This window comes from Lytechinus pictus, unplaced genomic scaffold (assembly GCF_037042905.1).
Source record: "Lytechinus pictus isolate F3 Inbred unplaced genomic scaffold, Lp3.0 scaffold_20, whole genome shotgun sequence".
NCBI classification, from domain to species: Eukaryota; Metazoa; Echinodermata; class Echinoidea; order Temnopleuroida; family Toxopneustidae; genus Lytechinus; species Lytechinus pictus.
The window spans coordinates 507,145-579,233 of NW_026974141.1; the positions used below are offsets into that span (position 1 = coordinate 507,145).

The 72,089-nt window shown below is 36.4% G+C and overlaps 1 protein-coding gene across 2 annotated transcripts; it reads left to right on the forward strand.

Annotated features, from left to right (window-relative positions):
• The first annotated feature begins 28,265 nt into the window (after window positions 1–28,265).
• On the forward strand, window positions 28,266–44,940 carry LOC135157823 (NADH dehydrogenase [ubiquinone] 1 beta subcomplex subunit 2, mitochondrial-like). Of its 2 annotated transcripts, none has more exons than XM_064114781.1 (4): window positions 28,266–28,464; window positions 40,045–40,171; window positions 41,634–41,739; window positions 43,245–44,940. In XM_064114781.1, exons 1-3 carry the CDS (start codon window positions 28,391–28,393, stop codon window positions 41,706–41,708), a joined length of 276 nt encoding a protein of 91 aa, XP_063970851.1. In that variant the 5' UTR covers window positions 28,266–28,390; the 3' UTR covers window positions 41,709–41,739; window positions 43,245–44,940. The 2 variants fall into 2 exon arrangements, with proteins under 2 accessions (XP_063970851.1, XP_063970852.1); XM_064114782.1 differs by having other exon boundaries at window positions 28,283–28,464; window positions 41,634–41,735.
• The last annotated feature ends 27,149 nt before the right edge of the window (window positions 44,941–72,089 follow it).

Below are 72,089 nucleotides of genomic sequence, written 5' to 3' on the forward strand. Positions count from 1 at the left end.
CTATGAATATGTAAAAGGACGCTGCAGCGATGGAGCAAAAGAAGAAGAACATACTCGACCACATTCCCATCAACGCAGCACTCTGAATAGGTAAGGTTAAGCTAGTGATGAAGTCACTTACACTCAAGGCAGCGACGAAGGCGTTGGCTCTAGTTTGCAGGCGCCTTGACATACTAACTGCCAAGAGAACCATTGAATTCCCTAATGTCCCAATAACAGCAATAACCATGTAAAGAATAGCTGCAATTATATTCTCTATATCTGGATAGGAAGTAGATTCCCCTCGTCCATATGGTGGCAAGGTGTCCACGTTGAGAAGAGTTTCATTGTCATTATGCCAGTTTGCCCCCAATAATGCCTTTTCTTCCATTTCTCCTTCTACGATGAAAGCTTTACCAACAGTCAACACCTACACAAATGATTTTATTACAACTCCGTCCTGATCTTTATAATGCGCTGCTCCTCCGTGTTGTAAATAATCTCAACCCGCCTCATCGAGAGCGTTTGGGAGTCACGCGTCTTTTGGGGGTAGCAACTTGAGTTATTCATGAATTTTCAATACGCTTTCTAATCCAAGCACACTCTGAAGATATTCATTGCATTGCTTTAATTATCACTGCCTTGTCAATATGGTTATGAAGGTAATACAAGACTTGCAAGATGAGCTCAAGAAGAGCTTACAGTGCACTATTTTAAGAGGGAGCCTTGGGTTTCATGCGCGTATTCTGGGGGGTGCTTTCGGGTCCGGCCCCCGGGTAGGCGAAAAGGGGGGCGCCAAAAAGAAGAAGAAAGGAGAGGAAAAGAAAATTGGGAGAAAAGGGGAAGGGGAAGAAGAAGAAAAAGTCGATAAAAAAAAGAGAGAGAAGAATAAAGAGGAAAGGGGGTGCCGAATTAATGATCGAACTAGGGGGAGGGAAGAGCGCCGAATTGATGTTCGACAAAGGGGGCACCGAATTGATGTTTTACCTAGGGGCGCCGAATCGATATCGGTATAGGGGGCGCCGAATCGATTTCGACAAAGGGGGCGCCGAATTGATGTTCTACCTAGGGGCGCCGAATTGATGTTCGACATAGGAGCACTAATTTGATGTTTGTCCTGAGGCGCCAAATTCATGTTCAACCTAGGGGGGGGGGCGCAAAATTCACATTCGATCTTTGGGACGCCAATTAGATGTTTGACCAGTGGGCGCCAAATTCACGTTTCACATGAGTTTGGCGCTCGTGCTCGCATCAAATGCATAGTTAGATACCCATCCTCTTCATGATTACCAAAAGTGCTTAGAAAGTCTTAATTTAGGTCAGAACATCAACAATTTTCATCTCGCTCTTTGCGTTCGCATCAATAATTGTTTAGTAAGGTGACGATCGAACTTTTCATGGTTAGATAAGTGCTTAGAATGTCCAACTTTGGGTCGAAATATCGCTTCGCGCTCGCATAAAATGTTTTGTTGGTTACTCATCCTGTTTATGATTACCAAAAATGGTTACTCGAATGTCCAAATTTTAGGTCAGAATAACACTTTTTTTTCAGCTCGCGCTTTGCGCTCGCACAATTGTTTAGATAGATACCCATCATTTTCATGGTTACAAAATGTGCTTAGAATGTCCAGTTTTAGGTCAGAATAAAATTTTCAACTCGCGCATTGCGCTTGCATAAAATGTTGAGATAGATACCCATCCAGTTCTTGATTACCAAAAGTGCTTATACAGACTTTCCAAATTTGAGGTCAGAATATCAAAAACTTCAGTTGGCGTTTCGCACTTGCATCAATTGTTTATATATACGTATACCCATCATGTTCACGGTTTAAAAGAGTGCTTACTATATATAGAATATTGCATATTTTGGCGGCCATATTCGATTTTGCCAATTAGCTGAAAATGCTCAAGGTTACACGGGTGACATCATTCAGATTTGGAATCAGCACCCTCGAATTGACAAGAAACCATCTAAAAGATATTGTATACAGTAGGCCTATATGAAAAAAGGTCATGCCTCCTCTAGCCTGGACTGCATCATGACAGCGATGTCTAACGTCAGCGGCGCCGTCACCCTCGCCGACTCCCACCGAGACCGCCATTCAAAGAACCACAAATTATAATGGAACTTTATTGTATATATGAAAAAACAAGGGTTTGTCCATTTTCTATGGGGGCTAGCCTGGACTATAGGGCCTACCGCAGTCAATACCACGAAATGTTGTCTAATATTCTACACAAAGGTTTGCCCAAGAGATAACTTCTAACTTTTAAGCAAAATAGGCCTACCAGATGTAGATAGGGGCACATCTGGCCCGTGCCGCCCCCCCCCCCCCCCTTGAGAGGCAAAAAATAAGGGGATGTTTGATGCATAGGTAAGTGATTTATTTATTTATTTATTTATTTATTTTGGTTGTCAAATTCTTCCTGGAACAAAATGAGCTCGTAATGGTAATAAAAAACATTTTTCGTTGTAAAAATTTACCTGCAATAAAATGACCGAAATTTCTTTTTTTGAGGGAGGCTTGTCAAACTTTCCTGTTTAATAATGCTTCCACTTTTGGAAAAATCCTGGACCCATCCCTGATAAGTGCAGATACCAAGACAAACCACATTCATCTTGGGCGCGTTCAAACAACCTTTCGTAAACAATGATCCTCTGCAGTCAAAACGTGTATTTTTAACATGAAATTAACAAAACGTTGAGTGTACTCTTTTTATCTCCTACCCCAAAACAGACATCTATTATGACGTCGTAGAATCATGATTGTGTTCTCGATTGCCATTTTTTCATTAAATCGATTTTAATTGATCGGGTTCTGGCGAATCACGCTTTAAATCTCACCTTTTCAGAATCTTAATTGTGATTGCAATATGAATGAAGTTCATGAAAAATGGAAAACGGAAACTCTCTTGAACGCTACGACATGACGGAAAAATAAGGGTAATATTTCAGAAGTGAAATGCCCCAGACGGTTTGTTTCCTAATCACCAATGCAATGAACAAAATGAGTTAAGGTTTCTTTCTTTTCATTCTTTCTTTACATCTCAAACTGAAGGGTTGGAATAACGTTTCGAGGAGCTTGTATCATTGATCGATCCCTTTCTCTTGTATTGCCCGGTATTCATTTGCTGTATATCTTTAGCCTAGGTCACACAACGAGCACAACTATGAATTGCTACAATTGTTATTTTTAAAGGAATTTCCTAAAACAGCACCCGGTGAGACGCAAGAATTTTTTTTTACGGGGGAGACAAGATAGCATAAATGTGACGTCATACTTTTCGCAGGTAAGTAATATAGTTACACGACACAGACAAATTATTTTCATATTATTCTTCTTTCTTCCATTCTCTCCCTCAATATTCCCGCTTGCCCCATAGCCTCCCCCCCCCCCCAACTTAAAAAAAAATGATTGTTTTGCGGCGCCGTCGCCTCTACGCCCTAAGTAACATAATATCATGAATTTCGTCAATGAAAATCATGAAAAGAGTCTTAGTTGGTGAAACGTCCCCGGAGACCCATTTTGCAAGAACTATGGTAAGTTTGCTATTATCGGAATTACCATGGTAACAGGGCCCGGAAGACATTCAGAATAGTTATAACAGGGTCGTTTGTGTAGCAGCATGCAACGAGCTCTATCAATTTGTTGATATAGATGGTCACAAAGGCACAAAGTTCAGAAGAAAAGAAAAATAGGCGAGTGATGGCGCCACATATAGTCTACATGAGGTGAGTTCAAATTTGCAACAGAGTCAACGGATGCAAATGCAATAATCACTACACTTTGGCAAGATTTCCAAAATTTAATTCGCATTTTGATATTGCACGCTTAAAGGTCAAGTCCACCCCAGAAAAATTTTGATTTGAATAGATAGAGAAAAATCAAACTAGCATAACGCTGAAAATTTCATCAAAATCGGACGTAAAATAAGAAAGTTATGGCATTTTAAAGTTTCGCTTATTTTTCACAAAACAGTGATATGCACAAGTCAGTGACATGCAAATGAGTCACTCGATGATGTCCATCACTCACTCTTTCTTTTGTTTTTTATTGTTTGAATTATACAATATTTCATTGTTTACAGATTTGACAATAAGGACCAACTTGACTGAACCATATAGTATTAAACAATACTAATTCCACATGTTCAGGGAGTAATTTATCGTAATTTCATTTGACAATGAGGAGAAAATTAGAATATTTCATATAATAAAATACAAAATAAATGGTGAGTGGATGATGTCATCAGTCTCCTCATTTGCATACCGAACAGGATGTGCATATAACTGTTTTGTGAAATTAAGCAAAATTTTTAAATGTCATAACTTTCTTATTTTACATCCGATTTTGATGAAATTGTCAATGTTACGCTTGTTGGAATTTTCTCTTTTTATTCAAATCAACTTTTTGTTGGGGTGGACTTGTGCTTTAAGGCTTCTTGGGTGGCCAAGTAAATGTCCAAAATGTAGATAAACATTTTAGAAGGTTTAATGCATACATGACTTAGATTCTATAAGAGGATTTTGTTTTTGTCTTTTTAAGTTTGTTTTTCTTTTTGTTGTTTGATACGGCAGCATATTTTAGTAATCTTTCACTGATATATCGTTTTCATCTTTTATCTTGTATGAAAATTTGAATGATAAAAAACTCGTGCATTCCAAATATATTTCCACTGCTTATATCAACAAGAAAAGGAGTTACGATAATAAATTACATTTCAAAACAAAAAATTACAACCAATCCCCTCCCAGATTCATTAAGGTAGAAGTATATGCAAATGCCCCATCACTTCCCATTATTAAAAAAAACTGATCGTTTTCGCATCGCGGCGCCGAACGCTTTCAAGAACATAGAAAGTGTATTTTCAAAAGCCCTTCACGGCAAAGAGCAACCAAGAAGTCTTTGTCGGAAATTGGTGAATCAAAATCGGCATTTTCGTCCTGGACTCTGGACAAGAAACATATTTGTTTCATTTGCAATAATATTTCGTCAGCTCCGGACTTTAGGACAGAACAGCTGTTCCGGTTCACCAATTTTCGACAAAGGCCTCCCAGCTATTAATTGTGATTGGACGGGAATTTCATATATTCGGTATTCTTGAATTCGTCCTGCGTAGCGATGCGGAAACATATGAAGAGCTCACTTGCAAAAGGGGTTAGGTCCATTTTTTATCAAATTGGATTTTTTTTTTTTTGCTCTCAATGTATATATTTCTAGTAGCTCTATAAGATGATATCAAAGAAAAATTGAAATTCTCATTAAAAAGTGAACTAAAGTGGCAAAGAATTTTTTTTTTTCAAAAGGGGTTAGGACCATTACAGTTTGGTTGCAAAATGGGTTAGATCCACACAGAATTCTGTTGTAAAAGAATATTTTTTTTAATTTGAAGGCAGGTAGATTTCTTTTTAAACCCAATTTTATGTTCTCATGGTAGGGTATCATGATTCGCATAAGAATATTGCAATATGGGAGAAAAAAAATATTTTCTTGGAGTGGACCTAACCACTTTTGCAACTAAACTCTTCTGAAGAGCTCATTTGTCAAAGGGGTTAGGTCAATTTTTCTTAAATTTTATTGTTTTCTGTCTCAAAACCTCTAAATTTTTAGTCGCTCTGATGATACCAAAGACAATTTGAAATTCACATGAAAACGTGAATAAAAGTGGCAAAGAAAAATCACTCTTTTAATCAAGAGATTCATTTCAGTTTGCTTGCAAAAGGGGTTAGGTCCACAATGATGATTTTTTTTTTAGATTTCTTTAATACCCGTGTGATGAAAGTACATCTAAATTTATAAATTAGCACACCAAAATTAGCGCAGAAGTGATTTAGCACTTTTTTGTATATATACTTTCACTATTGCACTACCTGATTAACACATTTGTATCTAGCACTCCCTTAGTCAATGAGTACACTTACATAGCACCATGACAGTGCATTTGATTTTTGGACATTGGGTTGTGTGAGGGACCAGGATTTTGCCCTTCAAAATCAGAAACATCCTGGCTCAGAAGACATTTAATTTACTCGAGAAAGCAAGCAAAGAGGTTAGTTAATGTTTTATGTTATGTATTTTTTATTATGGTCTAAGCATAAAGTGACATTTTAGGGATCTTTTTCTTGGTTCATAATGACAAATGATAATGTGTATGTAGTATGTATAATGTATGTACAAGCTATACCAGGCTCATTGCATCCCCTTGTAATCAAATGAGACTGATTAGTTATTACATGAAACTACATTCGTTGCTACATTTATTATATGATATATAAAGAATGATTGTTGATTTATACTTGCATTCTTATAATTGTAATGAGAGCAAAACTGAATTCTGTCTGTACATGTAGTTCAAGCAAACCTATAATGAGTAAGCATATATGTATATAGATTTTGGAATCTAGTTGAGACAAGGCTATTCAGGTTTTCCAAAGAATTGATGTTGCTCTATTGGTAATTTAAGATGTTTCATTTTGCTAGTATTTATGATTCCTTTTTCTTTATCATTGACTCCACAGTTTTCACGGATTAAATAATCAACGGATTGAACGTACTAATTGGTTCAAACTGGATTAAAAGGACGAATTGGATTAAAACAATCAACGGATTAAAAACACTAATAGATTTTAGACCAATTCAATTGGATTGATTGTACGCATTTGATATCGGATTGACATATTAAAACAACGAAATCCTGTAGAGGCCTTTGTTACGCTTGTCTTTTGTTTGTCGACCTCACTACAGCCACAGTGAAAACTCTTTGGGCAGCGAGAATTCTTCGACGTGAATTTCCTCTTTCGACACGGTCAAACATCCTCGCAGTTCAATGGACTTTGTGAATTCTATCAGCTACGGAACAATTTCGAATGCACATCGGGAACTTCGATATTCAATGTTCAGCCCAAATTATTAAATCTCTTGTGATTAATTGATCTCAACCTTCTTTCATCATAAATCTTCTATTTGGGAATAATCATGGCAGAAGGAGTTGAGAATGGACGGGATAGAATGCCCACTGAGAAGGGTTTGCAGTATAAAGCAGACGTCACAGTCAAGACATGGAGAGATGCCATTCGACTTTGGAGGAGAAGGGCAAATAAGCATCGCCAGCTTATAGTTGAAGACGATGTCAACACTGTGATGATTAAAGAATCCCGTAATCAAGTACAGGAAGCCATGGACAAGGCCATTTCTTCTCAAGAAGTACTTGCAGCTATAGCTCCTTCAGCAGATCTTGATGATGGTGAAGATCTACTTGAAACCATGGAAGATGAACATTCATCTTTAATGAGAGAAACAATGAAAGTTATTCTTCGATTGCAAGGTGGGACGCTTTCGTCTAAGTCAGGTTCCCGATCATCCAGAGGGAGAATTCAAGACTGGGTTGATCGTCAAGTGTCAGTTCCTCCTCGAGTTCAGAGTATAGTTAATGGAGGTAACAGTGCCCCTTCAATGGAACCCATCATTGAGATGAACAACCCTGCTCCACCTTCGGAAAGCCCTGCAACTAAGATTGGTCATCGACGAGAACCAAAGTCCAGCAATGATGATGTTCTCGCCAACAGTTTGAAAGAGTTGCTATCCTTAAATAGACTTCCTCTTCCAGAGCCTGGGATTTTCTCAGGTAACCCTCTTGACTACACGGCATGGAGGCGAAGCTACGATGCATTGATCGAACATCGTGGAATTCCTATGGCAGAGAGGTTCTACTTTCTCTTGAAATACCTGACAGGTGAGCCGAAATCCTTGGTAGAAGGCTACTCTATGATCGGCGAAGGCAGATGTTACCTTAATGCGAAGGAAGCGTTGGAACAGAGATATGGGGATCCATTTGTAGTTTCAAATGCTTACAGAGACAAGTTGGATGCTTGGCCCAATGTTGGATCAAGAGATTCCTTTGGACTTAGGAGATTTGGAGACTTCTTGAAACAATGTGACGCCGCATCCAAGTATGTACCCCACCTGAATCATCTTGATGACGAACGAGAAAATCGAAACCTACTGAGGAAACTCCCTGAATGGCTAGTCGTGAAATGGGGAAGGAAGGTTGTTCAGTGGAGACAGGATTGGAAAACCTTTCCACCGTTTGCCATCTTCACAGAGTTCATTGACGAAGAGGCAACTGTTGCTTGTGATCCCGTCACCTCTCTTCAGTCTCTGCAGACCTCAAAGGAAAGGAAGAGGTCAACTCCTTCTCGATCTTTACAGACTGGAACCCACAATCACAAAGATGGCTCTGCTGAGAAGAAATATCTGTCATGTGTCTTCTGTAAGGGTCAACACTATATTACTGAATGTTCCTCGTTCAATTCAGAAACGATGCAGAAGAAGAGACAGACTATTAAGGACAATGGTCTCTGCTTTGGTTGCTTGAGAAAGGGACACATGTCAAAGAGTTGCAAGAAAAGAGATACATGCTCTGTATGTAAAGGAAAGCATCCCACTGCTCTACATGATGATGAATGGAAGGAAAGGCGATTGGATGCTACAAACAGAGAGAGGAGCAGTAATGAAACTCTGGAATCAAATTCTCATGCTTCCCAGTCAGATTCCAGTAATTCTATGAAGTCATCGATGATTGTTCCGGTATGGCTATCGCACAAGTCCAGTCATAAGGAGAGACTAGTATATGCACTACTGGACACGCAATCCGATACATCCTTCATTCTCACACAAACCAAAGAAGCAATGGGCATCAGAGGCATAGACATGCACCTATTGCTTTCTACAATGACAAAGGCAAATGAGAGAATAGCTTGTGAGAAGGTGACTGGATTGAAAGCGAAGGCTTACTACAACTCCGAGAAGGTAATTAGTCTCCCTCCAAGCTATACAAGAGACTTCATCCCAGCGGATCGACATCATATTCCTACTCCTGACACAGCGAGATCCTTCAAACACTTGTCCAGGATTGCTGATATGATTGCTCCTCTTCAGGATGTTGAAATTGGACTCTTGATCGGCTACGACTGTGCCAAGGCTTTAGCTCCGCGTGCTGTCATCCACTCTCCTGACGAAAGAGGACCCTATGCAGTCCAGACAGACCTAGGCTGGAGCATTGTTGGGACAGTGAATGCAGGACATGTTGATAGTCACAATGATCCCATTTGTGTGAGTCATCGCACGACTGTACAAATTGTACCCGAGGAAGTACAGTTGAAGGGTCATCGCTCGGAAGTGATCCTCATGCATCAAGCTACTATGAAGGAAGAGATTACCCCTCTTCAAGCTTCCCAACTTCTTGAGGCTGATTTAATTCCTGATAAGAATCAGGAACCGTATTTACAGAACGACTTGAAGCTTGTTGGGCTTATGGAAAGGGAGATTCCGGAAGAGACTGAGGAAGAAGCTACAGTCATTCCTAAAGATCATGAAGTGAAAAGCAACACCCATGCCTCAGTAAAAGAGGTAGATGAGCTCGAGTTAGGACGATTTGATCATCTCTCTAGTTGGTATCGAGCGAAGAGAGCTGTGGCGTACTGCCTCCGTCTCAAATCATACTTACAGAGATGCTGCCATGCAAGACGAGATGGGAAAGATGTCAAGAAAGTTGTGATGGAACCTCTGACTACTGTACTTCTTCATGCAGAGATGGAAATCATAAGACTGATTCAGAGGAGGACATTTGATGAAGTGAAATCATCAGGAGTCAGCAAGTCTCACAACCAAAGAGAAAGAAGGCGTCATTACAAGGAGACCAGTCGCTTGTATCCTCTGGACCCATTTATAGATGATGATGATGGCATCCTTAGAGTTGGAGGACGTTTGAGGAGATCTGACCTCTCATTTGAAAGCAAGCATCCTGTCATCCTCCCTCAAACTCACCTGACCATCTCAATTGTATTTCAGTGTCATAATGAGTTCTGGTGTCAATGGAAGAAGGAGTTTCTTTGTCAGCTTCAGTCGCGACAGAAGTGGACCAAGCCACATCGCAACATGAGAATAGGAGATGTGGTAATTATTAAAGATGATAACACTCCTCGCAATGTTTGGCCTCTTGGAAGAATCGTTGAACTATATCAATCAAAGGATGACTACATTCGTAAGGTTAGGGTCATGGTAGGAGACAGAAAATTAGACAATGTGGGAAAACGAAGTAACCCAGTGACTTACCTTGATCGTCCTATCCACAAGCTAGTTCTTCTTCTTCCGAGTGAAGACCAGGAATAATTCCCAGCCAAGGAGCCAACGTGACTCATTAAGAAATACTAAAATGCTCACACAGGATATGATAATTTTGAAGTTTATTCGATGATTTGATCTGGACTATAATTCATCAAAATTCTCTTTGAGAGCTCTCGAGCACAGACTGAACTCTAGACTAATCATAAAATATGAATACATCAATTTTATGGGTTATAGAAACAGAAATTGACTGTGTTAAAAATTTGAAGTAAAACTTAGATTTTACTGTCATTTTAAACATTCTGGGTCTGATTTAAGACTATACTGCTTCGTGAATTTCAGACAATGAGTCTGATTATTACAGAATAATTGCTTAATCATGTTGTTTTTTTTTCATACACATTCATGAAAACATTTACCAAAATTCAATTTGATCGAACATACATTAGTCTGGAATTTAGACTAATGATTCTTTTCATTTTCATTCAGAAGAAAATTAAAAATTTTGTAAATTGCATATTTTCAAAGTTTTATAAAAGTGCAAAGTAGAGAAAATTTTTAGAACGAGTATGTTTTCAGTTGTATTCAAACTCTTCAGAGATGACTTTGTGTGTATTTTAGAATACTTCAATATTTTCATATATATAATGAACAGGAAGAACGCATAAAAAAGTATATATCATAGAATGTTGAAATCTTCCAAGGAATAGTGTTAAATTATCTAAAACATAAGTTTTGACTGAATTCAAGTTGAATTCATTTAAGATATGGTATACTATATAATTCGTTTTTATTATATTTGTTATTGATACAAATTATCGTATATACACGTATCTCACATGCATCGAGGTCAGAATCTTTACATATATATATGATGTCTGAAGTTAAGACTATAAAATTTAAAACGACGCTTATCTTCCTTTTTGGCAGAAGCCCTTTTTCTTGGTTTAGATATTAATATTCCATGAAAATAGAGGAAATGGACTAGATCGGAGGTTAAGTTCATAATTTACCTAAAATGACTTGTTTCTTGATTATGAATACTTATCGATTTCCTGAAATAGTCAAATTTCTGAAGGTTGAGATTGTGTGAACTTAATGTTTTTATCCATATACCCCCCAAAAAAATGAAAAGGTGAAATGCAGGAAACAAGTAATTTTTGTTGTTTTACGTTGAAAGCCTTTCAAGTACTACGATACCTTTGAATTGGATTTACGCTCGTAAATTACTGTTAGAATTCAAATATGACATTTTGCGATATCGATGTTTCTTTATCATGTTTTGAAAGATGTAGTTTGAGTTTCTCATCATTTGTATATAGTATCATCTTATGGTTGACGGTATGATTATACAGCCAGGAAATGTGATTAGTGAAAATTTTCGAGGAAACGTTCATGTGTACTTAGTCTAGTAGCGTAAAATTATCTTTAAGAAGTATACATGTATGTAGTCTATAAAGTACTTAAATTTAGATTTATTCATTGCGGATGTTTTCTTGAGGTAAATTAATGTTTAATTTAAAGGAGCCATGTGATGAAAGTACATCTAAATTTATAAATTAGCACACCAAAATTAGCGCAGAAGTGATTTAGCACTTTTTTGTATATATACTTTCACTATTGCACTACCTGATTAACACATTTGTATCTAGCACTCCCTTAGTCAATGAGTACACTTACATAGCACCATGACAGTGCATTTGATTTTTGGACATTGGGTTGTGTGAGGGACCAGGATTTTGCCCTTCAAAATCAGAAACATCCTGGCTCAGAAGACATTTAATTTACTCGAGAAAGCAAGCAAAGAGGTTAGTTAATGTTTTATGTTATGTATTTTTTATTATGGTCTAAGCATAAAGTGACATTTTAGGGATCTTTTTCTTGGTTCATAATGACAAATGATAATGTGTATGTAGTATGTATAATGTATGTACAAGCTATACCAGGCTCATTGCATCCCCTTGTAATCAAATGAGACTGATTAGTTATTACATGAAACTACATTCGTTGCTACATTTATTATATGATATATAAAGAATGATTGTTGATTTATACTTGCATTCTTATAATTGTAATGAGAGCAAAACTGAATTCTGTCTGTACATGTAGTTCAAGCAAACCTATAATGAGTAAGCATATATGTATATAGATTTTGGAATCTAGTTGAGACAAGGCTATTCAGGTTTTCCAAAGAATTGATGTTGCTCTATTGGTAATTTAAGATGTTTCATTTTGCTAGTATTTATGATTCCTTTTTCTTTATCATTGACTCCACAGTTTTCACGGATTAAATAATCAACGGATTGAACGTACTAATTGGTTCAAACTGGATTAAAAGGACGAATTGGATTAAAACAATCAACGGATTAAAAACACTAATAGATTTTAGACCAATTCAATTGGATTGATTGTACGCATTTGATATCGGATTGACATATTAAAACAACGAAATCCTGTAGAGGCCTTTGTTACGCTTGTCTTTTGTTTGTCGACCTCACTACAGCCACAACCCGATTTTATATGTTCACATGATAGGTTAGTACATCCTGACGATTTAGTTTCTCATAAGAATATTGCAATAAGTTAGAATAATTAAGAAACGTGTTTTTTCTCGGAATGGTCCAAAGTTGACCTAACCCTCTTTGCAACCGAACTCTTCATATAGAGACCTTTTATCATACACATGAATTGTGAATTTTTAGGTGTGTTAAAGTTATTGCAGACATGTATTGATAATTTGATTTGTTTACTTGTTTACACAGTATGTACAATTTTTAATATTGTTATGACATGCTGTATTTTTCATCATTGTGTTTACTTATTGTTAAAGTAATTGGAAAACTAATTTCTTTGTATGCATTCATTGACCAATAAAGCATCTTGAATCTTGAAATATCCGAGAAGACTCGCACATCGATCGATACATGCCCTTTGTCTCCGAACGAGATCCTCCATTTAGACACGGTATGAACGAAACGATTAGGCCCCAGGGGCGGTGACGGGGAAGACAGAGGGGAAGGGCCACAGGGGGGCAACCTTCCTCTATGATTTCTTATGTTGTTGGACAAAAGAGGAGAAAATGAAATAAGAAAATAAAAAAAAGAGAACAGGAGAGAATATAACATTTTAGGCCTATTTGAAATGAAAAAAACAATCGTCTTGCACCCCTTTCAAAATATACTTGCGCCGCCGTGTATAAATCACACATTGAGATTCAATGGTTTATTTTTTGTTTTCAAGTAATGGGGATAAAAGAACAACAACAAAAAACAGAGGAGGAAAATTCGAAGTAAAGAAGTGAGAAAAGGGGGAGAGGACATTATGTATCTTCAAAATGAGAAGTATAACGGTAGTTCATCTAATGTCTGTATTCCTAATTCAGATGAGAGAAAAAAAATATGTCTTGCCCCCTTTCCTATCAAAATCTAATGCCGCTTTCTCATAGCATTTTTTTGCTGTTTTTATGTCATTGGGGAAACAAAGAAAAACGAGGATTGTGAAATAGAGAAGAAATAAATGATAAACACTCATTTACCCAGGGTAGCCACACTTCAGTTAGTAGACTGCACTGTGAAATAGAGAAGAAATAAATGATAAACACTCATTTACCCAGGGTAGCCACACTTCAGTTAGGAGACTGCACTGTGAAATAGAGAAGAAATAAATGATAAACACTCATTTACCCAGGATAGCCACTTCAGTTAGGAGACTGCACTGTGAAATAGAGAAGAAATAAATGATAAACACTCATTTACCCAGGGTAGCCACACTTCAGTTAGTAGACTGCACTGTGAATTAGAGAAGAAATAAATGATAAACACTCATTTACCCAGGGTAGCCACACTTCAGTTAGGAGACTGCACTGTGAAATAGAGAAGAAATAAATGATAAACACTCATTTACCCAGGGTAGCCACTTCAGTTAGGAGACTGCACTGTGAAATAGAGAAGAAATAAATGATAAACACTCATTTACCCAGGGTAGCCACTTCAGTTAGGAGACTGCACTGTGAAATAGAGAAGAAATAAATGATAAACACTCATTTACCCAGGGTAGCCACACTTCAGTTAGGAGACTGCACTGTGAAATAGAGAAGAAATAAATGATAAACACTCATTTACCCAGGGTAGCCACACTTCAGTTAGGAGACTGCACTGTGAAATAGAGAAGAAATAAATGATAAACACTCATTTACCCAGGGTAGCCACTTCAGTTAGGAGACTGCACTGAAAAATAGAGAAGAAATAAATGATAAACACTCATTTACCCAGGGTAGCCACTTCAGTTAAGAGACTGCACTGTGAAATAGAGAAGAAATAAATGATAAACACTCATTTACCCAGGGTAGCCACTTCAGTTAGGATACTGCACTACCAGTGGGCCCTGCATAACATAATATGTTGTCATTAATCTTCTCCAATCTAAATGCTAAGCAAGGAACAAGAAGACAGAAGGTCCCATTTTTTATAAGTCATTCGTGTGACTCGGTCAGAGATCGAACCCAGGACCTATTAGGCGGGTGCTCTACCACTGAGCTACCATGCCCAGTGATACAGGTCGTAATTCAGTTGAGAAAGAGATAGGTCGTCTTGCCTCCTCCGTCTATTACAGTAACTTGGCACCACCCCTGAAATAGTACAACATTTTTTTTTAATTATTAATTGAAAGATCTCTTCCGTGTTCTTTCATGAATTAGACGATGTGAGGGAACACACGCCATGACAGACATAGTTTTAAGATTAGGGTGTCTCGTTAATTTTGGCCTAAATATAACGTGCTAGATAAAATCTTTGGATATATTTTTTTATATATCTAGACCCGAAAATTGAGTATTCTCAGCAGTTTTAGTACCCATAAAAAGATTCATGAGAGCGTCAAGCGCGAGATCAAATCTGCAAAATTACCTGCTAAAGCCCCCATCACACTTGTTCGGAATCAGCAGGAATCAAGCAGAAGCTGGAAAGAAAAAAATATTCAAAAAATCTAGAAATTTTTGGGAGGAACTTATGAATTCACCAAACTGGAGTTGAAATTCAGTAAATTGACCAGGTGTATCATCATACACTAGTCAAAATGAACCGCAATGGAGTCAGATTGATAATTCGTGCTACGTTCTTGGACATTCTAAATATCCTGACTGCTTTCTGAGTGCATTCGAAATATTTTTGTCATTTCTTTTGGCCGTCCCGAAGGTTTTGGTCATGTTCAAAACATTCGAGGGATATTTTCGAACGGTGTTCGAAGTAGATTTAAATGACCAACTGGTGGTCAAACAATAGTCCTTTCATTCAGGCCAATTCTGCTTGATTCGGAATAAGTGTGATGGGGGCTTTAGGCCTGTTGCAGTGATTCATGAACAGAATACAAATCTCACCAATCAAATAATGCGAGTGCGAAGCGCGAGCTAAGGATCTATTTTCCCACCTGAAAAATTGACATTCTAAGCACTTCTTACAATGGATGCTTATCTAACTAAATAATTCATGGGAGTGTGAAGTGCGAGCTGAAAATGTTAGAAGGCCTGTTACGACTGTATAGTGACTCATCAATAGAATACTATACGTCACCAATCATAACGCGAGCCCGAATCTCGAGCTGCAAATTTGGATTTTCCGACAAGAAAACTGGACATTCTAAGCACCTTTTGCAATCATGAACAGGATGGGCATATCATCTAACAATAATGCGAGCACTAAAGCGTGAGCTGAAATTTTGATATTCTATGTACCTGAAAAGGACATTCTCAGATGTTGTAAGTTTGTAAGTTTTTGTAATCATGATCAGGATATCTAACTAAACAGTTTCAAAGTTTTTTTTTTAGATTAAGAACTGGATGTTAAAGCAATGTATCTATGAACAGGATACATGGGATGGGTATACTAACAATTGATGCGAGCGCAAAGCGCGAGATGATTTTTTTTACAAGAAAAACGGGACAAAGCAATAATCATGAACAGGGTGAGTATTTAATCAAACAAGTAATGCGAGCTATTTTTTTTTTTTATTCTACCCCCAAAAGGGACCTAATGAGGAATGTTTACATTGACACATAAAGAGGGTCTCACCAATGATATGCGAGCGTGAAGCACGAGGTCATTTTGATATTCAGACCTGACAACTCGACATATAAACATGTTTTCAAAGAACAAGATCTCACTAAATAATAATTGCGAGCGCGAAGAGCGAGCGGAGTATTTAGATAAAAACGGGACGTCCCTTCTTATATCATGAAGATTATCATGTTCAGTGATTGATGCAAGGGCGAAGCACAGGCTGAAATCTATATCGACTTGAAAACTAGACATTTTAAGTGAAAACTGAATTATCGGTATGGTAATTGACTTCTGTATAAAATGCTTCGATCTCAAAATTCATATTGGGCAGTGCTCAGCATAGTGAACAAATATTTTTGAGGTGGTACGTCAGCCATGGCGTATGAGGCTCCCTGGAAAAAAGACTTTGGACGTATATTATAATTTTTTAAAGAAGCGGGTCTGAAAAAAAGACTTGGACTTATATTATAATTTTTGAAACAACCGGGTCTGGAAAAAAGACTTTGAATTTATATTACAATTTTTGAAACAATCGGGTCTGGTAAAACGACTTTGGACTTATATTATAATTTTTTAAACAACCGGGTCTGGAAAAAAAGGCTTTGGACGTATATTATACTTTTTGAAACAACCGGGTCTGGAAAAAAGACTTTGGACTTGCATTATAATTTTTGAACTAACCAGGTCTGGAAAAAGACTTTGACGTATATTATAATTTTGAAACAACCGGGTCTGGAAAAAGACTTTGGACTTGTAACCGGGTCTGGAAAAAAGACTGTACTTTTGTGCTATATGAACGCATTACTATAGGATTTTAGTTTAGAACGGATTCGCCAAAAATCCCTTCAAATTTATTACATTTGTGGGTAAAGTCATTATTACATTTGTGGGCGATCAAAAATTATTACATTTGTGGGTAAAGTGCATTATTACATTTGTGGGTGAAATTATTACATTTGTGGGTAAAGTGTTATTACATTTGTGGGCGTTATCACATTTGTGGGTAAAGTGTTATTACATTTGTGGGCGTTATTACATTTGTGGGCGATTATTACATTTGTGGGTGTCACACTCCCCCCCCCCAAAAAAAAAAAAAAATAATAATAATAATAATAATAATAATAATGATAATAATAAAAAAATGAAAAATAAACAATAAAGTCTGAACAGCGGCGATCAGGGGCTTAGACCGACCCACCCGCGGGTGACGATATGTACGTCAGTGATATTTAGTTAAATTCACAGAAATTTCATTCACTTTCTGTAATATATTACGAAAGACAAAATAGATGGGCTTTTCAAAGCTCATTTTGATATTTCTGCATGGCCCTGATGGAAAGCGGGGTTGCCGAAGAACCCCCAAGGTTTTCCTCGGGGTGATGCGTGTGTTGTTCTCCACGGGCAGCACCCCCTGGTGGGAAAATGGAGAAATGTAACCAAAATAACGTACATTTTGTAGTCCTGTTTTGATATATTTTTTTTGCTTGTCAATTTCTCGGCACCCAAATGACCTTCATTTTGTACTGAACCCCCCCCCCCCCCTGTTTGCTTGTCAATGATCTACATTTTGTAGTGATACTCTTTTTTTGTTGGCTTGTCAAATGTCTCGGGGCCTAAATGACCTTCATTTTGTATAGTGACCCCCTCCCCTTTTATTGCTTACCTGTAACCTACATTTTGTATAGTAAAATCTTCTTCTTTTTTTTTTCATAATAATAATAATGATCCGCTTTAATAGCGCATAATGCATCGGAACGACATGTCTAAGCGCCTTTTATATTTTTACACCTGTCATCGGATTAAATCAGTAATTCCCGCACACAATGTATTATCATTATTATTATCATAAAGTCTTATTTATTTTGTTATTTGACAATTGTGTCTTTTACATTCAAATTACAATTGGACCAAGTCGGACTACAGTAATCAAAATGTGGCATAATAGTCGATTTGACATTTTCCGAACCTAGAAATGTTCTTTCCGATGAAGTTTTTTTCCTTATTCGTGTTCCTATGGGGTCCTAGAACAAATTCAGCTTGGTTGCCCAAAGTTGCCGTTTGGGCAATTTCGCTAATTTGCATAAATCCAAAATGGCCGCCAGATGCCATCTTAAAAACTTAACTTTTCAACCCCTTGCCCTAAAATGATGAGTAATGACTCATTTTAGGGGTTTAGAAATGTGTAGAATCCATTTATATTATCATTTTTGCAATATAACGTCATCTTTAGGTCAAATCCAAGATGACGACTAGTGATACCTCTGTTTAGGGGTTTTGAGGTGTGTAGAATCTCTTTCTGCTATCTATTTTGCAATATACGGTCATCTTCAGGTCAAATCCAAGATGGCCGCCAGATGACGCCATCTTGAAATATTAACTTTTGAACCCTTTGCCCCAGAATCATGAATAATAACTTTATTCGTGAGTCATCTGATATGTTGATTAAATTTTTGATGTAATTTTGCTATAAAGGATAATCTTCAGATCAAATCCAAGCTGGCCGCCAAGCGCCATCTCGAAAAATTACTTTCCGAGGCTTACAGTGTAAGAGCTTATGTAAGGGGATTTCAGTAAGAATACTAATTTCTTTTATTAATTCTCAATTTTTAGTTCAAGGGGAAGTCAGATCTGAGATGTCAGACGTTCGACATTTACTGCTCACCTAAAAGAGATCCTCTAGGTTTCGGCTATGATCAATTTTGTATTTGTATTTCTTTAAATGTCCATCCGTACTTTTGTACTGAAGAGGCTTTAAAGTCTTATTTGAATTTAAAAGTGTTTTTCCATATTTTTCATAAATCAAAGTGTCCAATGATAGGTAGGCATCAGTACGTCTCAAAAGACGATGGTGTAGCGCGCGCTAGGTATTGCATCTTCGAGAGTGGCTGTAGAGCTCCGCTCTAGAGTGGCAGTCTCTAAAGCAAATTTTGTACAGATGAAGGAGGATGGCGCTGAGACAGGTTCAGATAGAGATGCTGCCCTTGCCTTCCTCCTTGGTCTTTGGCCTGCCAATGTAGCATTCCGATTATTTTCTGACGTCTTGACCCCTGTACTTAGTAGCTCTCCATAGATGGCGACTATCATCTACATCTTCACAAGTGTTAGTGTTTATGCCGGCAAGTTTTATGTCATGTTTGCAGGTGTGTTTATAACGGAGGTGATCTATCTGGGGACTAATCACAAAGCTCACCTTACATTGGCGAATCCCTTCTAGGATCTGCCAAAGTTTCATCCGGCGAACATGAGTCACCTAAGGAGCAAAAATAAGCTGGGGATGCCAGCATGCACGTACGCTGAAGGGCCTTATATTTTCACTTTGTCCTGCCATTTAATGTGTAGTATACGTCCGAGGCATCTGACATGGAAGGTGTTTAGTCGCTTTTCTTGATCGGCGTACGTTTTCCATGACTTATTTCCATTCAGGGGCTTGGCTATGGCTGTGACAGAGTTTCCTATCCTGGTGCTTATCTCCTTGTCCAGTGAAAGGGAATTAGAGACAGATAGTCAATGCAAGGTAGGTGAGGAGTCCACCACAACCAAACGAGTGCGTGCTGTTGATAGAGATATCTGGAGGACAGTCAGTGTCTTGAATCGATCAGGTTTTCTGTCTTACAGGGTCATCCAAACTCCTTACATCATGTACATGCAAAAAACAGGCGGCTGTATGACTATATAGGTCTTGTAGGCCTACTCCAGCTTCTTTATGAAAGGCAGGGGCGACATCTCACGAATGAGAACCATCCTGACCATTGTTTTGGCACGTAGCCGGTCGATGTTGAAGACTTTCCCATCTGCTCTGGTACGGATATTTAAATGCATTCTGTGCATTCGCCAAGTGCATACTGGGGAAGCATGGAGAAGAAGATCCTGAGTGTCAGGGCCAGGCCCAGCCTAATTGCTTCACACCACTGCTCACAGGATCTGAGGGAAGCTACCAGATGTTCCAGCATTGTAGCAAACTGTTCACATGGAATGATATGACCATGGATCAGTCTTGGGGAGCCTATCTTCTATACAGGAGGCTAAAAAGTGCACTCGTGCTGACCAAGTCAAAGGCTTTTGTCAGGACGAAAAGTCAAATGATAATTATAAAGGAAGGTAATAAGTTAACAAATTATCTGAAAAATACGGAGAACTCACTTTTTAGTTAAAAAATAATACTTTGAAGTCCTTTCACTAGAAAAATATGGCTGGACATAAAAAAATTATGAGCACTCACATAATAGGTCATAGCCCAAATCTTGAATTGTTTAATTCCAAGGTGAGCGGTTAATGACGAAATATATCAACCATCTGACCATCTGAGACCTTACTTGACCACTAGAAATTGAGAAATTAAAAGAAATGAATCATTCTTACTGAAATACCCTTACATGAGCTCCTACACATAATAGTAAATCTCTTCAGGACAGCGTGTGCGGTTTTTGGGAGAGTACTTCTTCAAGGTTCAATAGTCTCGGGGGTAGCTTTTTTTTAAATATGGCGTTTACCGGCCATCTTTTTTTCTTTATCTGAACGATCCTATATTGCAAAATTATCAACAGAAATGGAATCAACATATCAAATAACTCACGAAAAGAGGTATTATTCATGATTCTTGGACAAAGGGTTCAGAAGTAAATTTTTCAAAATGGTATCATCGTGGTATCATCTGGCGGCCATCTTGGATTTGACCTGAAGATGACATTATATTGCAAAATAGATAGCAGAAAGAGATTCTACACACCCCAAAACCCCTAAACAGAGGTATTACTCGTCATTCTGGGGCAAGGGGATCAAAAGTCAATTTTTCAAGATGGCATCTGGCGGCCATCTTGGATTTGACCTGAAGATGACGTTATATTGCAAAAATGATAATAGAAATGGATTCTACACATTTCTAAACCCCTAACATGAGTCATTACTCATCATTTTAGGGCAAGGGGTTGAAAAGTTAAGTTTTTAAGATGGCATCTGGCGGCCATTTTGGATTTATGCAAATTAGCAAAATTGCCCAAACGGCAACTTTGGGCAACCAAGCTGAATTTGTTCTAGGACCCCATAGGAACACGAATCAAGAAAAAAAACTTCATCGGAAAGAACATTTCTATGTTGGTGTATTGAGCCTATGGGACTGTCAAATCGACTATAATTAGTACATTGGCAAGTACTTTAGAGCATGTTTGAGTAAGGAAACGCCGAAGCCTACTGAGAAGTGATATTTTAGATCCTATCTTCTGGTTAATGTAATCTAAATGATTATTACATACGAGGGATTGATCTAGGAATACACCAAGATATTTATAGGAGGTTACTCTTTCCAGTATAGTGTTTTCTACACTTAGTTCAAAAGATTCGTGAACATTACCCAACTTCTGAGGTGTTCCCATTATCATATATTTAGTTTTAGTTGTGTTCAAAACAAGTCTATTCTCTTTCAACCAGAGATTAACGTGATACAAGTCTTCATTGAGGCATGCTTGAGTTTCCGTTGCTGATGAACCACTGTAAAGAATCATTGTATCATCAGCATACATTATTACTTTCCCATTCTTTATCGAACTTGGTAAGGTATTCACATAGAGTAAGAACAATTGGGGTCCAAGGATTGATCCCTATTGTATTCCTAATCGTATATTTCTTGGCTTTGACAATGCATCTCCCAGAGTCGCGTGCATTGACTACGATATTGTAGGTAATCAATGAACCATTCCCTTTCAATATCTCTGATTCCAAAGCTGGACAGTTTATCTACCAATATAGTCCAGGATAGAAGAGGCATAACCTTGTTTTTTCATATATACAATATTTTTTGATGGTTTCTTGTCAATTCGAGGGTGCTGATTACGAATCTGAATGATGCCACTCGTGTAACCTTGAGCATTTCCCGCAAATTGGCAATATCCAATATGGCCGCCATAATATGCAAATTGCCCATAAAAATCATAAAATTGTCTGCACATTGGCTATGAAATGCATGAAATTGTGTGGCAGGAGTGAAATACTCTCTGAAAAAATAATTTTTGACAAAATATTTATTTTCCTGATATTCAAAATGGCCGCCATAGGCCCTTGTATACTCTATTATGTACAATATGAATAGGGCCGAAAACTAATTTTCACAAAAATTGGCACTAAACTGCAAACAAATTGCGATGTATGAACGAAGTAATATATGCAAATTATCATTACTAACGAAATATATCATTTATTATGTCATATATGGGAACATTGCTGTATTTTGATGTCAAAAATAGCCGCCACTGGCCCAAACAGTATTGCGTACAATGGCAATAGGGGCCAAAAAAATTCACAAGAGTGATCACTAAAATGCTTATTATGAAGATTAAACGAGTGGAATTCTGACCAAAAACATATTTGTTAACGAAATATATTATTAGTAAGCCATGTATGTGATGAATGTTGTATTTTGATATTCAAAATGGCTGCCAAAGGCCCTAAAAGTATTATGCACAATGAGAAAGAGGAGCAAAGAAATCATAAGAGTGAGCACTAAAATGCATATATATATGTGATGAATTAATGGGATACTGTCTAAAATTTTCAAACGAAATATATCATTCAGGTTTCAAGTTTGTGTTAAATACTGTATTTTGACTTTCAAAATGGCCGCCATAGACATTGACTGTATTATGCACAATGCAAAGTGGGAAACCAATATTCACGGGAGTACGAGTGAGCACCATAAATGCACGTAATAGTGATCAATGAGTAAAACATTGTCTGAAAGCATAATTTCTATTAAGATATATCATTTATTCTGCCAGTTAGGTGATAAATACTGTTATTTTAAAGTCAAAATGGCCGCTACAGGCTCTTGCGGTATTATGCACAATGTGAATGGGAACAAATCATTTCAACAGAATTTGGCTTTGCTTGGCCAAATGGTGATGTATGAGTGAAATATTGTCTGAAAACATGATTTATAACAAAATATATCATATCTTATGTAATTTAGGTGATAAATACTGTATTTCAATATTTAAAATGGCTGCCCATATGCCCTTTTTGTGAACATTATTTGTCTCCACTCAAATTGTATATCATACGATAAGGGCCTTTGTTGGCCATTTTCAATTTAAGAAATGCAGCATTTATCACAAAAAGTACACAGCATTATGATATATCTCGTTAGAAACCATGGTTTTAGACAAAAATTCACCCTTAGATCACAATCCACAATTATGTGCAATATTTAGAGTCTAACAAAGCCAAATGCTGTCAAAATCATATGTCCCATGTTACAATGTACACAATACTTTTAGGACCTATGGCAGCCATTTTGAATTTCAAAGTATAGCATTTATTACCACCACGACCAATATGTGATGTATTTAGTTAGAAATCATGTTTAAGACAATATTTTTACTCGTACATCAGTTATATGCATTTTATGATTCTCACTCTTGTGAAAATTAGTTTCCCTGTTCGCATGTTACATACGTACTAGTTAGGGCTTGTAAGACATGGTAGAGGTTATTTTGAATGTCAAAATACAGTATTTATCAACTATATGGAAAATTATATAGAAATATGTTTTCAAATAACATTTTACTCATACAACAGGATTATATGGATGTCATAGTCAAGCAAATCCAAATTCTTACAAAATTATATGTCCCCATTCACATTGTAGATAATACTGTTAGGGCCTACAGGGGCCATTTTGAATTTCATAATACAGCATTTATCTCATGCATGACAAAAGAAATGATATGTCTTGCAATAAAACATGTTGTCAGACAATATTTTACTCGTAGATCACAATTACATGCATTTTATTTTTCTTACTCGTGTGAAAATTCGTTTCTCCATTCGCATTGTGCATGATAAATATAGGGCCATTTTGAATTTCAAAATACAGCATTTATCACATAAATGGCATATTAACAATTATGTTTTTAGTCAGTATTCCACTCGTTTATCTTAATAATATGCATTTTAGTGCTCACTCTTGTCATTTTTTGGCCCCGGCCATATGATTGTCATTGTACATAATACTCTTTGGGCCAGTGGCGGCTATTTTAGACATAAAAATACAGCAATGTTCTCATATATGACATAATAAATGATATATCTCGTAAGTAATGATGATTTGCATACATTACTTCGTTCATACATTGCGATTTTTGCAGTTTAGTGCTCATTTGTGTGAAAATTAGTTTTCCCTATTCATATTGTACATAATAGAGTATAGAATGGCATATGGCGGCCATTTTGAATATCAGGAAAATAAATATTTTGTCAAAAAAAAATTTTCCAGAGAGTATTTCACTCCTGCCACACAATTTCATGCATTTCATAGCCAATGGGCGGACAATGTTATGATTTTTATGGGTAATTTGCATATTTTGGCGGCCATATTGGATTTGCCAATTTGCGGAAAATGCTCAAGGTTACACGAGTGGCATCATCCAGATTCGTAATCAGCACCTTCGAATTGACAAGAAACCATCAAAAAATATTGTATATATAAAAAAAACAAGGATTGGTCAATTCTCTATGGGGCCTATCCTGGACTAATAAGCCAGTTCACGGTTAGCTCATGATCAACTTTTCTCAAATGACCTTTGTGATTTTTCATTAGGATAAGCACTATCATTTTCAAATGTAGATGTTGCGTAAGCTTTACCGGTAGAGTATTCAAATTCTAAGAACAAAAGGCATTGTATAGACCAGGTGACTAGAATAGTACATCAGGGATAAAGTTTGGAAATCTGTTTTATTGTCTGCCTTTGGCACATTTGACTATTGTTTAGGCTACTGTCAAATACCAGTGATTGTGAAGGCTCTATTTATTACTCTTTAGCTTGGATGTGACAAATATTTTGAAAGGAATCATCAAATCACAAATGCCTATGTCAGTGAATTTGAAAGCCACCTTCATGGTTGTCTCCAATGACCCTTTTTCTGCTCGTGCGCAGTTTACAACCGTGAACAGGCTACGGTATCAAAAGCTTTCTTTAGATAAAAAAAGACCACTCCAGTCAAATTTCCATTATCCATTTCTTTGTATATGAGATCACTGATGTAACATAATACAGAGTTTGTTGAGTGTGCTTTTCGAAAACCTGATTGTTCTTTAGTGAGAATGTCATTATCCGCCGTGAGATATTCAAGTAGTTGACTGTTCACTGCTTTTTCAAGCATTTTCATTATTATTGGAGTAGGCCTAATTGAAATTGGTCTATAATTGGTCATGTGATCATTTTCTCCCCCTCCTTTGTATACCCTTGAACGTTTCCATTCCACAGGTATTTTGCCAGAATCTATAGAAAGATTGAATAAGTGCATGTGATGAGAGCATATGACTGATCGAGGATGCTATTTTCAGGATGTGTATGCACATCCTCCACTCCTTGGGGAGTATTCCAGTCAGTCGCCAGTGAGGTGCACACAGTATTGGACAAGCTACAATGACTTTCACATCCTACCGGGTACCCATTTAGCACCTGGGTCGAGAGTGGCAAAATCAAAATGTGGATTAACGCCTTGCCAGAGCGGGACGCCAGACCGCGGTGAAATTCGAACACACGACCCTCTGTTTACAAGGCGAGAATCAGAACCACTACACCACGGCTCCTCGTGCACGGCTCCTCCACGAGGAGCCGTGAAAAGCTTTTGCCTGTCAATAATATTACATCAGCATCCCCTGTAAAAAAAAAAAATCGTTGCCAGGGCACTGTATCTCTATGTTTTATTATTAGCTTTTGGTCTAATCACAAATCTATATCACCAAAAAATAACACTGGTCCTTTATACTCCAGCTAACAGGCGCGGTTCTAGATTAAACTTTTTTTTTTGGGGGGGGGGGGGCTTCTGGGGGTTTGAAAAAATTCGACGTTGGTTTATCCAATACAATGGAAATGGCCTAATGTGGATAGCCTTATTATATACACACCAAACAGTTAGTCCCCCTCCTATAAAAAATATATTTATAATATCGTGTGAGGGAGCGTAGCGACCGAGCGACCGAGCGAAACAAAAATCACATTTTCAAAATGCTTGAGAATTGTTCATCTATAGTGTGCATCAGGGCCTGATGATAAGGGGGGAGGGGGTAGGACTGGTTATCAGGAAATGTGTTTGTGTTACTCTCTCCTGATGCGTTTCTTAAGACTTTGAACGTAAAAGGTATAATAGAACATGGCAGGAGATGGGGTTTTAATATCAATGAAAACCCTTAAAATATTACGAGGGAATGTGGTGCACCATGCAGGGAGAAAAAGTTTTAAGTGAAACCTTACATTTAGAGCACTTTATGAATCTTTACAAATAAAATATATGTATAGGCCTACACCTGCAACATCGTTAAATTACTGAATGGGATATTCATTCAACATTTATAAAGGCTGCAAAAACTGCCCAATGATCACTGCCCTGTAAAACACAAAAGTATATACTATTGTAGAGAGTACAGTCAAATCATTCTACATCTTGCTTTTATCATGGGATATAGGGGGCGATCGCCATGAAAATATTGGGGATGCGGCAAACATATCGATTTGCCCTGCCCAATCATTTTGACAAATTGAAAAATTTTAAAAAATCCATTATGCAAAAATGTGTTTGACAAACATCTGAAACCGCTGTGAATCCATTGAATTTGACATGAAAATACTATTTAACATATAAAACTGTAAATTTTCGGTGAGCTTCAAGTGCAAAATTCTGCATTATAATTTGGCGCGCAAAGCGCGCCGACATATTTTGGACATTGGGTGATTTCAAGTCCGATGTTGACCTTTTGGTGTTGGTGTTAGGTCAATTTTTACACGATTTTAACACCAAACATAACATGAAGATGGTCCCGAAAAGTCACTCACTAGTTGTTGAGATGTCAATAATGTGATCTGGATCAGTTTTACAAAATCTGAATGAGTTTTGGAGCTAGGGGAAGCAATCCAAATTCCAACACTAACACCAACACCAAGGCCAACACCGGACTTGAAATCACCCAATGTCTTTACCCCCTCTCGCCGTCCAAAACATGGATCAGCACTACTGACTCTAAAGTATATGTTCTCAACAAGTTTAGCCTCTATCAGGGAGTATATAATAGCGACAATGACATTTTTTCAAGAAAAATATCCTAAAGAATGACAAAAATTCGGAGCGCCTTTGACAAAAACACGACAGGTTTAGAGTTTAAACTTCAATTTTATGGCATTTTGTGGTGGGTGAAGTATACGTAAGGAGGTTAATTTGGGAAAAAAAGATAGGCAGTATATAGCCTATATGAGATTATTGATTTCCTATATTCACACTTTATAAGAGAGCATTAATGTATTCTTTATTCAGATGATATTTTGCTAGGGAGCGTTTAGCGGCCGAGCGAGAAAATGTTAGAATTTGAATATTAAAAACTTTGATTTTATTTAGAGCACTTATGACGACATGAATGGAATACTGTATTAATCAATTATATAGGCCTTCGCATAAAGGACCTACAAATATACTTTCCTTTGTCATGAGGGAAGCATTTCCTTAACTGTTGTGTGATAAGGCCTACTTGTTATTTTGACTACCAACTGATTGTGTATTTTAGGGGTGGCTTGAGCCATTTTTTTTTGGGGGGGATGGGGGGGGGGCTTCAGTCCCCAAAGCCCCCCCCCCCCAACCGCGCCTGCCAGCTATTTTTGGTGTTGTTGATTTAAAGTCTACTTTACTTCAATGTTATTATCCAGTAGGCATATATATTCTACGCTCAACTATTCCCAAAGTATCCTTTATAAATTACGTGAAATTTTGTCATTGGTAATCATGACTAATTGAGTTATATTTTATTGTATTTTTATCATCCTTTGCTTAACTATTCTAATTATATTTCCTTCATAAGTTGTTATGTTATGTTGAATGTAATAATCAATATAATGATTGTGGGCATTATAACGGCAAGACAAGACAAGATGTTATTTTGTATTATTCAATTTATTTTATTTGAAGAAGCTTTGTTACTATATCGTTTATAGGCATATATATATTGCTGTTATTATTTTAATTACAACAGGACCATGCTTAAATTTTATAAAACATTAATCTGAACATGTTATCAATTTCATCATGTATAAATTCCTCGGCCATGCCAAATTTTTATTTCGGCCTCGAGCTCCGGACGTCAAAGATACCGTAGTACCACTCAGGACGAATCGGGTTCTCGGTGAAGATGGTAATTTGCGTCTTGAACTGATTCGACGTTTAATTTTTACCTTTTAAACTAGATAAGTGAAAATGTTTGGCCTGAGCAGAATCAACCATGGATTCCGTGTGATTTCTGGCATCAAAAGAGCAGTACCTTGTAGGAAGTAAGTATCGTACTCGGCGACATTACCGGCGGTACTGACTGTATTGTCTGCATTCTGTCGTGGTCATTCCGGAGCAGAAGTGCGAATGTGCACGTTATTATATGCAAACAATTAGGCATATCACGATTTCGTGATAGAGCTATTCGAATTGCATTGGAGCTAAACGTATGGGTATGGGTATGTCTACAGCACACTTCCAGAGCTGATCTGAGTAAGTGCTGCTTCAAGAAAGATGGAGGAGAAAAGAAAGAGGAGACTACTAAAGTTAGGGCGTGAAACAGGCCCAAAACGAACAACAACAAGAAAGATGATTGAATAAAAGATCATGATAAATGCACTGGTTATGTGTTTACATGTATCTGTGGACAATGCCATTATTATTGTTATAAATATAGGCCTAGGTAGGCACGCTCACGGAAATTTTCAATTCCAATGAAATTTTACAAAACATACCTCAAAAGGAAGATTAGATGTTCAATAAAACATTTCCTAACTTGGTTTGTTGAAAAACACTCAAAAACATGAAATTCAGATTTTTTACTATTATTGCTGCGTCTATTGCCTTTTGTCGGCTCGGCAAGAGTCGCATCCAGCCAGCGCGCACGTGACTTACCTTACCAACGTTGGGCGGGTCCCGAGCGGGTAGCGTATGCGTGGAGCCATGGCATGGTTACGGCGCGATGGAGCGCCAGGCCTGCAATCCTCATTGGAACAGCGTAGACGCGTCGCGCACATTTACATGCATATTCATGACTAAATATTGTTTTTTTTCCCATGCACGAGGTAAACACAGCTGTTTCTCTTCAAAGGTGTGTTTGATTGGAAATTGACAAGTTCTATTTTTAGTTGTCCAGAGGAGGATTAGGGTGGTGGTGGGAGGGTTCATAAAGGGTGTGCCTAAATAAATCTATCACGAATATGTTTTTTTTTTCATGGGGGGGGGGGGTGCCTAAAACAATCTATCATGAATATTTTTCTTTTTTATGGGGGGAGCATATGATTGGTTCAAAATGGCTGGGGGGTTGTAATTTTTTTCTTGCCATTTTTTTTTTTGGGGGGGGGGGGCGGGGGTCAAGCTTAATTAGTGCCTCCAATTTCTCAGGAAAGTCGTAGGTCCACTTTTGGTTTAAGTTTGTTACTTTCTTGGGCAGGTATTTTTTTTAATTTCTTTATTCTAGCTTTAACTGTCATTTCAAATTATTTTAAATCTAACCCCAATTTTCTTATTTTTTTTGCCTTGAATCAGTCATATGTTGCAGGATTTTTTAAGTTCCCAGCAGGCCCTATTGATCTCTGATCCAGATGGACCTTAGAAAATAACAAGTGAGTGAGAATTATTTATGGTAATGTTACTTAAGATATATCTTTCATATTATAATAATTTTATTAGGTCTACATTTATGATTTATATATAATAGAATAAATAAATAGAATAAATATAAAACTGTCTTACCTTGACTTGGATGTGCAGGAATAATGCTCGGGGGAAAAAGGTCTCGATTCCGGACCACTTGTTGTGGGTTTTGGGGTGAAATTCTTTCTCATGAGGGAGGTGGGGTGTTTGATCAACATCAGTATATTTTTCATTTTTTCATCACCTTGATTCCTGGTACACTCATTTTCTACGATCTGATATGTAGTTCTTCAAATTACTTTTACATTTTGATAAATATTGCTTGTTTGGGGATGGATTAATAAATTGCTGAAATTTAATTTGATTTGTAAGGAAATTTTGCTTGCTTGTCTTTGATGTCTTCTTGGAGAGAACTTCGTCAATTGATGAGGTGCCTTCCATTACACCTTCCTCCAATACATGCTCTCTCACTTCTTCATTTTTCTCTCTGTGTTTACTCTTCTCCTTTTCTGAAAGTCTGCTTCATTTTTCTCTTTTATTGCTTTTGATACATTTGATGAGAGAATTGTATCATGTTTACGTACCCCCTTCCCTTTCTTCATTGCTGAAGTAATTGTTTTCTTTTTCTCTTCTGCAGATTTACCTTCCAACCAATCCCTCGTGTCATTGGAGGAAAACATTACCTTGGCTTCCATCTTTCCTTCTGAAATGTTTGGTGCTCTGTAAGACAGAGTCTGTCTTTGCAAACTGACATTCACCAGACATTTTTGTAGATGATGAACACGAAGCAGCAGCTTCATATTTTGGTCTTTAGTTTGTTTGTAGCTGGAGCAGATGTTCCACCTCTTCTGACATTTTGGCCATGATCTTCCATACCGGTATTAAAAACTAAATAATAACGACCTGGAAGGCAAAATAATGATGCAACCTTGCTGAAAAACCCTCTAAGCAATTGAAAAATAATTATTACAATTCCATAATTATTTAGATTTTAGACCACAGTTAAGTTCATATGAAGAAAAATACCTGAGAACATAAGTGCCATTAAGATAAAAGTCATGACACCTCATGATAAATTACTGGAAGAAAAATTACTCCCCCCCCCCTCCCTTTCCCAGTGCAGTGCAGAAAAAAAAATATGTGCAATAAATGGTGCTGAAATTGTTAGAGTCCATAACACAGAAATCATTTTTACAAGAACAAAACACAAAAAATGGAACGAAAATTAAAACTGAAACACAACAGAACTCTAAATACTGAAAACATAATAGATAATAATCTTATATAGTTCTTTCTTGAATATTTAAATTTCTCAAGCTAGCCATATGCTAGCTGTAATCCTGCATGGAGATATCTTGTCATGTGGCATTAGCCAGATTTGGTAGTTCATGGCTTCATCCTTGACCTGGACTGATGTTCACAAGTGGCCTGGAAATTTTCTCGCCAGGCCCAGACGTGCAGATGATGAGGTGATAATGGGTTCGATTTTGCGTTTTCAGGAATAGATAATGAAACCTGAAGCAAGGAAAAAAATAAAAATAATAATGCAACATAAATGAAATCATAGTCAAAAAGATTTTCAATAAATAGAGAGGGTTTTGAAAATAAAAATACTTATGTTCATAGAGATTTAAAGGGGGAAAAAAAAATCATAAAATAGAGCTGAGCACCCCCCCCCCCCCCACTAATTTTTTTTTTTACAATTTACTAAGTTGACATAAAATACTAAGGGAGTAAAATAATCGATTTCCCCAAGTCTATGATCGAATATTCATAAAAGGAAAAAATAAAAAATCATACCATATCCCAATATCAATTCATGATCTAACAAAAAATATAAACTGAACAATATTAACTGTTAGTGTTTCATGTTAAAGTCTGAGAATGAGCTGTAAAAAAAGTATCATGATTCATAATGAACAGGAAATAATAGATTTGTGCTTTGTTTTGCATCAGTTTCATTTTGATATAACGGAATTTCAAGTTAATGAAATATTAAATTGGTCCATTAGTAACAAAAGAGAAGAAAATAATATTACCCACGTATAAATAAAGTAAGTGCAAATGTGCACACTGAAAGCGATACGCGGGACTGAGCAGGGCAGATGAAGCAGACGCCAAATCCCCCCCGCGAAGTTACATAGCGGGGATCCGGGAAGGCGCTAAATCGCCACAATTTTGCCTGCAACAGGCCTGTGCATCACGCTGAGTCGCTTTCATCCGCTAAGTTCATCCCACGTAATTTCGGTATTAAATCAAAGCTTAGAATTTCATCTTCATCATGAATCATGATGCATCAGTGTGCAAGTAATATAATTATTCCTAAAACTACCAAATTCTACGATATCTGGCAAATTTGTAATTACAAGTGATTTTCCAGGCCTCTCGATCGTTCTTCGTTGATTCGCTGGAAGTGCCGATGACTCAGAAGGTAAGTCCATACGTCACACAGCCATATGATGTCTAAACCATATCGCTGGCTTTGATACAATACATGTATGAGTGTATTGAAGAATGCCATGCCATGGCTCTTGAGCTCCATTTCGCTTCGTCACGCTGCCGCCGCCGGTCGCAATTTTTGTACAGCGAAACGGAGCTTGCGAAAAGCGCCCTCTTGTGATGCGTGAGCGTGCCTAGCCTAGGGCAATAATAGTACAACAATAAAAAAAAAAAAAAAGAGTTGATCGACCTTGCTCGAGTCTATGTTGGCCGCTGGCCACCGCATGAAATTTTTCATGATTTTCAAAAATTGTCTAAAAAATATCAAAAAGTGATCACTGATGTTTCTCGTCCGCGCCCATACCCCTTCTTGATTGCCGCATTAATTTTCTTGATATTTACCATTTTTATGACCGCTGAAAAGTGAAAAAAATACAATTGATTGACGAGCGATTTCCTATCATCTGCTCTGGGAGTGGGATCACTCTCGCAACTGCCTAAGAGTAAAACAAATACCAAGTCCGATATCGCCATGACTGCGAAAAAGAAAAAAAATCTGGTTTGGTTTTGAAGATACGATCCCAAAATAAATTACCAGTAGCAAGAAAATAAAGTTTGCAAACTGGAAAAACAAGATCACAGATTTCTTCATTTTTAGTGCACTTTCGGGGACCCTGCTTTCTGAATCTGAACTTATTTGTTGCGTGCTTTGAAAATATGGCAAAGAATGAAAGATAACGCAATTTTAAGGACGTAATTTGTATTTTAGCTGGGATTTTTGTGAGTGATACTGATAGCACCCATGGGTACATTGCAAAAAGTTTATGGCTATTTTGTTAAAATTAGAAATATATACCTATTTAAAATGAAATAAGCTTTGGATCTGAAACTTGCCAAACGATATGAAGCCAATTTCATTTCCTCTCTGTCTTTCTGGTACTTTATATCGATGATTTTTCTTAAAGTCGAAGCAGGCATGGAGCTAATTCGCTGGTTTTCTCTATCAGCTGTCCTGCTGGTTGCGTTCTAGGGCAAGTCCAAGAATTCGCGCGCGTTACGTATGGGACATTTCAGAGGCTTTAATGACCTGAAAAATAGTGTTAAATGACTTTGCTTAGATTGAATACCCTCATAATGGTAGACATCTACATGTAGGAGAAGAATGATAATGCAAAAAATGGTGACATATGACCTTGACCTTGAACTTTTAGAGAGAAAAGATGTGCCGTTACGTATGGGATGCAGAAAAAAGACAATTTTTAGAACATTTTTTTTCATGTTGAGAATTCTCTGAAAGTATTTCATTTGATAACTTGTAACTTAGTGTGATAGAACTCACAACACTCTAGTATATCTAAGGCAAGTTTCATGTCATAAGCCAAAACCCTCGAATAACAGACTCTAATTAAACCAACTAATGACATGTTACGTATGGGACATTTTGTCCCCATAGAGAACGTACACAATTTTCCCCATAATTTCAAAAATTAAAATGATTTAAAATATTAAAATAACAAAAGAGTTTTTTTCTTTTAAATTGTTCTATTGAGACATATTTGATATGACTGAAAAGGAAATTAGCCATTTCAACAATATTTTTTCTTGTTTTTCATGGTTTCATGAATTTCTTATGTATTTCTAGTGTTTTTTATTTTTTTCATATTTTTCCATTTCAACAATTTTTTCGCTTCGATTGTTTTCATTGATCAGTATTCATAACAAATCGGTCTTTAAAAACTGAAGAAAAGGTAAATAATCACTTTTTAGAGCACTCTTGAAATTTGTTATTCTCCATTCACTTTGTACACAAATCTCCCCATTGACATTGTGTGTAAATGTCCCATACGTAACATGTTGTCCCATACGTAACAATTTTTTAATTAACTTTTAATTAAAAAGTAAACTACATTTTTGAAACTTTTTGTGGTATAACATTTTCATAATTAATAAATTAGAACTTCCCAGAGATGCAACAATACAAGTATTGTATTATGAGAAATAACTTTAAAAAACATCCTCAATATGTTACGTATGGGACATTCCATCCTTGGACAAGACCTAATTTGCATATTTAATTAGATGACCCCACTTTTTTCCCCCAAAAGTAATAAGATGTTAGGGGGTCCATGTCCCACCTATGACTAAATCTCACAAGTTTTGTTTTGATTTTCTATGAGTTTTTATAATTGTCCCATACGTAACGCCCATTTTACCAATTATGCAAATTAGGTGCCCCAAATTAGCATAAATATGCATATTATCAAATTTTTCTAAATGAAATTTTAAAATTCAACATTTGGGCTTACTTAACCCACCAAAGATAACTTCATGAATTAAAGATGAAATTTTGCCTTCTAGGGTGACCTTTTCTTGGACTTGCCCTCTAGGCGCTCCGCATTTTTTTTCGCTGTTCAGCGTTATTTTATGATGTAGCGCCATCAGCGATTATATGTGAGATGCAACCTGTTGATTTTTTTGGTACAATTTCCTATTATGCGCCGACGACTTGAATCTAGACTGTTCGATAGGAAAAATTCGCATTTCGATTGTTGTTTGCGTAATTTCCACCGCAGTATTAAGGATCGGACGGAGTGTCTTGGCTGAGATTTGGAGGTAAGCGTTTAAAATCCCTTTTTATAAATACGTTCGAGCACATTTTTAAAATTGAATTAAATGATAAGATTTAGATGAATAAATTTAGTATATTGTGAAGATTTTGGCGTGTTTCATTCTCTCACATTCGTGTGATGAATGAAAACGTCAAAATTCATTATGAAACGACATGAGTTGTGCGAGGTAAGTACAACTAACCTCGCATGCTTGTGTGAGTGACTGATACTGATAGCGCTGTTGATGTGATCAGTTTGTGTTGCGGTGATTGACTACATGTATGCTTGTACTGTTGGGTGTGTTGCGCTGATGTTGTGATTGACTGCGCTGGCGCGACATTACCTCAAGTGATGTTTGTGTAGGCTCCACTCCACTACCGTTACACTACGCTACACCTACCCGAACCCGTCCCTCAAAGTACATAACTCGCTCTGACACTTCGAGTTACAAAGGTGTCACTTTATGTGGAGAAAACATAAAACTCCTGCAACCAAATGACCAAATGACCATACGATTGGTAAAAACAAGTATTATTTAGGGGCTTAATACTTTTTATTCTAATTTCATCCTCCGATCAGTATAGAGCCAGTACCCAGTTTCCTCACAAGTAATAATTCACTGTTAATTTCAAAACATCCCAAATGCAAATTGCACATACGCGGGGATAGCAGCACAAGATCATGAATATTCATGAGTATTCCTAGATCGGGGATCATTTCGCTATTGCGATCCGTTACAGCTATTCATCATATACAAGTAACTTGGCTCTTTTAGTAAATTGTATTCTTTTAATTTTTTTTTCTAAATTAAAAATAGAGATTGAAATATGACAATTTTCGTGCTGTTTTACTTTCCACCAATAGAGGGCATACACAAAAATATGCAAAAAATTCAAGATTTTGAGGGCTCTGGTGAATAAAAAAAAATGATCCTCAGGTTACTAATGAAAAAATTAATTGCAACTGTATGGAAATTAGTATATTGGTTAGAATTTGAAGTGATATTTTAATGAAATTTTTAAGTGTGTGCTCTGTACTGCATTGGCATACCATAGATCTACGTGTAGATTCCCCACAGGCATGGTGGTTGCAGTGAACTGTAACCAAGTAACATGTCCAGTTATTTGGTCACTGCCCACTCATCCAATGTAACGTTAAATTATTACCTTGACTTGTCCTCTGTTAGGACTTCCAGGTCTTGTGTGGTTAAATAAGGTTGACAATGTTTGGCTTCAGGATAATTTCTCAATTATTTTACACTGTCAGCAATGCCAATGGTCAGTTTCGAACACATTTATTGCCAACCCCCTAAAATGGTGAATTATATATCAAATTAAAGCAGAAAATACGTGTGAGAAGAACTTGGTGGTGTAGTGGGGACTGATGTGATGAAAGTCAATTAATTGATAGTTTAAGAGTTCTCTATCTAAATGCTTGGAACATGGAAATACCAGGCGCAAAACTGGTGATTTTTGTCTCGCCTGCATAGCAGAGCGAGACTATAGGCGCCGCTTTTCCGACGGCGACGGCGGCGGCGGCGGCGTCAACATCAAATCTTAACCTAAGGTTAAGTTTTTGAAATGACATCATAACTTAGAAAGTATATGGACCTAGTTCATGAAACTTGGACATAAGGTCAATCAAGTATTACTTAACATCCTGCCTGAGTTTCAGGTCACATGACCAAGGTCAAAGGTCATTAAGGGTCAATGAACTTAGACCATGTTGGGAATTTTTTTTTCAAAATCTTAACCGAAGGTTAAGTTTTTGAAATGACATCATGACTTAGAAAATTTATGGATCTAGTTCATGAAACTCAGACATAAGGTTAATCAAGTATTAGTGAACATCCTGCCTGAGTTTCAGGTCACATGACCAAGGTCAAAGGTCATTTAGGGTCAATGAATTTTGGCCAAGTTGGGGGTATTTGTTGAATTACCATCATAACTTTGAAAATTTATGGATCTAGTTCATAAAACTTGGACATAAGAGTAATCAAGTATCACTGAACATCCTGTACGAGTTTCAGGTCACATGACCATGGTCAAAGGTCATTAAAGGTCAATAAACTTCGGCCATGTTGGGGGTATTTGTTGAATTACCATCCTAACTATGAAAGTTTATGGATCTAGTTCATAAAACTTGGGATACAAGAGTAATCAAGTATCACTGAACATCCCCTGTGAGTTTCAGGTCACAAAACCAAGGTCAAAGGTCAGTTAAGGTCAATAAACTTAGGCCATGTTGGGGTAATTGTTGAATTGCCATCATAACTTTGAAAGTTTATGGATAGAGTGAATGAAATGTGGACATGGGTGTAGTTGACAAGTCTTAAGTCACCGTTCAAATGTCATTTATGGTCAATGAATGTGGTATTATGTCATTATATGAATGGTGTTTTTGTGAATGATTATTTTATAGTAGTTTTCAAAGTTAGCACTGCTGATATATTAAATCGCGTAATGCAGGCGAGACTGCCAGAGGCGTTTCACTTGTTTAATGACGTCATTCCTGGTTCAATGCTACCCTGTGTGGGAATCGACAATGCGTGCATTGCAGTAGGCAGTGCAATTTTTCACTGACTGTCATGATTTACATACATGTACATGTAGTAGTCTAACTCAAGTGATGTTCGTGTAGGCTCCACTCCACTTCACTACCGCTACACCTACCCGAACATGAAGGTGGTGAACTCGCCCTGATACTCCGAGTGACAAAGGTGGGATTTTATGGTGGAAAATTATAAAATTCATGCAAAAACACAAGCTTTAAAAACATTTCACAAAGTTTCACTTCTTTTCCATGCTTCTGTCAGTCTCAAAATTGGTGATTTAGAAGCAGTAACATTTTCCTCACACTTATTAATTCACTGCCAATTCCAAAACATCGCAAACACAAACTGCGCATGCGCGGAAATCGCAGCTCAATTCATGAATAATACTGTGAGATCCTTTCGCAATTGCATCAGATTTTGCACGCAAATGGAGCTTGATGTGGGAGAGCAAATCACGTCTCTCGCACATGCATGTATACACGTCATCAAATTCAAGTCTTTCAGAGACGAATTCGAGGCATATTTCGGAGAGGCACTTTTTAGTGCGTGATTTCTGCCCTACATATTTTTTCTATTTTTTCAAATGATATAATGATAATATCCACATTATACCTTTCCATCGATATATAATAAACCATATTCATAATCTATATATTTCTCCTTTAATCAGATTCAGACTAACTCTACTTTCCAAAAATTATGCTCAAATTACAGTTTTGGAAGGCAGTGGTGAATAAAAAAAATGATCCCCTTAAAGGACAAGTCTACCGCAACAAAAAGTTGATTTGAATAAAAAGAGAAAAATCCAACAAGCATAACAATGGAAGTTTCGCTTAATTTCACAAAACATTTATATGCACATCCTGGTCGATATGCAAATGAGGAGACCGATGTTGTCATCCACTCACTATTTCTTTTGTATTTTATTATATGAAATATTCTAATTTTCTCCTCATTGTCAAGGGAAAAGACAATTAATTCCTCCCTGAACATGTGGAATTAGCATTGTTTAATACTATTTGGTCCAGTCAAGTTGGTCCTTATTGTCAAATGTGTAAAAAATGAAATATTGTATAATTCAAACAATAAAAAACAAAAGAAATAGTGAGTGATGGACATCATCGACTGTCCCATTTGCATGTCACTGAGTTGTGCATATCTGTTTTGTGAAAAATAAGCGAAACTTCAAAATGCCATAACTTTTTTATTTTACATACGATTTTGATGAAATTTTCAGCATTATGTTTGTTTGATCTTTCCCTATTCATTCAAATCAACATTTTTCTTGGGTAGTCTTGACCTTTAATAGTAGAAAAAAAGTACCATAATTAACTTTATGGAACTGCGTAGACTCGAGGCCTGAGTCATTACGATTATTTTGAAAAACTTTATTGATAAACAGGCATTTACGGTTAACCGGTGGGGTAAAAAAAATAAACAAGATAAAACAAAAAACCTTAACCAAAATATGATGACATTTTTGTCTCGCCTGCATAGCAGAGCGAGACTATAGGCGCCGCTTTTCCGACGGCGGCGGCGGCGTCAACATCAAATCTTAACCTAAGGTTAAGTTTTTGAAATGACATCATAACTTAGAAAGTATATGGACCTAGTTCATGAAACTTGGACATAAGGTTAATCAAGTATTACTGAACATCCTACCTGAGTTTCAGGTCACGTGACCAAGGTCAAAGGTCATTTAGGGTCAATGAACTTTGGTCAAGTTGGTTTTTTTTTGTTGAATTACTATCATAACTTTGAAAATTTATGGATCTAGTTCATGAAACTTGGACATAAGGTTAATCAAGTATGAGTGATCATCCTGCCTGAGTTTCAGGTCACATGACCAAGGTCAAAGGTCATTTGGGGTCAATGAACTTTGGCCAGGTTGGGGTTATTTGTTGAATTACCATCATAACTTTGAAAGTTTATGGATAGAGTGAATGAAATGTGGACATGGGTGTAGTTGACAAGTCTTAAGTCACCGTTCAAATGTCATTTATGGTCAATGAACGTGGTATTATATCATTATATGAATGGTGTTTTTGTGAATGATTATTTTATTGTAGTTTTCAAAGTTAGCACTGCTGCTATATTAAATTGCGTAATGCAGGCGAGACTGCCAGAGGCGTTCCACTTGTTGTATTTTGCATCTTTAAATCCATGGAATAGCCATTCATCTTCCAAATTTCCTTGATATTTGATTTAGTTGGAAACTATCAAGAAAATTAATAATATTAATCTCTTTCTTGATTCTAATAAAACATTTTATGATATTACAAAAAAAAAGTTGCTATAAAATTCCACATTTTACCCTAATCTTTTCCTGAGATTCTGGAAGAGTGCTGTGGATCCCAGCAGTCAGGCTTCCAGTTATGTGCCATTTCCATTTGTCTCAAAGATTTGTCTGCTCACTGCTCAGTGTCATTTTGCATCTTTAAATCCATGAAATCGCCATCTATTTTCCATATTTCCTGTAAATCATCAAGAAAATGAAAAATATTTACCTCTTTCTTGACTCTGAAAATCATTTTATGTTACACTTGGTCTATATTTGCAGCTCTGCTGTGTTTGATTGGATAATGTTGAAAGCATAATATACTTTCTATTTGTTATTTACTCAGTGGCAGTGCTGTCTACCGTGGTGCTACAGCGCCCTCTAGGACTAGACAGATTCAGGGAATGGCCGTCGTCTCAGCCATGTGGTTCTGGATACTATGGAGATTCTACCATGAGCCTGGCGATGTATTTGTAAGTGTTTAAAGAATTTTGTGACAATTCCAATATTCCTTAATCTAATCCAAACCAAAATATGAAAAAATCATGAAATATGCATTTACAGATAATCGAAACTAATCTGTTTGAAAAAAATAAATACATACATGTATTATGATGTACATGTATGTTTGAAGAAAAAAAATGACAAGAAATCAGTCTGTTACTGCAGTACATGTATTGTATTAGGAAATATACTAGCGTATATTATAAAGCAAGAAATGCCCCTGGCCCCCTTCAGAATTAGATGTAGGGGAATTTCAAGGACTGCAAGATAGTTGAGGTGGGTATTGCCTTCAGTCGTATGCCTGCGGGTATAGACTTTGTCAAACTTTACTTATAAAAAAACAACAACACTACAACGTGATACAATACATTACGACCTGTGCACCTGCCATGTTCCTCTTTTCATTTGCACTTTTTATTTGCACCTCCCTTATCTCCCTCATTCTTTCCTTTGCCACTTTTCCCTCCCTATTATGATTTTGTAAGTATTTTTTGTGTGTGTTACCACTGTAATTATTATTATTTGAATTACTTTCTCTTATTTTTGTTGTCGCTTATTCGTTTTATTTTGATATTTGTGGATTACTTGTTTTAAGTTTGTCTTCTGTGTCCGTCTCGATTTTTGTATAGAGTTGTATATATAGTTTGTTTATAATTAGTATTGAAACTAAGTTTAGGGGCTTGCCTTCTCTACAAGCTTTTGCTTTTCTTGGCAAGTCCCTCCATTCATTTCTTGTTTCTTTTCATTGATAATATTACTGCAACAAATTGTAGTTTTGTTTAATTTATATTCAACATTTGTTACGAAATTTCATTGATTTGTCTGTATTATCGATTATATTGAATATGTATTGTTACTTTGATTATATTTTTAAAAATTGTTGAACGGAAATAAAATCTAAATCTAAATCTAAATCTAAAATCTAGACTGGATGGTGCGCTACCCGCAATAGTTACAACATAATGATAAATTTAACATTGTTGTAACTCTTTATGATCCTTTCCTTTAATATTTTTGTACATCTAAATGCATAATTCACGTCACATTTTCAATCACTGAATTAACAGGCTTCAGATTATATTAAAAATTGTTTGACGCTGTATACACCAACTAGAGAGCACGTCAGCCGGTGACCCTCTTCGTCTCACATATTCATTAACTCGTACATTATCCAGTGATAGAACTTTTACTGTGTCAACTTCAAAATACTGGAATGATTTGCCTCTTATAATAAGACATTCTCCATCAATAGAAATTTTCAAAAACTCAGTAAAAACCCATCTCTTTCGTAGTTTGTAGTTTCATAGTTTTAGCATTATATTATTTATTTTGAGTATTTTCATCGTAAGCACTTTGGGCCTTACGGGAAAAGTGCTGTATAAGTAATAATAATGATAATCAATGCTTGTTTGATTTTTCTTTTTATTTCAGGGTCATTTTGAGTACCCAGATCCTTCCAAATGGACAGATGCAGAATTGGGAATTCCCCCTGATGATGAGGATTGATGCTTGTTTTGCAACAACTTAGAATTTGTAGGTAAATTGTGTGACACTAGTGGGCAGTCGGAATGGGATGTTTGTTTCAATTTCATGAAGTCATTTTCAATATATAGATCTCCTTTTGCTCATTTATGTGGAAAGCTTATACTAATCAGTCCGGGGGGGGGGGGGAGGGGGTCATAATGGCCACCTGAACATTTCTCATGGTAAATCCCCAACGTTGAGAAGTTTGCAACTTTAAGACCACATTTGCAATCCCCAGATCGGGGTCCCAAAGTCATGCATTTCTTTATAATTGTGTGTCAAAAAAATTGCGAAAATAATGTGTTTCATTTGCGAATCCATTGTAAATTCTGTATCTTACCATAATTCATATATCTTTATCATTACTTTTAACTTTTATTGATTAAAATAAGTCAAGTCCATGTTCATGACAAGAAACATTTTCAAAGGCTCCAAAGAATAAACATGTTTTTTATCATCATTAAATGGGGAGAAAAAAGGCTAATGAAGACTTCATACTCATGAGATGCCTAATAAACGCTATTTTTAACTCTTCAGTTGGGCAAATATATTTGAAATAAATTTATTGCCATGTACCTGGGAACATACCATTGACCAATCAAGTCTCTCCAACTCCACTTAAAGGGAGTACTCCAGGCTGAAAATAATTATATCTGAATGAATCTTAGAGTAAAATTCACTGAGCAAAGTGTGTAAAAGATCATCAACATCTGATGACAAATAATGAAGTTATTTAATTTGAGAGTTTAGCAATATTTTGTGAAAACAATAGTTTTAAGTATATTAGATGGGCTAATGCTAATGATTTCACTTCCCCACTTTACTTTTTGTTATTTTATTATATTTTTTGGCTAAACTGAAATCATATTCGTTTTCATACATGTGTGTAATTAATGTCACGGTTATAAATAATTTGCAGGAATGGATTTCTGATGCATTAAATCAATTTTCAATCCATTCTTTTAGTTCTTGGCAAGCAAAATTTGAATAAACATGATTGCATATGATAAACACCAAGAGCAAGTGGGGATATGACATCATCAGTTTGCTCATTGAATATTCATGAAGACATGCATAAAACTATTTCACCAAACTAATACAATCTTTTAAATGTCATAACTTAGTTATTTCCTTGTCAGATTTTGAAGTTTTTAGTGTTTTGTTTGATTTTTCTTTATCTGTTCAAATCATATGATTTTCAGCCTAGAGTACCCCTTTAATAATAGATGTATCATGTACATGTATGAGTAGAGTGGTCATGAAAGACAACTCGTTTCTTTGCTTGTACCATATTGCTAGCAAATAAGCAACCCATATGCACATAAAAGGCCCATGCTGCTGGCTTTGCTTGACAGCTCTTTGTGTAGACTTTCTGCATCAGATCTGTTTTACTTTCTATATTCAGTTTTGAATCCACAAAAGTATTACAGGACCAAAGTAATTGATTAGGTAATGAAAGTAGGGCAAACAAAGATTCTGATGACCATCCTTGTTCTATTTTATTTTCTTTCATTTCAGTACGTGTATATAGCTGGAAGCTTTATATTGATCGAATTAAAGAGGACACGCGTAAGAGCTGGTACCTGAAGATGACTACTAGAGACATTTCCCTGACCCTTCATCATCTGCCTTCGTCAATAAGCGGACATGATCTTCTTCAAAGAGAAGTAAAAAAAGAAAATGGTGGACTCTGCTTAGGTCAACTCTCCACCTAAGTTACATAGTCATCAAAGTTGAAGTGTTTTTCCAGACCTGAATATGCAGATATGCGTCATTCATGTGAATCATCTAAGTCAACATTTTGTTAACTTTGATAGATATCTGTGATCGCAAAATATTTGACTTAGATAGTTTCATCAGTAGATAATTTTAATACCTGATTATAAGTGTTTCATAAATAATAACAATATAGTAAAGTGGTGTCTTATCGAGTGCACACACCGTCCAGAGATGCTCATGGTGATAGCCCAGCAACAGTTCCTTTAGATATAAATATATATATACAAACAACAAAAGGTAAACAAAGTCAACAAAGAGATCTTAACAAATACAACCGGGTATTTAATTTTAAAAAGAACAGTTTTGCATCACCCACTGGAATTCCTAGCTACATCCTGGTGAGGCCTGGAGCCCTCCTACATGCTGCTCCACTCACCGACAATTTAAGGGGCAAACCTGCGCGTAAATTACGCATGGACCTATCCACGGAGGATAATCTATCGTTACTGAGGGTGCTGTGACAATGCTCAGCACCCCCAGTAACAATAGAACAATCCTCCGTGGATAGGTCCATGAAGTTACGTTGGGCTTTACAAATGACTGGTGATGCCTTTTTGGGGTAATTATGCGCACCAAATTTCCATTGGTGTGGATTTAGCTCGTAAAGTCACTCAACCTAGAAACAGTTTTATGAAACGCCCACATATTGCTCACTTTATTTGAAGTCTTGTGGTAGACAAGAATATCAATATATGGGACCATGCTTCATATATTTGTATTCTGCATGTGTAAGCCTTCTAAAGTGAAATAAATGCCTATGTCAAAGGTCAGATTATGCAATACTTGTGTTATCAACTTTCTTTATAGTCAAAATCCTCTGAAGTCATGCCGATTTCTGTGTTTGTAAGAGGTTTGACTAAGGCAAAGTTACCTATGTTTCGATATGACCTCTTAGTATACTGTATTAAGATGTATACCTTTGACAGTCAACGTTAAGATGCATACCTTTGATAGGTATATTTTTAAAGGTCAAAGTTCACAAATATCTATTATATGCAAAGGTTTTATCTCTAGACAAGGGAACTAAATGAATGTTGGCTCATATTAAACTGAGATACAATCTTAAATTTCCTTTCATGGCAATAAGAAACTGAAAGCAAAAAATCAAAATTTAATTTTTTATACTTTCCTGATCTCACACTGAGCTGTACAGAGTGATATAATTTTCAGCCCAAAAAGCAATTGCTAAAAAGTGGTATTGAATGCTGGGTAATCTTGGCTGTTGTCTGTATATCAGGTTGTGCGAATCGTTGGTAATACTGCCAGTAGTAGTAACTGCCATGGAATCCTTAATTTTGATTTGCTATTGGTAGTTACTACGTATTTAACAGAGTTCATGCAAATGCACCCTGGGTTTGATGCTTGAATATAATGGGCTTTGGCATATCAGTTTTCACATGTGTCCTCGCAATAAATTATTTTGGATGTCACTCAAGAGCTTAGAATGGTGTTTTATTTATTGACTCTACCAGAGGCTGATTGAATGAACGGGTCCTTGCATGGATTGTTTTTCATGTCACTAATTTATTATGTACTGAATGAGGTATATTTTTAAAAGTTACGACAAATTATGAAAATTATTGTGCTCACTTTAAATTGATTTTCAGATAATTGCATCAGATATTACATAATTGATAAACAGGTGTTTTGTTCACTTAAATGGATGAATAAGATATGTTTGCAGATGATTTAATTGAAATTTGTCTCAATCAATATAAATCACTAACAAGAGACATGAAAGACATTCGTTACAAGGACCTATCCATTTTTGGCCCTACTTTGGATACTGTGGAACTTTACTAGTATAATGAGACATTGGGGACGTTTGTGAAAGGGTTTTTTTTCTTGGGGGAGGGGGCTCGTAATCAGCTTTTTTCTCCTCAAATTAGCAACAATAATTTTTGATCCCATGACACACATACAAAAGCTAATTTCCGATTGGCATCTATTGGTGAATCATTGGTTAGCTGTACATGTAGTTTGTTATATACATTATGGCCCGTATTCTGAAGTCAGGTTTAACTTAGACCATGGTCTAAGTCTCTGCTAAAATTATGGGGAGCCAAAATTCTGTTCATTGTATATTTCTTATGTTTACTATTTTGTTTCTTTCGCTTTCGTAATGATGAAAAATACTTCAGTTATCATTCCCAGACAATTTGGGTGTCATATGAGTTAATAAATTGAATGACTTGTGTACTGTTAGGGATTTGTGTTCTAATTTTAAACCATGGTTTAATTTAAACCTGAGTTCAGAATACAGGCCTATATCTTCAGGTTATTCATCCGTCTGTCCTGTTGTTGTTCCTGTGAAAAGTTATAAACTAAGAACATTATTTTACAGATCAACTTGTCCAAACATACATTTAGATTTTATAGAGTCAGAGGTCTCTTTACGGTTTCATGACATTTGCTCTGGCGAAAATTGCTCCGCTTGACACTATACCCTACCCTAATCCTAACATAAAACCCTAATCCTTACCCTACATCTTAGATGAAATTAATCCCGGAGCAATTGTCGCAGGAGCAAATGTGTCACCTTTTATACAATCTGAAAATATCTAGTTTTCGGTATAACTGCAGAACCATTTGAAGAAACAATTTCAAACTCGGCTCGTGAAATAATATTAATAACGGTATATTTACGCAGGTTAGTCACTTCAGTTCCCAAAACTGTTCTTCCAGCGGGCCCTGCTATTATTTTTACAGTGGTACTAAAAGTTAGTGAACCCCACAAAAAGGAACATATCTAAAGTGTTCAGGTTCTGCCATGTTTTAGATATGATACATGTGAAGTCAGGTGATCTAATATTACATTCAATAAAGATTGTTTCTCTGGGCTTACCGAACACGTGTTTTGTTGTCTACATTCAACACTAAAGCATTTTGAAGTGAGGTTCACTAACTTTTGAGGACAACTGTTTGCATGCATATTCAAGTGCATGAGGATAATCTGATCAGATTTCTAGGCCACAATTTCAAACATCTTAGATCACAGGTTTTTACATGAAAATATCTTGTTAAAGAGTTATGCACCCCAGGCTGAAAATAATATGATTTTAACAGATAAAGACAAATCAGACCAACAAAAAACAGAAGATTTCCTCAAAATTTGACAAGGAATGGCAAACTTCTAACATTAACGATTTGCATTATTTTGGTGAAATATTCTATGCGTGTCTTCATGAATTTTCAACCAGCAAATGATGTCATATTCCCACTTGTATTTTTATTTTATTACATGAAATTCTGTTTAAATCAAATTTTCATGAACTAGACATAAAATACACACATTTCTGAAAATGTTAAACACTGGCACAATATTGTTCCCAATGTTTTTCTAGCTATAATTATCCAACGTTCTAAAATCATTCCAATATTTTCCAAACATTCCAAAAAATAATATGCCTAATTGGTTACAAGGAAAAGTACATCTTAACAGCTCTTATCACCTAACCCATATGCCATATCATTCTCCAATTCTACATACTAATCTTATCATCCTACATCATAATATATCCATCGATTCTGTTCATATTTAGGACTATTTTGGATCCTTGAAAAATATGGTTAGCAAAAATCTACCCTTGTTAACTTTAAAACAAACAAAAAAAATTCCCACACAATTTGTTTTTATTATAAACGGCATGGTAATCAAGCCACATTCTTTTTCAAAACTTCTCACGGTGGAATTCATGCAGAAAAATAATCACGTTATCCTCCCCATTTTTTTTTTACTGTTGTAATGAATATTCGCTGACACAATTGCTACTGTCTTAATATCTCAGTGGAGCGGGCATAACGTTAGAGTTAGGATTGCATAGGCGGGGGGGGGGGGGGGGGGGTCCTGTCCCCCCCTAAATTTGAGGTGGGGGACAGACCCCCTAATTTTTTTGTTGATAACCCTTAAAAAATTTTTGGGTGGTCCCCCCCTAAAATTTTAGTTGATAACTTTTTTCTCCTGCGTCCCCTCATAAATTCAGGTGGACCCCCCCTAAATTTTTTTTTTTCAATTTTTTTACCTGTGTCCATCCCACAATTTCAGGTGGACACCGCCTAATTTTTTGGCTTCCGCCGCCAATGTAGGTTTGTAATTGATTAAGGGGTTCAGAATAACGCAATGACAAGTATTAGATATTATGTTTGCTTTAAAGTGCAGATTTTTTTATTGGAGCAAGTGCAAACTGATTGGGCCAAATTCATCATGGTACAACCATGGACAATGTCGACATCGCTTATTTTATCGCGTACACTTAGAAAATGGTGGTAAAATCTAAGTTTGAATGAAACTTGGTACACCTTTGCGAATTCGGGCCAGTCTGTGCGAATCCAGTTATGCCAGGCACGCCGCAATGAACTCATTGTCCAGATCCAACGTTCTATCAATGTTACTCCAAGGTCGTACTGCCAACGAAATAATATTACCAATTTTGTGTCACTGTTGATTTTCCAACAAGCTTCCAGTCAACTTTTTTTTTCTTAAAGTTTTGCCATCGTCATCTGACAACCTACAGTACTTTCCAATCAAGCTATAATGTCATTGTTTGTCAAGCAGTTACCAATGTTGTGCTGCTGTCGTAATCTTCCATCCTACCAGTTCGCAACCTTGCCAACATTGCAGTCATTTGGGTGTCCACCAACTTTTCATCAAACCAGTTTCCAACCTTTTCCCATCGTTATCGTCCATCAATCTTTTAACATTACATAACAGTTTCCAACCTTACAAACAACCAGACATGTGATAGTCCAGCAACTCTCTTTGAAACCGGTTCAAACACTGCGCCGCCCATCGTCATTAATTTGTCCACCAACTTTCCATCCTACCAGTTCGCAATCTTGAGAACATTGTATGTTGGTTGTCCGAAGCCAGTTTCCAATTGTCCATCAATATTTTTTAACATGCAGTTTTTCCAACCTTGCAAACGACCTGACCTATTATTGGTTGTCCAGCAACTCCAGTTCGAACGTTGCGCCGCACATCGTCACATGTCCACCAACTTTTCATCCTACCAGTTTCCATCAATTGCCAATATCGCATTATTGTGGTTTGTTTACTGTTCATAAGACCAGTTTTCAAAATTGGTCAAAATTTAACATAATAATGTCCATCAATTGCCAATATCGCATTATTGTGGTTTGTTTACTGTTCATAAGACCAGTTTCCAAAATTGGTCAAAATTTATCATAACAATGTTTTAAATGTCCATCGTTTATCCAAAGTTGACTTGTTCTCTGATAATAGGCCTACTTTACATAGGCATTAAACATGTACATCAATTATTGTGATTTTCTTACACTTAAATAAAGATCTAAACTCTTTAAGTCGCCACCAATATACCAGTGAGTTTGACATTGTTCCAATATCATACATGATGTTTCCCACAAGAACATAGTCAACCGACTCCAAAAATCCTGCCAGGGCATATAATAATCTATACACTACCCTAAAAACTAAAGTTGTAACGTAAATCATAGATATTGTCACAAATACTCTTCTATTTTCGAGTTTTCTCTGTTCAGAAAAGCTGATACCAGCCGGGCCTCTTGAGATTGTGGTATAGACGAAAGCGTAGAAGAAGCCAGTGAGTACGAGGAGAGCCGTGTCGCTAGATGCTAATGCAGCGTAGAAAACTCTGTAATTCTGAAGCCTTCTGAAGAAAATCCCGGCAGGTATGAAGACGATCCAGCTGATAATACAGGCAACAATGACACGGGGCGTAGTGATAAGTCCACGGGTGCCGAACGGGTCCAACCGGATGGTAGTGAACTGGTGTACGGCTGCTAGTAAAATGCTCAGTACAGATGCGAAATCTGCTACGTATATCACAACAAATGCAGCATCAGTTGGCGAATTGTCCTACAGATAAAGATAAAAAGAATTTCAATCAAAGATTATAAGATAGTTATGATACCAATATCATAAACAATACTCCTTATGACATAATATAGCTAATAATCGGCGTTATCAGCTTTCGACGTCAACACCCAGGGCTATTTTGCTGGCTGGGACATGCTTTTCCGGTTGAAGTCGGGCCTGTGCAAACTCCATTATTTCTTTACCTCCCTACCGAATTCTTAAATTCTTTGCACATAAAAAGCAATAATAATAATATATTAATATATAGAGCGTATAAACTATTTCATAAAGTATATATTCTCCTTCGCTTTATAGGACTCCTAAAATGCTTGTTATTAATTAAATAGACGTGTTTCTAGCTTTGATTTAAAGTTGTTTACGGATGGTGCTTTCCTAACTTCCAGGGGTAAGCTATTCCAGAGCTTGGGAGACTACACAAGCAAATGCTCGATCACCTAGCGTTACTTTTGTTTTGAAGGATGAAATCTGTAAAAGCAGAGGATCCGTTGATCTGCGCAAATTGCGACCATGACTACTGGTTTTATACCTCAATAATTATCTAATGTAGCCAGGAGCTCGACCAACAAGTGCTTTGTATAAAATAAGTAAGACATGTGCATCGATTTCAGCGGTTCACAGTTTGACAACTGAGAGGATTTTTGAACAGTCGAAGTCAGTCCTAACACAGCAAAATGTTAAGAACTTGCACCGTGAGTATCCTTGCGGTTACTTGGAAGAAATTGATATCGCTTACCATTGCCTGATCAAACATGGACATACTCTTTAGCATGCAAAAACTACTTTCTTGAAAGGTATCCAAGATCAAGTTCTTGTGTTACGCCACTAACAAGATATAGATCTAATAGTAATTAAAGTGACAAGACAAAGTGTACACTACTTTATTCCTCGTCCTCAAATTACCTGTCAGAAGCAATATGGGTTTGATACACTATGCATAGATTAGTATTCTCAATTGGTGACACTTCGTGATTTATACACAAAAGGTGTACTAATTTTAGTGCCTATTGAGCATGCTCAGTTCACATCTACTTCAGATGAGGGTCATTGTACATCATAATGTGTGCATGAGAGTGCGGGTATTGTGCATAGCTGTATAAGTGTATGTGTTTGTTTGGTATGTGTGTGTTATTTTGTGTCATTAATTTTTCATTGTTTGAAAACGATCTTATGTCATGTTAAAAGGGGTACTCCAGGCTAAAAGTAATATTACTTGAACAGAGAAAATTTGAAAATCCGACTAAGAATAACGAAGTAATGAATTTCAAAGATTTGCATTATTTTGGTTACACATGTCTTGTATGTCTTCATGAATATTCAATGAGGAAACTGATTATGTCATATCCCCACTTTGTATTTTGTATTTTATTACATGATATTATGTTTATTCATTTTTTTCCTCCAAGAAGTTGGATTAACAACTGATTTTAATAGTCATCGGATATTCATTGCTGCAACTTATTTTATTATAAGGGAGCCATGTAATTCACACAATTTTGATTTCATGTATATAACATGAGAAAAAGTAACGCGGGGAATTATCAGCCCACCTAATGAATATTCATGACGACGTGCATATAACCTTCTAAGTCGTTTACATGAAAGATTTGGACTTGACAACTCAGCTCTGGAATGGTTTCGTTCTTACCTCGCTAATAGAACCCAGTCTGTTTTTGTTAATGGCTCTGAATCGATTGTCAGCTTCTCTAACTTCGGAGTACCTCAAGGGTCCGTCATCGGTCCGATAGCATTTACACTCTTCTCATCTCCATTAGAGGATGTCATCAAACACCATGGAATATCATGTATGACTTATGCAGATGACACTCAAATTTACCTAGTGTTGAAGAAGGAGGACCACGCTGTGGCGCTACAAAGACTCAGTGCATGTTTTACAGACATTAAGAATTGGTCCATACAGAATGGATTAAAGCTAAATGAACGTAAAACAGAATGTTTACACTTTGTGAGTAGGCATAGGACTTGTAGTCCGATTGGCGATATCTCTTTTGATGGTACTGATATAGAATTAGAATGCTCTGCGGCTGCTAGAAACCTAGGGGTCATGTTTGATAATAATATGTCTCTAAAGACCCATGTGAACAACGTATGCAGATCTGCCTCGTTGGCATTGCATAAAATCGGTAGCATCCGTCAATTTCTTACAAAAAAGACCACCCAGAGGCTTGTTCAGGCACTGGTCATGTCTCGCATTGACTTTTGCAACAGTCTTCTGTATGGTCTACCTGATACACAGATTAACAAACTGCAGAGAATACAAAATTCAGCAGCTAGGCTTATTGCTAAACGTCGTTCACGTGAGTATGTCACTCCACTGCTAAGGGAGCTTCATATGCTACGGGTTCGTGAACGAATTTATTTTAAGATCATCTTGCTTACTTTCCAATGTTTGATAAAATCAGCTCCAGTCTATCTTCACCAATTAATATCAGAATACTCACCCTCCCGCAACTTGCGCTCATGCAAAAAATCACTCTTAAAAGTTCCTGCCATCAACACCCAGTCTTATGGTTCCCGATCTTTTTGTTCAGCATCCCCTCAACTTTGGAACAACCTTCCTCAGAGCATAAAACAGGCAGACTCAACTGACAAATTCAAATCTATGTTAAAAACTCATCTTTTCGTTAAATAGATCGTCCTTAGCATATGCGGCTTCAACTGTCTACTTTCAACTGTTAACATGTATCATTTGATTTTAGCTGAAATTTCTTGTCTTCCTATGTATTTTCCTTAAGCGCTTAGAGACATTCTTTGTGATAAGCGCTATATAAATGATGTTAATTATTATTATTATTAACTGTTTTCACAAAATATGTCTAAACTTCAAAACTAAATAACTTTTTTTTATTTTCAACGGATTTTGATGAAATTTTCAGTATTTTGCTTATTAAATTTTACTAAATATGTCTTTAAATTTTTCAAATATTGTTTGCAAAAAAATGTCATTGTGGATCTAGCCCCTTTTGCCAAAAAACTGATATTGATCCATCCCCTCTTGAATAAAAAAGTTGATTTTCTTTACCATTTTTATTCTCGTTTTATAAATGGAATTTCATCAGAGCGACTAAAAATCTATACATTGAGACAAAAAAAAATCAAATTTTATGAAAAATGGAACTAACCCCTTTTTGCAAATGAGCTCTTCAGACGAGTTTGTTTGCAAAAGGGGTCAGATCCACTTTAGAACATTCCAAGAAAATCATGTTTTGTTTTATTCTCCCCTATTGCAATATTCTTATGCGAAACTAAGTTGTCATGGTACCCTACCATGTGAACTTAAAATTGGGTATAAAATAAATCTGCCTGTCTTCATATTTTGTTTCAATATTTTTTCCCCAAAAGTTACCTATGTGGATCTATTCCCTTTGCAAACAACATGAACAAACTAAAATGAATCTAACCCCTTTTGTAAAAAGGTGATTTTTCTTTGCCATTTGTTTTTTCACTTTTCAATGGGAATTTTACCTTTCCTTGATATCATCTTATAGAGCTACTGAAAGTCTATACATTGCAACAACAACAAATGATTTTAAAAAATAGATTGAGCTCTTGATTTCTGTCATCAAAATCACACTGATGACGATGATGATGTTGAACATGATGATGATGATTGTGATGATTGTGATATGAATATAGTGATAAGAATAATAATAGTTTTGATAATGAAAATGATATTATCATCAATCATCATCTATCATGATATTATCATCGTCATCATCAACGACATCATGATAATTAATATGATGATAGTGATAATGATGATGATGATGATGATGAGCAAATAGTTATAAAATTGCAATAATGATTAGGTTGATAATGAATATGACAAAATTATCAATCATCATAAAATCTTCGTCGTCATCGACATCCTAATGATGATGATGACGACGATGACGACGGCGATGATGATGATGATGATAATTACGACGTCGATGAAAAAAAACAGAACGTAGCATAATAATAACAGTACTACTGGGGGGCGTTTCATCATTATTTTTGTCCGACAAGTTGTCAGATCTGACAACTTTTCTGGATTTTGATTGGCTGAGAAGCAATGTTACTATGGTAACTGTCGGATAAAATGGGAGTTGTCGAATAAAACGTCTGACAAGTCCTTTCATGAAACGCTCCCCTGTACTATCACTTCATAACGTACCAAGTAGTGAACAGAAAGCGTCATGACCATAACGAAATCACACAGAACAATGTTGAAGGGTATGATGTTGGATGGTTTTCTAAAGTTCTTGTTCAGTATTATACACAACATCGTAAACAAAGTCATCATGCCGGAAATGACATTCAGAACTATATTCGTAAAGCCCAATACTCTCTGAAATAGCGTTGGCCTTTCAATAATGGTTGAATTTGATATATATTCGTTCCCATTCATGATCTCCAGCGTCTTTAGTTAAGGCAGACGGAAAACAAAAATGTAAAGAAGTCCGGTGTCCCAAGCGTGGAAGCGTTGTGGTGGGTTGATGGAGGTCCTGTTTATCAGAAAGACTCGAGTTCAAATCCCATCTGCCATGCCGCACTTTCCTTCAGCGAGAAGTTCATCAAAATCGTTTAAATCCCCAGGTGCAGTAAATGTCTTGATAGGAAAGATTGCCTTGAACGCATTAAAAGGCGACACCATTGCTAGAACCATGAAGTAGGTCCATGCTAGAACGAACCCACGGTAATAACGTCTGGAAGGAACGTTAACTCATAAGTTGATATGATCCACGGTCAGTATAATTATATGATATATTAAAACTCTGTTTTCATCATAGACTTGATTCAATCGAAATCTAGTCCAGAATTCATTTATCGTTGTAACGTTCAAATGACATCATCACAAATAAAATCTGAAATAGAAGATGATATTCGTCATGTTTACCATCTCACTCAGAGGATCGCAATATTGCTTTCACACCCTTTCACAATGTGATTTTTTTTCAGCAATTAAATTAGACAGTCGTCAAGTGTTAATGACGAAAAATTATGTTTTGATCCTCGTCGACTGCTCGTAAATAAGATTTTGATATTTATATATGACGTTCGACAGACTTGTAATTCAGTATAATTTCGTCGCCGAATGCATAGCCAAAGAAGCACCCACGCACTCCCACAGACACACATACACGCGCACACGAAACGTATGCGCTTGCGAACACCATATACACTATTATTGAATATCTCGCTAATTGAAACAATACATCGGATGGTGTAGAATAATAAAAACCACCACAACTGCTAATAGGCCTACCGTAACGACTAACTGATTTGAAACGGCAGGATCATTAGTTTTGTTTGTTTTGGTCTCCTACAAGAAGATATTTCCGTCCTTATAATTTTCTTAATTGCTGCCTTAGATAGAGCCTAAACTCAATTAGCTCATGTAAATGAAAGTGCTGATAATATCAATCTCTTAAGTGCATATGCCTAAACATAGCCCTATTTGAACATTCTGCTTTGGAAATAAAAGCCTGTGTCATCTCATTGAATGACGGTAGGTAACTAATGCTTTCTTGAAAATAATTAGACTTGTCTCAAAGTTATATTCTTCATCCTGAAAGTAGATCGAGTTCTTGTTTTGTCTCTTTTGTTATTTTTGTTTTTAAGGCATATAGGCCAACATTACTAAGGTTCTTGCATTTAACATTGTTGATATGGATGAATCTGTCACTGAAAAGAAAATTATCATCATGAACTGTATCTCCTGGGGAGAACACGTGTTATTTTATCGGATGAAATTAAGATTGTGTTCCCTCTGACTATATATATAGATATATATTTTTTTTAATAATATTTTATTTTCTTCCTCTTTCAAATCAAGTTTACAATCACAATTCATAGATTCTTTGCATGTATACAATGTACAATCAATAAACAATCAAACAAATAAATATATCAATATCAATGAGATTACAAATATTTTGAAATGATTACAAATTACAAATAAAATTAAAACTGCCAAGTTTTTCTTCTATAACATTGTGAAAGCAGAGAGAAAAAAAAAAGAAAAAAAACCCATCTCAATCGACAAAAAAAAATACTTTGCAAAAGATGACTTTTTCCCTGAATAGAAAATAAATCTCTTTTGAACATATTAATTGTACAAGAAATAGATTTTAAAAAAAGGGATAAAAGATTTCAAAGGTTAATTAGAGGAAGATTATTATCCTAAAAAAAACGTCACTACACACTCACCTTACCCCCATATCCCCTCCTCCCCCCTCATCTCTCTCCCCAGACACTCACACAAGCTCACTTCAAACTCACAACCACCCACAGCTCCCCCCCCCCCCCTCTTCCCCATCACAGAACTCACACATCCATCTACACACGTACACCCACACACGATGCATCCTGCTCTGGTGTAACTATTTGTATTTGAACAAATAAACAAAACAAAACAAAACAGAAACAAAATGAAGCAACCAATACATCCATTAGTATTAAGAAAGGTGTGCATTGATTTGTTCCCATTTTCTTAAGTGCACCCCCAGCTTCCCCTTTTTAAACGCTATTTGATATTCCGTATCTCTATACTCTTTAACCAAATGTGCCACTTTCTGTACGGTTGGCAATATTCCCTGTTTTCTTGAACTAAAAATAATATACTTGATTAAGAATACAATACAGTTTATTAAAGTTACTCTTGTAGTATTTCCAGATATCCCCATGAAAATTGTTATGATAATAATAGGCATTTATATAGCGCCATCTATCTAGAAATATTATATTCCGAGGCGCGATGTTATTATTATTATTATTACCCCGGCTTTAGCTCGAGTTGCTTTTCAGCGCTCATGCATTCAAGGAATTAATCCTGCCGAGTACCCATTCACCTGACCTGGGTTGAGTGCAGCACAATGTAGATACATTTTTTGCTGAAGGAAATTACGCCATGGCTGGGATATATATATATAAATATATATACCAGTTGTGTTTTTTAATCCTATCAATAGTTGTGGGGAAACCATTGTATAATCATAGCTCCGTATATTTTGTTTTGTCTACTTTATTTACCAAATCACCTATCTTTGTTTAGATAACACTGATATTAAGTCATCACTTTGCCACATTCCTTTTTGGGGGGGTGGGGGAGGATAAGTGGGTGGGGTTTTTTTTTATTATGGTTGTTATTTTGTCTTTTTTGTGTAACTAACTTGTGTTTATGTGATTTGCAATCACCTAACAATCATTTGTAAATTTTGTCATTTATTTCAATTTGTTATAATAAAAACAGAAGAAAAAAAAAAAATATATACAGTGCGTATCAAAAAAAAAATTACACTTAGAAAAAATCTTGTAAAATTATATATTTGTAATATCCTGAAGATTTTGCCACATTTTAACATTGGTACAGATCCATTTAAGCAAATGACGATATAACTGTCGAAAAATATTTCCGCTTGAGTGAGCACCATTTACTTTTGAAAAGTTAGTGAAAACTGATTTGCGCAGAACTTTGAAATAGTTATGCGAATAAAAGTAGACCTTAATCATGAAGAACACGTGGAATTTAGCTAGTAAAATTGATTTGCTGATATCTTTTACCTTTTTTAAAATGTTTCCTTGCCCAAAACACTTCGAAGAGTGAATTGCGCCCCACTCCACTCCCCCGCACACCGAGGCCATCGTGACGATATTTGCTTTACACTGAGCTGTGATTTACATGAAATGGCTTAGGCTTCATTTTCATTTTGTTAATCATTGTCAAGCTTGGGAAAAGTGTGGAGAAACAAGTATTAAATGAAAAATGAAATGTAAACCCACTTTGAATAATAGAAACTTAGTGAAAATGCTGGAGATGTCTGATATAAACTTTTGTTCAGATCCAGTTATGTCGTCAGATCCAGCTGGCACATAAAGTGTAAAGGTTGTGCTTACTAAGTGTTGAAATTTCAATTTGGGTGGCAAAACTGTTACAAAATGCTTGAATGTATCCATTTTATTTCGATTGACTTTAAGTGCAAGGGAAATGTATGAAAAATATTTCGCAGGGTTAGTTTGATTTCGCCCTTTCCCATTGACAAAGCGTGAAAACGAGCATTTCTGCGCAAACAGATTTCTGCGAGCTTAAAAAAAATGGACAGTGCTCACTCAAGTGTAACATTCTGTCAAAACTTTTACTTTCATTGGATAGATGAGACCCAGACCCAAGATTATATGTGAAAAAATTACCTACATGTTGTATATTTGCTAATTCCCAGGGCTTTTTCAAAGTGTAAACTTTTTTTTGATACGCACTGTATATATATATATATATATGTATGTATGTATATATATATATATATATATATACGTCAGCTATGTAATGAACGATATTTTTAAAAGGATAGCTAGCTTCAATAATCGTTACTAAGCACATGTCAATACGTAAGAGATTCTTCCCATCACAGAGAGGGTATTGCCCCTCACATCAGTTGGTTTGAGAATCCAAAGTCACAACATTGACCAATGAAAATGGGATTGGATTAAACAAACATTCATCAAACATATCCTTCGATCACGGGCATGTTTTAGTTATTGGCTCAATCACAAAGAAACGACAGAAAGTTAACATCAAAATATATACAGTACGGATTATAAAGTTTACACTTAGAAATAATCCTGTAAAATTATATATTTGTAATATCCGGAAGTTTTTTCTACATTTAAACATTAGAACAGATCTCTTCAAGCAAATGACGATATAACTGTCGAAAAATCTTTCCGCTTGAATGAGCACTAATTTCTTTTGAAAGATTCGTGAAAAATGATTTGCGCCGAACTTGGAAATTGTTATATGAGTAAAAGTAGGCGTAAAAATTATGAAGAACACATGAACCTCAGCTAGGAAGATTGATTTGAAGATATCTTTTACCTTTTTAACTTATTTCCTTGCTCAAAACACTTCGTAGAGCGCCACTACGCCCGCCCCCCCCCCCCTCACATACACACACTGATGCCATCTTGATGATATTTTCTTAACACGGAGCTGTGATTTACATAAATGACTTGGGCTTGATTTTCGTTTCGTTAATCAATGTCAAATTTGGAAAATGTGGAGAAACAAATATTAAGTGAAATGTGAATTATTGTTCCACTTTATTGATAACAACTTAGTGAAAGAATGCTGGAGATTATTTAAATAAACTTTTGTTTACATTAAGTTATGTCATCAGATCCATCTGGCACAAAATAGGTAATGGTAGTACTTACCTTCAGTTAAAATGTTAATTTGGGTGCGAAAATTATTACAAAATGTTTTAATGTATCTGTTTCATTTCAATTCGCTAAAAATGCAAAAAAAAATGCATGAGAAATGTACCGCACGGTCAGTTTGTTTTCGCCCTTTTCCTTAACACAACGTGAAAATGAACATTTATGCGCAAACTGATTTCTGCGAGTCTACAAAAAGGGACAGTGCTCACTCAAGTGTTACATTCTGTCAAAAAACTCTTTTATTTGATAGAAGAGACCTAAACCCAAGAATATATGTTAAAAAGTTATCCCAATGTCGTATATTTTTAATTTCCCAGGAATTTTTAAAAGTGTAAACTTTTTTTGTTGACACGCATTGTATATTTATACAGTGCTTCCCACTAAAAAACAACCCGAGATTATCGGTGATTTATTACTATAGAATAGACAGACGACTTATCATTGTAAAGCTTAGAGTCTCCTATAGCTCGGATCTCTGATTTATTGACAAATTGAAACCTGATTAACGAAACTCACCAAATTCATAAAAAATATATTTTTCAACCAGATACCCCGATGCAGGTAGTCTGACGTACATGAAAGATAAAACCAAGCTAATGAGACGAAAAAAAGATTTTATACTTGTTTATACTTTTAGAAATGTCATATTTACAAGCTTGAACGGTCATATATTTACTTGTTATATGGATAGCGCAACAATTCCTGGGGTTATTTCCTTGATACGTATGTGGAGCGGCAGAACTATTCCCAGAGTTATTACTTTGATAGCAGCATTCGGATATAAGGAGAACACCTCAACTATGGCACTGTTCCCCGGCTATCTCTGCTTTATACTTGGAATGATGATCATTCCCCTGTCTAATACCCTGGGTAAATATACACTCGTTGTTTTCCTGCTCATCTTCAATCGAATTTCATTATTTTCCCGCCCAATTTCAATTATACACTCATTGTTTTCTCACGCAATTTTGATAGAAATTCATTGTTTACCCCGCAAAATTCAATGTCAATTTATATTTTCCCGCGCAATTTCAATAAAAAGTCATTATTTTCCAGCACGATTTCAAATAGGCATAGTACGCCTATTTCTTTGGATTTATAGTGTGCTTTTAAATTCGTGCAATGAATATATTTTTCCCCGAGAATAGAGGTGTTTGAATAAAATTTAAAAAACGACTATATTTTAGGATTCATTGATAAGCATTCAAATTAATTTTTTGACGAAATTATACCTCATTTTTATCATTTACTCCCAACCATCTAACACAAATCTCTCTGTATTGAGTATTGATTTTTTTATCATGCATAGGCCATTTTGTTGAAACTGTAATGTAAAGTTGTTGAGTAATATTCACCATAATTAAGCACTACATTTGGTGATATATTAACACATGTCCTGGCTTCATGTCAATACTGAACACAACTGGTCGTAATTGTAATAATATGACACCGAAAATTTATCAAACAATGTGGTATTTCTTCTGTAGTGTAAATGTTTTAACAGTATTTGTCTTCAACTTCATGTCGGGAGAAAGTTTTGCCTCCTTTAATGTAGGCCTATACTTACAAATCTTCAAGATTACAATTACCCCCTCTTTTTTTCGCAAAAGATATCTTAATATTTTTAAGTTGCCACCAATGGGTGTTAATGTAATACACAAATGGCTAAACACCGAAATTATATTGCATATTGGACAACCAGCGTATATGGGGTATCACCATTAACGGAGAGCACATTGTTCATTATTGAAAATAACAGTAAAGAAAATCACTGGTTTGTAGTGGTGGCCATTTTAAGCTCGCCCCCATCCTCTCCACCTAATCGACGCCTGGAAGTGAAACTTGAATACCCCTATTCTTGCATTTATTGCAAATGATTCATGAAAGTCTTTGAATGGGTTACTTCCTTCGTCAAGTCGCCTTTACACCGCCCTAATTATGCTTCCGAAATTATAAAATTTGTCACTCTTTATTAAGATGTTCCATATACTACTCCACAGCTGAGCATTTAAAAAGTAAAGTTTGACGTAATGAAGGAGTTTTCTTGTAATTATGATATCTTCACATATAATTTGTTTTGTTAATCTTTGGTGTATTTAAAGAAGCAAACACTAGCGTCATTGGGACCGGTAAGGCATCATCATGTCATCCCAGGTTGTGTCGAACTTCAGAGAAAAATGGTAGCAATCATGGTAAGTTCGTCTTTATTTGGCAGAATAAATGAATTTGATTTCACACCAAAATCATCCTTGATTGGACAAAGACATCCCCAGGCCTTTTCCAGTCGCTAAATTATTTTTCCTCCGACATTTTCTTTTTCGCGTCGGAATAGATTTTATTCCATCCGAGATAACACTTTATACACCATTACATTTCTGCTGGTTAACACTCGCATCGTGTTTGTTTGGTTTCGTTTAGCCTCTGTGATGATGTTTGCCTTCGTGTCAATGTTTGCTCATTTATTAAATACGTACATTTATATACATTTTAGTTATGCTTATGTTATTCATAAAATTACAAAAAATCATTTTTTCATTTCAAAACACATCATACATGTACATTAATTTGGTCAGAATTCGACAAATAAGAAGTGATAAAAAAAGTCAAATTGTTGGCTATTATCTTGTTCGAATCTTGGTAAATGGGTATCCCATCACAGCTTTGTAAACATATTAACCAATGATTGGCTCAATTTAACTTAAGATTTTTCCTTCTTATGGAACATAGACATGTGCACGATGTTAAAATATAACAAAAGAATTGACCTTTTTTCTCATTAGATCAACTAGTATGTGAGCCGATGTCTCTGGCTTCATGGGAATGTGGACCGATTCGACATTTGGAATGTGAGTTAAGTCTGATGTCACCCCCCCCCCCACCCCCACCTGAAGCAATCTCGTAATCTGGTTCACTAACTTTGTAAAATAATTATGCATTGGGTTAAATTTTAAAACAAAGTTTGTATTTGAATTGCAGAAATCTTCAGTTTATTTTGCCGTTTGAAATTTGATAGTTGTTGCTTACATTTAAATATTTGCTTCAAATCTTAACAACTATCCCATCAGAAGTCTACTAAATGACAGGTACAGTGGGATCACCCAGTTAACCAACCATTGCGATATGATCTACCAGATATATAATAATCTGGTCATGGCAGTTGGTATCGGGGGGGGGGCACTCGGATTTTGAAAGGGTATATGACCAAAAACTCTGAAACCATACCCTTATCTGCAAATGGGGGTGCTTGGAGGACTGGAATTCATCATGAAATGGGGGTCTTAAAGAACTGACGACTGAAATTGGGAGTTTTGGGACTATCTTACGGAAACATTGACATGCGCGTCACTAAGGTCATGCATCGGCCTGTCGACAATTTCGCACGCGATTGAATGAGTAGTGCTGGCGCCTTGTCTGCGCCTTTACCTGGGAACGTTTCATGGAAGGAGTTGCCAGACGTTTTATCCGACAAGTCCCATTTTATCATAGTACTATTGCTTCGATATCTTAGCCAATCAACGTCATTGAAAGTTGTCGGAAAGGCTTCCCGGAAGGGTACATAATTATGGCCCATACGCACAGTGCCATAGCGCTTTCACGCGCGTGATTGTTCAGAAGGGAGCAAAGTATGCAAGGAAATCGGAAATAGAGCCCATAGGAACGGAATATGTTTCGGGAGCTTTAAAATGAGCGATAATATCAGAGAACGAGAGATTTCAACTGCGTACCTTTGCTAGGTTTACACCAAAACCGAATTCTCCCGAATAGTTTCGGACCGAATCAGAGGCGAATCCGTCCGAAATAGGTCCCGAATCGGAGCACAATGCCAGGAAATTTTTACTTTCAAGAATTGCCCGAATGCCTCCCAGAATCCAACCGAATTCCATCCAAATACATCTCGAATGTGGCCCGAATGAAATTTGTCGTGGCCACATTCAGGAGTATTTAAGCCCGAATCCCTTCCGAAATTTCTCGCATTCGGGTAGAGAGAACAGAATACTGAAAATTTCATCAATGTAAAGATGTAAAATAAAAAAGTTATGACATATTAAAGTTTCGCTTAATTTCACAAAACAGTTATATGCACATACTGGTCGGTATGCAACTGAGGAGACTGATGACATCATCCACTCACTATTTCTTTTGTATTTTATTTTATGAAATATTCTAAATTTCTCCTCTTTGTCAAGTGAAACAACCATTAATTCCTCCATGAACAAGTGGAATTAGCATTTTTTAATGCTACATGGCTCAGTCAAGTTGGTCCTCATTGTCAAATCTGTAAAAAATGAAATATTGTATATTTAAAACGATAGAAAGCAAAAGAAATAGTGAGTGAGGGACATTATCGACCGTCTCATTTGCATGTCACTGAGATGTGCATATCACTGTTTTGTGAAAAATAAGCGAAACTTTAAAATGTCATAACTTTCTTATTTTACATCCGATTGTGATGAAATTTTCAGCGTTATGCTAGTTTGATTTTTTTCTATTTATTCAAATCATTCATTTTTTCTGGGGTGGACTTGACCTTTAAGGACCGCACATACGCTTACTGCCACAGAGTGCCCCCTTTCCCCACCGGATTGGCAAGATGTGTAGATGATCAGAGTGTGAAATGTATGCGAGCGTTATATACAGTGCATCCAAGGAAAAAAAAAACCGGGATTCCCATGTATTTTTTTCTTCAAAGGAAAATGAATTATGATTTCGGTTACTCCTCTATATTTTCATACCCAGATGTTAGACAAACTCTTCACGCATTACTGAGCAAGACAAGTTTAATTTTTATTTAAAAATCGGGTTGCGCATAACATTGGCTTAATAGCACAATGAACGTGTTTATTGGACTATCGCCTCAGCATTTATGTTTTCTTTCTTAAGTTTGTGTCACTGGGGAGCGTTTCATCAATGTTTTTGTCTGACAAGTTGTCAGATCTGACATCTTTCCTTAATTTTGATTGGCTGAGAGGCACTGTTACTATGGTAACTGTCGGATAAAACGGGACTTGTCGGATGAAACGTCCGACAAGTCCTTGCATGAAACGCTCCACTGATCTCTAAATTGAGAGTGGATACGCGTGAGCTTCGTCGCAAATTGTATTTTTTTTTTATTGTGTATCGCTCAGAAGTTGGTGACTTTCAATATGTTTTCGAATTTAGTAGACCAATTATGCTCTCCATTACTTTCGAGATGATCGAAAGCAGGGATATGGGCCTGAAGTTCGATTCATCATGTTCATCCTGTTTTGGTCTCAAATTAAAGAAAAGATTCCACTCTTGCCATACGCGTCAAATTTATAGTTAAGCATATCTAATACTAAAATCTGTCTCTGAAAACAGATTTTTGGTGTAAGCTAACGTATGTCTGTTTTCTTAATCCCATTTATTGATATTAAGAATTGCCTTTAATTGTTTAGCAACACAAAAGCAGTTTGTTATTAAGATTTCGAACTTTAGACATTTTGTGTTGTTTAAGAATATGCAATACGTGGCATCAGAAAGGAGATTTAGAAGAGAAAATGGGTTGGGACACTTGTATATTGGCATCCAGGTGTGATTTAGCCCCTTTAAGCTAACTTTTTATTGATTGAATATTTCATTAAGAAAATTGTCAAAATGGCACATACAGAATGGGCCTATTTTAGTAAATTGACGTGATGAAGAAGCAAACTGTTATTGACCTTACCCACTAACATTTTCCCCTTTTCTCTCTTATATCTATATGTTCATAGCACGACGCGATGTGCCTTCACAAAAACTTCCCTGGTTCTACAATCATGACAATGAAAAAGTGGAGAATTACGATGAAAATGGGTACTCTGATATTCGATGCATGTGAGTACAATATCTATAGGTATCAAAAATAATCATTAGTGATTACAGGATCATTTGCTCTGCGACATTTTTCAAAATTTTACCCAATAGGCCTATTGGGTACAAATGGGAAGATGTATGTTTGCCGGGTAAAATGTTACCAAATACTTTTTGTAAATTTTATGCAATGTTGCGTGAAATTTACCCTTTAAACTTGCATTTTGCCCAATATAGGGGAACAAATTACAGAGTAAACATGCTTGTTCCATTTATACCCAATATTGGGTAAATGTTTTATCAATCTTTTTAGAGTGTGCGTATGTTATACACCACAGACATCATCCCCTGGAAATCAGATTGGTATACTTAAAAGAAAAATCAAATCCCCATCATTTTGAAACGATTCGATTTTTCTGACTAAAATCACCTTCATTTTGGGGGTTGCAACTTTTTTTTTCTAGTTAAAACGCCCCCCCCTCCGGTGTCCCCTCTTCAAAAGCGTTCCCAGTGCCCTGTACGTGTGCACTGATCACGCTACATCCTTCCTTTTTGTTTTTGTGCGTGCAAATTCATGAACTGTAACCTGCCATTTTTCCTTTTTACAGTTATCATGTTACAAAAGTTATTCCAGGTTAATTCCTTCAATCACGAATATGGTTTGCGTTTAACTGATATTCTCCCCTATTTTCCCTTTCAAATTTGCTGAGCATAATGGTGTAAGCCTAAATTACACACACGCTACGCACACACACTTTAAAGGTTTGCTTACTTTACCACTCTTCCAGTAATGGAATTAACCATTTTATTTTCACACACACACACACACGCACACACACCTCCCTTACTTTTCTCATGTGTTTAACCGTCAGACCAAAAGATGGGAGTTGCTACTGCCATGTTTGGCGTTCAATTGATAGAGCTTCGTCGATCTGGCGCGGCACAGTGGCTGCCGGACCCACGGTCGATCGGGCAAAACTAATTTTCAGAGCATTTCTTTTTCAGATTTGTATTTCGAACAATAGGATATGGATTTTTCTTTACATTATTGAGTTTTATCAACTGGTATCTGAGAAGCAAAGTTGAAAAACGTGGAAAGTCTGAATGTGTGAGGGAAAATAAAATTGTTTTATTCATTACTGGTAGAGTGGTAAAGTAAGCAAACCTTTAAAGTGTGTGTGCGTAGCGTGTGTGTAATTTAGGCTTTTCACATTATGTTCAGCAAATTTGAAGTGGAGAAGAGGGGAGAATTTCAATTAAATGTAAATTAAAAGGAAATGTGTGTCTCGAGGGACTTCTGGGGGGCATTTCATGAAAGGACTTGTCGGACGTTTTATCCGACAAGTCCCATTTTATCCGACAGTTACCATAGATACAGTGCCTCTCAGCCAATCAAAATCATGGAAAGATGTCAGATCTGACAACTTGTCGGATGAAAATATTGATGAAACGCTCCCCTGGAAATATACTTATGTTATAAAGGCTTTTAATATGGTTTGTGTGAGGGTTTTTAGATTAGAGTGGGACTGGTTTCCTACATTGCTGTTACTTGGGAAAGAAATATCTCTCATCATCCACATGATTTTATCACATACACTCTCTCCCGCACCACATGCGCTCCCTCTCTCTCTCTCTCTCTCTCTCTCTCTATTTCTCAAACACACATGCACACCCCACCCCAATACACGCACCCTCTCCCTACTCACATTCTCACATGCACCCCCCCCCCCTTCCGTTGGTTTATTTCCAATTCGTCTAATGCCAGTTGTCCAATTGCCAACTCGTCTACTCTCATTTGGTCTACCATGCATCAGTTCGTCCACTCACCACATGGTGAACTTTCATTTAGTCTAATGCCATTTCGTCTAATAACAAGTTGGTCCAATAGTCATTTATTCCATTTACCATTTGTCTAATTGGACTAAAGTGTTAATTGTGCAAAATGAATGAAAATGAAATGGATATTAGACCAACTGGTTATTAGACGAAATGGTCATAGACGAAATGGTGATTAGACGGAATGATGATTTGACCAAATGGTTAATTGGCCATATGGTCGTTAGACGAAATGTTGATAGACGGAATGACATAAGTCAAAATGAAAGTAGACCATGTGGTGAGTGGACGAGTCGGCATAGTAGACGAATTGGCAATTTACCCGTTCGTTCACGAACACTCTTTCGCACAACTCCCACAAAACCATCCCTCCTACTACAGGTCCATGCTCCTACACACACTCTCATTTATCTTTTAGACATTCACGCATACACACACACATAAACACACAAACTCCCTCTATCCCCCGCACACACACTCACATACCTTACTTTCCTAACATACACTCCATATCTTTCTCCACACTCTCTCTATTTGTCACTTACTCACACTCACGTTCACCCTCCCTTTTCACACACTCTCTATTTTCACCGCACACACACCCCCTCCATCCCTCTACCTCTAACACCTCCTCCCTTTCCCAACACATTATTTCCCCTTTCTTTCCCTTTTTCCCCCACTCTTATGCCTTTCTTTGTAACCTGTTTGACCCACCTCTCACTAATTCTCTCGTTATTCATCTCTTCCTCACACCCCCTATCACTGTTTTGTTCCAGATCCTGTTTGATGTTGCCTGCCCAATTGTCTTGATCCCTCACAGCTAAGGGTCTTTTACTGGACTTTCTTACACTGACTTCCCTTTGTGTCTGCCTACTCCTTTGCTTTCATCCCCTTCTCTAACCTGATTGGTCACCACAACTCTCTAATGCCCTTTTTGTCTCCTTGTTTCTAGTGTTGCTGTTGCATGTCTATGGTCTATATTATGTTTGTTCCACTTTATATGTTTGTCATTTTGCCTCCGCCGAAGATTCTGCTAGGATCGAAAGCTTAGGCCCCTTTTGAATCTCTAATTTACTCCATTGGCTCTTTTTTATTAGATAAGCAGTTTTCAGCAGCTTTTTTTCTGCCACATTCTTTATCTCTCACACAGCTCCTCTATCATGTAAACACATACACCTCCCTTCCCCTCTTCCACATATATGTCTTTATACTTCATACACAATCGCGCACACACGCACCCTCCCCACTCACTCTCCCCCTCTCTCTGTCAGACACCCACACGCACCCATACTCCCTTACGCACTCCTCTTGCTTCCCCAAACAGCTTCCCCAATCTTACTCCGCAACCCCCCCCCCCCCCTCTCTCTCTCACACACACACACACACACACTTTTCTTTTATCTTATATATTAGTACTCGGTATGGAAATCTATAATTGTTTTCTTTTTGGTTGACTGCTTTATGTGCAACGGATGCATTTGCTTTAATTGCCACGATCAAAACAATTGCGTAGGTTGTATATTGGTTATACTAACCGAACAACCAAACTTAACCATGAAGATACAATTATCTCAATGCGTTAACATCCTGTCATGAAGTAAATCCAGGATAATGAATTAAGAGCTACCAGGACCTCGTCCATCTTTTTCACATTATATCAATAGGAAAATGATAGGGTAATATAATTGTCTGTTGACGTCACTGAAGTTGAGTAGATGCATAAATCAGATAAGAGATTCAGCAATGATTGTGAAGAATGAATTGAACTCATTAGAAAAAATAGGCTTATGATTTATTTCATTATTTGCAACTTACATTTTATAATGTTTTTATTCTAATGAGAAAAATGTTTTTTTAAGCACCTGGGTCCCTTTTCATAAACACTAGTTATAATAGAAAGTGCAAAATTCATTTTACAAATGCACTATCATCCAATTAGATTGAAGGATTTTAGTAGCTTTTAACTGTTATTGCAAGTTTTTTTTACTACATCAAGTTTTATGGAAACGGGCCCTGGACTGAGTGCCTGTCCACTGCGTTAAACAGTGCTTGTTACCTAAAATCACTTACATCATGTACATCTAGGTTCAGGAAGAATTAACACTACCCATCTTCCACAAGCGACAACGAAGGAAATCATTTGTTGTGGCGCTCAAATTTACTTTCTAATGAAGTAATTCAAGATTTTAATTTCGTCTTAGTCCCATATAAAGTGAATGTGTATATGATTTATTTTACTAGTAAAATAGGCCCCCTAACTAATATAACTATTATAATTATAACTATTACAATCATACTAGTAATACACTCTAAAAATCAAGGATTAAAATAAATCCAGATCGGCTGTGAATAGCAGCCAGCCGGATATTAGATTTGTTTTGAACCGTGTAAATTTACATATAAAATCTAAAAGATTTTAATTTAAATCTTTTGAGATTTGAAAGTTAATCCTAAAGATTTAAAATAAATCGAACATTCGGCTTGTCACTATCCACAGCAGATCTGGATTTATTTTAAATCCTTGATTTTTAGAGTGTATAGGCCCTAAACACTACCGAAAAAAAAGTTGTTAAATTTTTATACCAACAAGTACTTTTGCTTTCATTTATTATAAAGAGCAAGAATTATAATTAAAATATGTTTGGGCTTAAATATTCTCTATGAATGAACGTCTAATACAAACAACTACAACAATAAGCTATTTAGTTCAATGAAGTTAGGCTTTAGGCAAAATTATAGAGAGTGGGTGTGGGCGGCGTGCGAGGGTACTTACACGTGTCAACCATCCTCTGCGTTGATTTATTTCTTTTGTAACCAAAAAAAGAGACATTCAATTTGAAGAAAATTTTATTTTAGTTAGGATATAATAATATTCAAAGCTAGATCTGGACAACATGTAGACTTCTACTCTATTCCGGTAATTCTAATTATTTTTGACGGCGGTTTTGTACCCACAATGATCAACTATCTGTTAATTGCTATCCATTCACACAAGGAATAATCCTCTGGCCAATGACCGATTTACAAAATACGCTATTGAATAGATTTAAGTATCAGATGCAATAACAATAAACAGGATGATTAAGAACTTGTGTTCTGCAGTGCCTTAGAAATAGATGAGTATGAACATAGCCACTCTGTGGTACTCTGCTTTTATTCCTTCGTAGGGAGAGTACGGCATCTCAAGGATCCATTGAGGATGACAATTCAACCACGTCCAAACATACGAAGTGAGTTGGTTTCTCATGAAATCTCCTACTACTTGAAAATCGTGAAAGTGACAAAGGAGAGAATGGTGATGATGTTGGTCATAGTGATGATCATGATGATACTGGTTGTAATAGTGATAGAGATGGTAGTACCAGTATTGATCATTTAAAAAATGTGCTGCAAAATTATTGATGATTTGAATAAGAGCAATTGCAATTGTGACGATAAAGACAACGAGAATAAAATAGGTAATAACAATCATCAACATCATCGTGGTAATCATATTAGTGTATAATCATACATTAATAATGATGCTAAATAATGATGATCACACAGAAAATATTTCTTATTAACAATGCTAACAACGGTAATGATGATGAGAATATGATGAGAATAATGAGATTTATAATTATGATAAACAAATCTTCATGCATATAATAACCATAATAATTATAAGAATTCTAATTTTTGCCCCAAAATTACATCCCAGAAACCAAGGGGAACAATCAGAGGTGTGTCTGTAAGTATTAATGCTGCAGTCACATCTTCCAAACCTATACTCCAGGGCCCCGTCTTACAAAGAGTTATGATCATTCGTAACTCTATGAAAATCCATCAGTGCCATACTTTTTTCTACAGAAAATCTGCAAAATGTCCTTTGTAAACAAAGGCGAGCACACCAAATTGTCAAGAAATCTATGAATTTATGGATATACATTCATCTAGAAAATTTTGAATAAGCATGTATTTTATATGTTGACTTTGCTGGCTTTCCATAGTTGTGATAATCGGATCAATCACAACTCTTTGTAAGACGGGCCCCAGATCGATCAAAGTTATAAAGTTGTTTCAAATGATATACCATCGGTCGGTTTGGGTTAGGTTTGGTTTCGTTGATGGGACTTCGACTGGATAAACTGTTCGTAAAACGCTCCAGGATTTGCTTCAAACTCCAGCAATATCTTAGATCCAGGGGTCAAGGAGGGGCACGTTAAGTCTGTACTTTGAGAATAGGTTTTGCCTGTTTAGAACAATTTTCGACCGAAAAGTTCTTTCGGAAATTGTGGATGTCATACTGTTCGTACACCTCTTTGAAAGCTTACCCCCCTGGTAAATCCTGGATCTGCCCCCGCTCACACATATACACTCCACAATCATAAACCCCTTACACACTGACACTGTTACTTACACCCACACAAATACACACTTAGTCAATATTAGGGAATGATAAAACATACATAATTGAAATCGAAATATATATGAGGAAATGAAACATAACCGGCAACTTGATTTAAAAAAATAACAATCAATTATTTAATAGATAAAACAGAAAAACACACAATATTTTCAAGTATTTGAAAAATCTCCCACAATCTCTCCACTTATTCAGCATGGTAAGGGGGTAAATAAAGCATGGGGAGTTTGGTTTTATACCAAATATGAGAAACTTCATGTTCGAATAAGTATCAATAAAATTGAAAGACAGTCATTTCAAGTGCGCTTCGTGCGTATTTTCCGGATTGTTTTACATGATGTTACCATGAAAACGCAATGAAATAAATCTATCAAGTTAATTCTACTGCAATAGTGTCTACTTTATTTCTGATTTAGAGCTTATACTATGATAAAATGTAGATACAAGCGGCTTTTTCGAATCATTGGCTAATCAAATGGCATTAATGAAATTGAGTCAAACAATATTGTAATCAACGTTATTCGAGATAACACTCTCAAAAAGAAGTTAAAATCTATGTAGTTAGCCTTAACTAATTGACGTAGTACGTTTCATAATGCTAAGATATCAAGAGTTCTACAGATTTGTTTCCTTTTGTACTTGAAAATTTATTCTGCGTAAAGAATTTAAATTGGTTTTGAAAGTGAGGTATTTCATATGTTTCATTGCAGACAAAAGAATGACTTGCGCAAAGGGGGGGGGGGGGGTAAAGAGATGAAAATGAAAACAGATACAGTAGAGAGACGGAGATAGAGGAGAGAGAGAGAGGGGGGTGGACAGTGAGAGCAAGAACCAGGAGGATGCAACATTTCCCCAGATAAAGGAACATACAGAGGGAGTAATAACTCGACTATGATTTTGTTAGTGGCCAAATATATTACAGGGGCCACGGAACCGGGGGTTGAGGGGGAGGGGTCAGCCTCTATTTTGCTGGTAACCATGGACAGGAACGTGTAAATAATCATTCAATCATGATTTCATGCACTTTCAGCCCCCCCCCCCCCTCCCTACACACACACACACACACTTTCAAATTCGTTCCGCGGCCCTTGAATATCTATTAGCGTTATTTTCTTTTGTTTTTATTCAGCAATTTTGCGAACCGACATCTGAGGAATATCGGAGAATTCGCGATGCAGGATTTTGGACAAGTGACGTATTTGTAGGTTGTCTTGTTTTCATAGCTCCCCTTGATACTTAAATCATTATCCGTTCTGCGGGGAGCGTTATTCTTGTTTAAAACAATTTCAGCAAATTAATCCCTAGTATACCGGCTTCTATCGTAAAGTGCATTATTCGAATAATCTTCAATTTTGGTGTAGTAGATTTTACAATACACCATGTCTCTTTCTTGGGCAAGTGTTGGTCCTGAAAAGGACCACCCAAACACTTTGGCCCGTAT

Bases quoted from the DNA above. Each gene is read 5' to 3' on its own strand.
- LOC135157823 (XM_064114781.1), top strand. From the start codon at position 28,391: ATGTTTGGCCTGAGCAGAATCAACCATGGATTCCGTGTGATTTCTGGC. The intron at 28,465-40,044 runs GTAAGTATCGTA...TTATTTACTCAG, and splicing joins AGAGCAGTACCTTGTAGGAA to TGGCAGTGCTGTCTACCGTG. The intron at 40,172-41,633 runs GTAAGTGTTTAA...TTTTTATTTCAG, and splicing joins ATGAGCCTGGCGATGTATTT to GGTCATTTTGAGTACCCAGA.